Source organism: Meles meles, chromosome 1 (genome assembly GCF_922984935.1).
Source record: "Meles meles chromosome 1, mMelMel3.1 paternal haplotype, whole genome shotgun sequence".
In the NCBI taxonomy this organism is placed as follows: Eukaryota; Metazoa; Chordata; class Mammalia; order Carnivora; family Mustelidae; genus Meles; species Meles meles.
In genome coordinates, this window is record NC_060066.1 from 186,874,662 (window position 1) to 186,935,609 (window position 60,948).

At 41.0% G+C, this 60,948-nt stretch overlaps 2 protein-coding genes and 1 pseudogene across 2 annotated transcripts; all 3 read right to left on the reverse strand.

Annotated features, from left to right (window-relative positions):
- Positions 1-4,554: 4,554 nt before the first annotated feature.
- On the reverse strand, positions 4,555-4,731 carry LOC123927907 (annotated as a pseudogene).
- A 9,958-nt stretch (positions 4,732-14,689) lies between these two features.
- NDUFS5 (NADH:ubiquinone oxidoreductase subunit S5) lies at positions 14,690-19,996 on the reverse strand. Its single transcript, XM_045981474.1, has 3 exons — positions 19,884-19,996; positions 18,174-18,391; positions 14,690-14,917 (listed from the first exon to the last, which is right to left on the reverse strand). The coding sequence occupies exons 2-3, from the start codon at positions 18,387-18,389 to the stop codon at positions 14,813-14,815; spliced, it is 321 nt and encodes a 106-aa protein (XP_045837430.1). The 5' UTR covers positions 18,390-18,391; positions 19,884-19,996; the 3' UTR covers positions 14,690-14,812.
- Positions 19,997-30,103: 10,107 nt separating this feature from the next.
- Positions 30,104-42,576, reverse strand: AKIRIN1 (akirin 1). The gene is made up of 5 exons (XM_046021671.1): positions 42,222-42,576; positions 37,049-37,189; positions 33,937-34,071; positions 32,601-32,672; positions 30,104-31,784 (listed from the first exon to the last, which is right to left on the reverse strand). Exons 1-5 carry the CDS (start codon positions 42,439-42,441, stop codon positions 31,774-31,776), a joined length of 579 nt encoding a protein of 192 aa, XP_045877627.1. The 5' UTR covers positions 42,442-42,576; the 3' UTR covers positions 30,104-31,773.
- Between the last annotated feature and the right edge of the window lie 18,372 nt (positions 42,577-60,948).

The window sequence follows — 60,948 nt, forward strand, 5'->3', positions numbered from 1 at the left end:
AGGAGGAACTGAAGGACCCACTAATAATCCCTTCTCCCCTTCTGCTTGAAAACCATTGCTTGGGGACGCCTGGGTGGCTCAGTCGGTTAAGCACCTGCCTTTGGCTCAGGTCATGATCCCAGGTCCCTGGGATCGAGCCCCACACTGGGCTCCCTGCTCAGCAGGGTGCCTGCTTCTCCCTCTCCCTCTGCTCCTCCCCCAGCTCCTGTACTCGCTCTTTCTCTCTGTTTCTGTCTCAAACAAATAAATAAAATCTTAAAAAAAGAAAAAAAGAAACAAAGAAAGAAAACCAGTGCTTGAACCAAGTGATTCTGAACACAGTTGCTCTCTAATACCTCTAGGCTTTTGCTCACGTACCCTCTGTCTGGAATGTGCGGCGCATCTCCACGTCCAAATCCTGTCTGCCCTTTGAGGCTCAACAGGAGTGCCACAGAGCCTCCAGCCCCTCCCTGTCCCCTAGTCCGCAACATCCACTCTCATACCAGCAAGGGTTTCTCCCTTCCCCAGGTTCACATGGATTCACGGAGGTTTGCCTCATGGAATAGGGTGGGTACTTTCTTTTTTTTAAAGATTTTATTTATTTATTTGACAGAGAAAGAACTCACAAGTGGGCAGAGAGGCAGGCAGAGAGAGAGGGGAAGCAGACTCCCCACTGATATTGGCCTCGATCCCAGGACCCCGAGATCATGACCCGAGCCGAAGGCAGAGGCTTAACCCACTGAGCCACCCAGGCACCCCAGGGCGGTACTTTCTACCATGAACTGATCATTTGTGTCCATATTTCATCTCTCACTGTACTGTGACCTCCATGAGGGTAGGGACCATGTTCTATAACCCTTGACTCTTCCACAAGGCCCAACAGAATATCTGGTACTTGATTTCTTTTTTTTTTTCATTTTTTTAAAGATTTTATTCATTTATTTAACAGAGAGAGAACATAAGCAGGGGGCTGTGGAGGCAGAGGAAGAGGGAGAAGCAGACTCCACACTGAGCAGGGAGCCCGAAGTGGGGCTACCTGAGCTGAAGGCAGATGCTGAACCAACTGAGCCACGCAAGTGTCCCTCTTGTACTTGGTTTCACGTCGAATGCCATGCCTTGAATAAAAACGATGTTAGGTAAATGAAAGTAGGTTGGCCAGTTTCTTCTTTATTCTTGTAGATAAGAAACTTCTAATCCAGGGCGCCTGGGTGGCTCAGTGGGTTAAGCCTCTGCCTTCGGCTCAGGTCACGATCTCGGGGTCCTGGGATTGAGCCCCACTTTGGGCTCTGCTCAGCAGGGAGCCTGCTTCCCACCGCCTGCCTCTCTGCCTACTTGTAATCTCTTTCTCTGTCAAATAAATAAATAAAATATAAAAGAAAGAAAGAAAGAAACTTCTAATCCTTCATTTTCCAAACTGGGTACTGGGTCCCTGTGTGTCCAGCACGAGGACACCAGACCCATGACATGCTTCATCAAAACTGGGTTCTTGCACCAAATACAGTTGGGTAACATCGTATAGTCTATCCTCTTCTTGGACATTCACAAACTCTATTAGCATAGTAGAAGTTCTAAGTTCTGCAGTTAAAAATAACAACTTGGTTTACTCAGCTTTACCGAATTATATTTAACATTTTCCAACGGCCCCAAAGAATACACACTACCATCTCATAAAAGTACAGCACAGCACACACTAGGAATGCTGTCCTAAATTCCTTTCGAAAGCTTGAATCTCGTGTCCTCCCTCACATGAACTAGCGTAACATTTAGGAGGACCTGCTTTAGGTCAAATATGGCACCGACATTGAGTAAGACTGCATCATCTTTCAGATCTGGGACCTTTTTTTACTGCCTGTCGGCACCAAGAAGAGAGACATACATGTGGGGAAGGACTAGATTTAGAACCTGCTCGCTTTCCTTCTGCTGCCCCCTTTCTCCCAGACGCTTCTGGAATCCTGTGCTCTTAGATGAGATTCCTAGTCTGGCAGTCAGCCTAGCCTCTCCTACCTTTTTAGGTTTTCTCCCCACGACTCCCCAATACATCCTTAACCTTCACTGTGAAGACGGGGCTCTTGCCCCTCGCTGAGCAGAGCGGTGCTTTCCGACGACCACACCTCTGCCCGTGGAGCAGTCTACCTGAACCGCCCTGCTCACAGGTTTGCCAGTGGGAACCCTGCCCGACCTTTCAGGGTCTCAACACAACCTGCACTGGATTAGCTGGAAGTTCACAGCTGAGTGAACTTGAGTGTTGGAAGAAAACTTAGAATTTCTCTAATCCAAACCCTCCACTTCAGGAAACAGTGATTTAGACAGGCTTAAGTGACTTAGGTGATAGAGCTCAGCAGAGGATAATCTAGAAACAAGATCCTCTTTGGTCTTTTAAATTTTCCCCCCAGCTGTATTTATCGTATTGGGCACTGAATTATGGTTAAATTGTTGAGTCCCTCAGAGGAATTTACTTTTTCTTGCCATTGATAAATCATAATGCTCTGACCAGAGGATACAGAGAAATGGATGTAGATTCAATATCTTTCAAGAGTGTTAGCTTCGGAGTTCAATAAACCAGATTTTTTTTTTTTAAATGGAGGTACATTTTATACTAAAATGCACACATTTTAAAGTGTATAATTCTAGAAGTTTTGAAACATTCATGTGACCACCACCGTAATAAAAATATGGAACTTTCCATTACCCCAAAAGGTTTTCTTGTGCTGCTTCCCAGTCAGCCCACTTCCCTAACCACTGAGCTGTCCTCTGTATATGGGTTCCATCTGTCTTTATCAGAATGCTGTGTAAATGGAATCATACAATGTACACTGTGTCTGGCTTCTTTCACTCAACATAAAGACTTTAAGATTTATCCAAGTGCTTGTATGTTCCTGCAGTTTATTCATTGTTTTGCTGGGAAGAATTTCATTATATGGATATACCACAATTGATCATACCAATGATCATCTGGGTTTTTTGCTGTTATGAATAAAGCTGTTATGAACATTCAAAACAACTTTGATTAAATGTGCGTTTTCACTTATCTTGAGAAAACATCTCAGAGTGAAACTTCTAGGTCATGGGGTCAATGTATATTTAACTTTAAGAAACTGCAAAATAGGAGGGCACCTGGGTGGCTCAGTCAGTGAGCATGTGACTCTTGGTTTCAGCTCAGGTGATGATCTCACGGGCTGTAGGACTGAGCCCTGCCCCATGTTGGACCTCATGCTCACTGGGAAGTCTGTTTGAAGAGTCTCTCCCTCTGCCCCTCCCCCCATGCCTGCACATGCTCTCTAAAATAAAAAGAAACTGTAAAATAATTTTCCAAAGTGGTAATACCATTTTATGGTATAAGTGGAAGAGAGTGTAAGAGGATGTTCCACATCCTCACAAACATTTGGTATTGTTAGTTTTTAAAAATTTTTGGCCATTCTTGGGGCACCTGGGTGGCTCAGTCAGTTTAGTGTCTGCCTCTGGCTTAGGTCATGATCTCAGGGTCCTGAGATAGAGCCCCACATCAGGCTCCCTGCTCAGTAGGAAGCCTGCTTCTCCCTCTCCCACTGCCCCTGCGTATGCTCTCTCTCTCAAATAAATAAATAAAATCTTTTAAAAAATAAATTTTGGCCATTCTTGTTGGCCATAATGAGGTATCTCACTATGTTTTAAATTTCCATTTTCCTCATTACTAATTATCAAGCACTTTTTTTGAGCATCTTTTTATGTGCTCATTGACCATTTGTGTATCTTCTTTTGTGAAAATATGTATTCAGGTCTTTTGCCATTAAAAAAAAAAATTGGGGGGGTGCCTGGGTGACTCAGTGGGTTAAGTCTCTGTCTTCGGTTCAGGTCATGATCCCAGTCGAGTCCCACATCGGGCTCTCTGCTTGGCAGGGTGTCTGCTTCCCTCACCCCTTCCCTCTGCCTGCCTCTCTGCCTACTTGTGATCTCGGTCTGTCAAATTAAAAAAAAAATTTTTTTTAAATTGGTTGTTAGCCTTTTTACTACAGATTTGAAGAAATGCAACTTATAGATGCATATATGTGTTCACACACACACACACACACACACACACACACACACAAACGCATACATATTCTAGATATAAGACCTTTATCATATTTATGTATTTTAGAGATTTCTCCCAATCTTGGCTTGCCGCTTCATTTTTTTTTTTAAGATTTTATTTATTTGACACAGAGAGAGAGCACAAGCAGAGGGAGCAGCAGAGGGAGAGGGAGAAGCAGGCTCCTGGTTGAGCAGGGAGCCAGAGGCAGGACTCAAGCCCAGGACCCCAGAATCATGACCCAAGCTGACGGAAGACACTTAACTGACTGAGCCACCCAGGTGCCCCGGCTTGCCTATTCATTTTTATTATTTTTTAAAGATTTTATTTATTTATTTGACAGAGATCACACGTAGGCAGAGAGGCAGGCAGAGAGAGGGGGGAAGCAGGCTCCCCGCTGAGCAGAGAGCCTGATGCAAGGCTCGATCCCAGGACCCCAGGACCACGACCTGAGCAGAAGACAGAGGCTTAACTCACTGAGCCACCCAGGCACCCCGCCTATTCATTTTTAATACTGTCTTCTCATGAACAGAAGTTGTAATTTAATAAAATCCAATTTATCAATTTCTCTTAATGGTCAGTGGCTTCTGAGTTCTTTGTAAGATACCTTTGTCAACCTAAGATCATATACATATACTCTCAATTAGCAATAATCGCGCCTCGGATAAACCTCATTGGCTACGATACTGCCACTGCGCAAAGCTAACATATACTCTCTTACATTTTCTAGAACTGTACTACTAGTAAATTCACTGAGTCTTCTGTCCTTTGGATTCTGAGCCCATCCAGTGAGTTCTACTTTTCAGCTCAGTAATTTCTGATTGGTTCCCATGTTTTTCTACTTGCTGAGATTTTTATTTTATTTCAAGAGTTTGTAATTGCTCACTGAAGTATTTTTATGATGACTGCTTTAAAATCTTTGTCAGATAATTCCAACATCTAAATTATCTTTGTGTTGGCATCACAGATCATTCAAGTTCCTAGTTCTTGGCATGATGAGTGATTATCTATTGAAACCTGGACATTTTGTGTATTAGGTTATGAGACTCTGGATCCTACCTCAATCTATTTTGGCTGGAAGTCACACTATTTAGTTTAGTGCCCAGGTCTTGGTTTAATTTTGAGAGCTGTCATTCCCAAGACAATTTCGTTTCCAGAGTGCCTGCAGTGCTATTCTGGTCTGCTTCTTGTGCGTGCCACCAGAGACCAATCTGAAAACCTGCACTGTAGTCAGTTCCCAAATATCTGTCATACGAATTATATTCATTTTGACCTGTCGTTCTGGGGTCTGCCTAGAACTTCATATATAGGGTTTTTAAATTTTTATTTATTTGAGAGAGAGAGCATGTGCACAAGCAGGAGGAGTGGCAAAGGAAGAGGGAGAAGCAGACTCCCCACCGAGCAGGGAGCCTGATGTGGGACTTGATCCCTGGACTCCAGGATCCCTGGACTTCAGCTCTTGACCTGAGCTGAAGGCAGTTGCTTAACCAACTGAGCTACCCAGGTGGCCCACACACATAGGTTTTAAAGAAATTCTTTCAGGCCCCTTGGGTGCCTCAGTCGGTTGGGCGTCTGCCTTCAGCTCAGATCATGATCCCAGGGTCCTGGGATCATCAGGCTCTCTGCTCGGTGGGAAGACTGCTTCGCCTCTCCCACCCCCCTGCTTGTGTTCCCTCTCTCATTGTGTCTCTGTCAAATAAATAAATAAAATCTTAAAAAAAAAAAGAACCTCTTTCATTAGTTTCCTCATCTCCAAAACCCTCCTCTGCATGGATGAGGGTTACTTCACTGCTGCTGGATGGGTGGTGGGGGTAGCTGTCAAAGTCCAAGGCATCTTGCTTCTTCAAAGTGAGCAAGTGAGCAGAGTGAGTGAGGGAGAGAACCAGCCAGCAAAGTGGAAATAACAGTCCTATGCACCCTGTCCCCTTTGACATACTCTGTTAGAAACAAGTCACAAAGTCAGGTGTAACACCATAAAAGGGGATTACAGAGAACATGAGTTTCAGGGGATGGAGATCACTGGGAGTCATTTTAGAAGCAGCCTACCACAGTTGTCTTTTTTTTTTTTTTTTAAGATTTTATTTATTTATTTGACAGACTGAGATCACAAGTAGGCAGAGAGGCAGGCAGAAAGAGAGGGGGAAGCAGGCTCCCCGCCGAGCAGAGAGCCTGATGTGGGGCTCGATCCCAGGACCTTGGGATCATGACCTGAGCTGAAGGCAGGGGCTTTAACCCACTGAGCCACCCAGGTGCCCCCCAACAGTTGTCTTTAATTTTTATCATCATTTTGCAGTTTTCACAGACATTCAGAGAAGCAAAAAAGCTACCTTTTACATTTACTTATGTATTTACCATTTCGTAAGTATCAATCTGGCTGGGATTAAGTATACCACTTTGCCACTTATCTATTTCACCTGTTTTTGTTCCTGTTCCTTTTTTCTTGCCTTCTGGTAGGTTAATATTACACATACAATTAAATGCACAGCTCTTAAGTGCAGTTTCCTGAGTTCTGATGACTGTATGCATCCACGTAATCACCACTACAATCAAGAAAAAGAACCTTTCCGCCACCCTCAAAAGTCCTCATGTTCTCTCCTGTTCAATTCCCGTCCAATTGTCCCTCATAGACACTTACTGCTTTGTTTTCTATTACCGGAGATTACTTTGTCTGGTCTTAAAATTCCTGTGAATGGAATCATACAATATATGCAGTCTCTTGTGTCTGACTTCTTTCAGAAACTTACTTTTGAGATTCCTTCTATTGGCTTTTATGCTCTCTTTCTTTGTAATTAAACCTCTTTGATTAATCTTCAGTGTCACTGAACCTTATTCTGTCTGATTTGTTGTTAAGCCCATCTAGTGAATTTTTCATTTTAATATTTTTAAAATCCATCCATTGAGAGTGAGGAGGGGGAGGAAGGGGAGGGGCAGAGGAAGAAGGAGACAATCTCAAGAAGACTCCACCCTAAGCAAAGAGCTTGATGTGGGGCTTGAACTCATGATCCTAAGATCATGACCTGAGCCAAAATCTAGTCAGTGGCTCAACCGACTAAGCCACTCAGGCACCCCTAATGAATTTTTCATTTTAGATATGGTAGTTTTCAGTTCTAAAATTTCATTTGCTTTCCCATGTTTTCATTTCTCTTCTAAGAGAAATTTTTTTCATATATTACAGTACATAAACATATATTTTTTTAAAGATTTATTTGAGAGAGACAGAGAGCAAGAAGGGAAGGGGCTAAAGGAGATGGAGAGAAAATCTCAAGCAGACCCTGCTGAGTGTGGAGCCCAACACAGGGCTTGATCTCACGACCCTGAGATCATGATCTGAACTGAAATCAAGAGTCAATCACTTAACTGACTGAGCCACCCAGGCACCCCATAAACATATTTTTAACAGATGCTTTTCAGTCCTTGTCTGCTAACTGAATTCCTGAATCATCTTGGGGTCTGTTTCTGTTGACTCTTTTTTCCCCTTACTATGGGTCACATTTCCTGTTTACAGTATACACGTCTACTATATACTGAATATTGTGAGTGATAAAAAGTAGTAGAGACTCTGGCTTCTATTATTATCTTTTCAAGAGTGTTGATTTTATTCTGTCAGGTAGCCATATTACTGGCTGATCTCTTTGGACCTGTGGAAATTTAATTTTATCCAATGTCAAAATCAATTGACCAATAAATATATGGGCTTACTTCTGGACTCTCAATTCTGTTCCACTGATCCACGTATGTCTACACTTATGCCAGTATCACACCATCTTCATTACTAATGCTTTGTAGTATTTTTGAAATTAGGAAGTGAGAGCCCTCCTCTTTCTTCTTCATTTTCAAGATTGCTCTGGCTATTCTGGGTCCCTTATAATTCCATAAGAATTTTAAGATCCAGTTTGTCAATTTCTACAAAGAAGCTAGCTGGGATTCTGATAGGGATTATGTTAAATCTGCAGATCAATTTGGGAAGTAATGCCATCTTCACAATAGTATCTTCTGATCCATGAACACGCCTCTCCATTTTACAGATTTTAATTTCTTTCATCCATGTTTTAAGAGTTAAGTTTTACACTTTTGCTAAATTTTTATTCCTAAGTGTTTTATTTATTTATCATTTTTTAGGGAGTATGGAGCCTGGTGTGGGGCTAGATCCCGGGACCTTGGGATCATGAGCTGAGTTGAAAGCAGATACTTAACTAAGTGAGCTACCCAGGCGCTCTGGAAGTAGAATTTGAATCTAAGTCTAGGTTTCCACTTCTAGTTGACCTCTTGCTAATGTGATAAGAAAAACCCAGTCAAAAATTCAAGGTTTTCCATGGTGCTAATTAAAAAATGGTATATACAAGGAAGCCTTGAACTGAACTCCAAAAAAATATGTAGTTAACAGCACTGGTCAGCTTCTAGTCTAGGGAGCAGGTGCATGGCTCCTAGTGTGGGTATGGGTAGGCCTGCCATTGGTAAGGAGATATTGCAGGGTTAAGGCAAAGTCAGCTGCTGCCTTCCCCTACATATAAATAATGTAGCTGTGCACATTCTTGGGGGTGATTACATTCTGGGACCCTGTCAGAGTTGATGCCAAAGGTGAACTAAGAATATCTAGAAATGCAACCAACCCAAATTCTTCCCAGATCAAATTCTGACAAGATCAAAAAGACAGCGTCTAGGAAGATTGGGAGTTGGGTTAATCACAGGTGAAATCAATTTAAAGCCACAATTCAGCTCTAACCCTACTCTAAGACCAATCTGAATGATGTATCCCTCTGATGGTTAGAGAAAAGGGTTTCTATAAAACAAGTATTATATTTTATTTGTTCGATGTTTATTTCCTTTTTATCTCTTTAATAAGAAACTATTCTTGGGGTGCCTGGGTGGCTCAGTGGGTTAAAGCCTCTGCCTTCGGCTCAGGTCATGATCCCAGGGTCCTGGGATCAAGTCCCGCATCGGGTTCTCTGCTCAGCAGGGAGCCTGCTTCCTCCTCTCTCTCTCTCTGCCTGCCTCTGTGCCTACTTGAAATCTCTGTCTGTCAAATAAATAAATAAAATCTTTAAAAAAAGAAAAGAAACTATTCTTTTATATAAACAGTATCTGAAATACACTATCAAATTGTATGACATGCAAAGAACAGAAAATGTGACCCAGAGGTGCCTGGGTGACTCAGTTGGTTAAGCTTCTTCTACTCCCTCTGCACCTCCCCTTGCCTGTGGCCTCTTTCTCACTCACTCACTCTTTAAAAAAAATTCTGTTTCTAATACTTAGATGTTTGATCCTAGGTAGGTTACTTCACACTTCGAAGCCTGTTTCCTAAGACGTAAAATGACACAACTTTGATGTACTTGCTATTCAGTGGGGCCTCTTTTTATTGGAAGTGACAAAAATCCAACTGGCACTGGTTTAGGGAAAAGGGAATTTATTGGCTTATACAACTTCAAAGTCAAAGAACAGGACTAGTTTTATAAAAGTTGATGTGGAAGCTCAGGTTACCAGAGAGCAGTTTTTCTAAATGACTGTTCCTTTTCATCTACTGAATATATACCTTTATATTATGTTAGTAACATGGTTCCTTAATCAAATGAATAAAACAAGTCTTTAGTACCTACAGAACTTAAACCTCCTTTGCCTTAAATCCAGAGGAAACATCATTCCCCTCTTCTAGGATTCTAAGTCTCACTCATTGGCTCCAACTGGGTCATGTGCCTGATTTGGAACATTCCTGAAAAAACAGGTGAAGAAAGCAAAATGCAGAAATTATGTGCATAACTTACTACCATTTGTTTTAAAAAGGACAAGGGGCACCTGGATGGCTCAGGTGGTTAAGCATCTGCTTTCAGCTCAGATCATGATCCCAGGATCCTGGGATGGAGCTCCAAATCCAGCTCCTTGTTTAGCAGGGAGCCTGCTTCTCCCTCTCCCTCTGCCTGCTACTCCCCCTACTTGTGCTCTCTCTATCAAATAAATAAATAAAAATTAAAAAAAATTTTTTTAAAGCACAAAGAAAATGTGTGTATGGGCACAGAGTTATCTCTAGGATATTCAAAAATACTGGTTGCCTTTGGGTAGGGGTACTATATGACTGGGGAAGATTTTTCATTATGTATCTTTCATACCTTTTGAATTCCGAACAACAGCAATTACCTATTCAAAAACATTAAATGAAAAACGCAGCTGCCAAAGCACTCAGTGGTTTCCCTTTTGTGCTGAGTTAAGCACTCAGGGTCAAGAAGCACAGGCCAAAGGGGTTAGTAGTCCCACTTACTAGAGTGTAGGAAAGGACAGGGCAAGGGGAACCAAAAATGCTGTTTTGAGGAAGCAAGTAACGTGCCCTCTGTTTAATCATCAGCTGCAAAGAACCTCACCGCTTTGTCCCTCCTGCCTCCCAAACTCAGTTCTGCACCAACCTAGTTGGCCCAAAAGATGCAGTCCTTGGGCGCCTGAGTGGTTCAACTGGTTAAGCGTCTGATTTGACTCAGATCATGATCTCAGAGTCCTGGGATCAAGCCCCGTGCTCACCTGGCTCCCCACTCAGCAGGGAGTCTGCTTGTCCCTCTTCCTCTATCCCCTCCTCATGCTCGGTCTGTCTCTCAAATAAATAAAATCTTAAAAATAATAATAATAAAAAAGATACAGTCCCATTTGTGCTTATTCGAACTGCTTAAAGAACAGGGGTCTTGGAGCTGGCTCCTTGCTTTCAACAGTTCATTAAAAAAAAAGTTCTCAAAAAAGCAATACAGGGAGAACACTGACCAAGCAGACAAAGGCATAATTGCCTTTGCAAAAGGCAAAATTGCAAAAGGCAAGGTTGCTTGCCCAAAAGCTATTTACGGGTATTTGATAGAAATGAAGGCTTTTGATATTCTGTAAGGACATGAAGGCAATGTTTTCCAACAAATACAATTAAGTATTCCCTGCCACTCATTTTTTACCTTCAGGTAAATACAATCTAATGGAATTTGGTTTCCTATCATTCCACAACCAAGAGCTCAGAAATAAAACATCTTTGAATGTTTTCATTCAAATAAAAGATCTTTGAATTAAAGGGCATGTACCTACTTTAAGCCTTGATTAATAATCTGTTTTCTTCTCTGGCATTTCCAATTGCCCTCTCTGATTCTCAAAAAAATATATATGCAAGGAATTCCGTTTTGGACTTAAAAAACTCAGAAAAGCTTGTGTGCACAATGAAACAACCTGACACAGGACACGCACAGCATGGGATCTTGCTGGAAGGACTCCAGGTTGTTTTTCCATTGTGACTGGTGAGTAAGTAGTTTAAGAAAATGCTGCTTGGATAAAGATTTGCCCTTTAACACAAAGAATAAGAAGGATCTTGCTCAAATGCCAAATCCCTTCCTTCCAATTTTGAGAGTGCAAGGCAATGTACTTTCTCTTTTGAGGAGAATCTTATATTAGAGCCCTACAGCTGGTATTTTTAACTCAAAATGCTGCAAGACGAATAATGCACAATACAAAAAGGAGATTACAATACCAATTCTACTTAAAGTAGCATTAAAAAAAAAAACAAAAAAACAAAACCCAGGGCACTGACTGGTTCAAATGGTAGAGCATGTGACTCTTCATCTGGGGGTTGTTAGTTCAAAACCCACACTGAGTGTAGAGATTACTAAAAAATAAATAAACTCTTTAAAAAATTTAAAAACAGACAGCTGCATGTATTAAAAAACAAAAACCACCAACTTGGGAATTAACCAAGGAGGTGAAAGACTTGTCCAGTGAAAAGTACAAAATATTGCTAAAAGAAACTAAAGAAGACATAAACACAAAAAGATATCCTGTGTTCATGGATTAAAAGATTTAGTGTCATTGTCAATATTACCCAAAGCAAGCTACGGATTTAATATAATCCCTATCAAAACCCCAGTATTTTTTGCAAAAGAGAAAAACCCATCCTAAAATTCATACAGAATTTCAAGGGACCCTGAAGAGCCAAAATAATCCTGAAAAACAAGAACAAAGCTGGAAGACTCACTCCTCCTTACTTAAAACTTACTAAAAGACTACAGTAATCAAAACAGTGTGGTAGTGGGAGAAAGACAGACACACAGACAGAATTGAGCAGAATCCAGAAATAAACCCTTGCATGTATAACCAAATGAATTCTGAGAAGGGTATCAGGACCATTCACTAGGGAAAACAGTCTCCAACAAATGCTGGAAAAGCTGGGTATCTACATGCAAAAGAATGAAGTTGGACACTTACGTAACACTATATACAAAAATTAACTCGAAGTGGATCCAGGACCTAAATATAAGACCTAAAACTGTAATTGAAAAGAAACAGGAGAAAAGCTTCCCAACACTGTATCTGAAATGATTACTTGGATACAACATCAAAACCAACACAGAAAAACAAATTCGAGTTCATGAAAAATTTAAAACTTGGTGCATCAAAAAACATTAACAGCAGAGTAAACTTACAAAATGAAAATATTTGCAAATCACATATCTGATAAGGAATCAATATCCCAAATATACAGAGAACTCCTAAAACTCAACAACAAAAAATTCAATTAAAAAGTGGGCAAAGGACTTGAATAGACATTTATCCAAAGAAGATACACAAATGACTAATAAGCGCATGAAAAGATTCAACATCGCTAATCACTACAAAAATGCAAAATCAAAACTACAACGAGGGGCACCTGGGTGGCTTAGTTGGTGAAGTGTCTGCCTTTGGCTAAGGTCATGATCCCAGGGACTTGGGATCTAGACCCAAGTTGGGTAACTTGCTCAGTGGGGAGTCTGTTTCTCCCTCTCCCTCTCAACCCCTACTTGTGCTCTCTCTCAAATAAATATAATCTTAAAAAAAAACACAAAAAAATACAATGAGATACCACCTCATATCTATTAGATAGCTACTAACAACAATAAAAAAAACCCAGAAAATAACAAGTGTTGGCGAGGATATGAAGACTGGAACACTTGTGTGCTGTTGGTGGGAATGTAAAAAATGATGCAGCCACTGTGGAAAATAGCATGGCAGTTCCAATTTTATATTTATATTAAAATAAAAGCTTTCAGGGGTGCCTGTGTGGCTCAGTGGGTTAAAGCCTCTGCCTTCGGCTCAGGTCATGATCCCAGGGTCCTGGATCAAGCCCCGCATCAGGCTCTCTGCTCAGCAGGGAGTCTGCTTCCTCCTCTCTCTCTCTGCCCGCCTCTCTGCCTACTTGTGGTATCTGTCTCTGTCAAATAAATAAATAAATAAAATCTTTAAAAAAATAAATAAATAAAAATAAAAGCTTTCCATTTCTGGGTATATACTCAAAAAAACTGAAAACAGAGTCTTAAATAAATTATCTGTATACCCATATTCATAGCAGTATTATTCACAAAAGCTAAAACATGGAAGCAACCGGCATGTCCACCAATAGATAAATAAGCAAAATTGGTGTACACACAATGGAATATTATTCAGTCTTAAAAAGGAAAGAAATTCTGCAATATGCAATAAGAACCCTGAGAACAGTATGCTAAGTGAAATAAACCAGTCACAAAGAGACAAATACTGTATTATTCCACTTAAGTGAAGTGGAATAATTAAATCATAGAAAGTAGAATAGTGGTTTCCAGGGGCTGTGGGGAAGGAGGAGTAGGGAGTTACTGTAGGGGGAATTAAAGAGCTTGTTTTGCAAGATGAGAAGTGTTCTCAAGATGGATGATGGTGATGGTTGTACAACAATGTGAATATACTTAGTAACTGCATACTTAAAGGAGTTAATATAGGGAAAAAAGTGGTTAAGATGGTAAACCTTGTGTTATGTGTATTTTACCACACGTACAAAAAAGCACTGGCAAAAATTCTAAAAGATATCTGAGGTCTTAATTGTATTCTCAACACTTATGTTAATTTTTTAAGGTTCATACCTCCCTGCTACATCTGGATTTTTATTTTAAAAGGGGCACCTGGGATTGGGTTCCGCATTGAGCTCCCTGCTCAGCAGGGAGTCTGCTTATCTCTCCCCTCTGCCCCACTACTTCTGTTCTCTCTCTCTGTTTCAGAGAGATTTTATTTAAATAAATAAAATCATAAAAACAACAACAAAAAATTCCTAGGGACGCCTAGGTGGTTCAGTCGGTGAAGCATCTGCCTTCCGCTCAGGTCATAATCCCAGGGTACTGGGATCGAGTCCCACATAGGGCTCCTTGCTCAGTGGGGAGCCTACTTCTCCCTCTGCCTGCCACTTCCCCTGCTTGTGTTCTCTCTCTCTCTGACAATGAATAAAATCTTAAAAAACAATCAAACTTCCTGAATATGTCAATTAGAAGTACTAATATGCCACTGATATAAAATAGCAAACTGAAACTATGGGATTGCTTCTTCAAAATTATCTGGGGAGGAAATTTATTAATTAAATGAAATAAAAACAAAATTAAGTTATCTGAGCATGCACAACCATTCTCTCTACTGCCTCCCCTTCCCAGCCTGAGTCTATGTTTTACGGAAGATAAACCAGAGTGAAAGCAGTAAAGAATCCTGCAACTTCTTAAACAAGTTAACATACTTAAAGTACCTATATATACTAAGTGTCATTACATGCTGCTTACTATTGCCTACATGCTAATTCTTAAGGCACAGGTAAAGGCATTTTTCCAAATTTTAAAAAAAGGTTGCAATCTCATTATAGAAAATTATGATCCAGAGAAAACAGAATAAATAGGACAGAGCAATTCTTTATTTTTAGACACTTTCACAAAGAGGTTTTAGATAAATGAGCTTTCCAGTGGAGAAGAGAAAACATGAAAATCAGGCTCCAGCCATCAGCAGCAGCTCTGCTCAGGGCCTAGGGTCCTCCTTGCCCGAGTGGTGAGGTGGAGGTGTGTACTTCCCTTCCTTTATTAGTTTATTCCGCTGCCTTCTGATCTCACTCAGACGTTTCATCTGTCAAAGGAAAGAAGTATTTAAACTAGGGGGAAATACATATCATAAAGTTGAGGCCTAGAGAAACAGAATGAAAATTGGTTTCATGGGGCGCCTGGGTGGCTCAGTGGGTTAAAGCCTCTGCCTTCGGCTCAGGTCATGATCTCAGGGTCCTGGGATCGAGCCCTGCATCGGGCTCTCTGCTCAGCAGGGAGCCTGCTTCCTCCTCTTTCTCTGCCTACTTGTGATCTCTGTCTGTCAAAAAAATATATAAAATCTTTAAAAAAAAAAAACTTAAAAGAAAATTGGTTTCATTTTTAAACTATGGAAGCTTGTCATCCGAGAGGTCCTCTGAGATGAAATCTTTCTTTAAAGAAGTAACTTGAAATCACTTCCCACACTTTTTAACAAATTCCTGGTATGCATAATAATACCTCCTTTAAAAATAGAAACTAAAATGTTCCTGTTACATATAGGAATTCAGGTATTTACAAAAACAGTAACAAAACATAGATCAAAAACCTTTAAGAGGCATAGTTGTGCATACTTAAAATCTTCATACAATACTGAGAAGGTCTCACAGCTGATACAATCCTGACCTCTCTATGTGTAACTGGCACGGCTGCTGGTGACTGTTCACTGGGTGTGAAGAAAGCAGAAACAGCCAATATGAGGTTTCCCTTTATCACACCGAAATAAAGACCTGGTATGTGGTCAGCTACTAGCCACTACTGGGCCCTGAGTTCTGCCTCCTCCTCTCAGTAGGATACTGGTTGTCTCCCAACCAATGAAAGCCATGCTGTATGAGACTGTAGGAAAGCTGTAATTCGCATGGATTCTGCGACACAGATAATATACCCCTTAATCCTGACTGCATCATTCCTCTGCCCCAAACCCAATGGCTTCCCATCTTACTGAGAAAAAAGCTGAATCCCTCTTTGTAACGACTTACTAGGCTTACCTCTGACTTTACAGCTTGTTGCCCCCCCGCCCGCACTCTGACCTTGTATCTTAATACTTTCCCTCATTGTCTCTCTTCTAGCTTGGGGACCTTTGTACTTGCTCTTTCCTCTAACCAGAACATTCTTCCCTCACATCCACATGGCACACTTTAAGTCTCTGCTCAAACACCTTCTAGTGCTGAGCTCTTCTCTGACCACTCTATTTAAAAGAGAGAGAAAAAGAGCATCCACTCGGCTCCCACACGCCGTGCTTTCTATCTTTATCTTCTCTGCTGCACTTACCAACACCTAACACACTATTTTAACTTATTTGTTAATTCTGACACTTCCTTACCCAAATATAAGCTCCTTTAGGGTAGAGACATTTTGTTGTTTTCTTACTGTATATTCCTAGCACCTACAATAGCTCCTGACAGAACAGGTGCTTCAATAAATACATTTTTTTTTTTTTTTGATGAGTAAGTTACCACAAAGGCATGAAAAGTTAGTATATTCAGTAAAATATCCCATGTTGTAGTCTTGCTCCAAGTTTTTAATTGTTTAGTGGAAAAACTCTAGGAAAGCATCTCCCAGGATTATTGTGTGAAATAATTCCACAATCACAAGCTGAGAACTTAGAACAATGCTTGATTCTAATTCCCTGATTCACTAGCTAGCTAGTCATTCAGTGTGATGGCTAAAACAGAAACAGACCTATTTACAAAGTCACAGGATGAGAAAGTGATTTGAGAGCAACTCTTGGATATCTCCAGATAAGGAAACTGAGACCAAAAAAGGGAAGTGACTTCCCAAAGTCACAAAACCAGTGGTGGCAGAACCAACAACAAAACCCAGCTCTCTGAGAGCACCCGGCTGGCTCAGTAGATGGAGTGTGTGGCTCTTTATCTCCAGGTTGTTGGTTCGAGCCCCATACTGGGTCGAGATTACTTAAAAATAAAATCTTAAAAAAAAATTAAAACAAACAAACAGACAAACAAAAAAAAAAACACCCAACAACAAACCAGCCCTCCTAACTCCCAATTCAATGTTCTTTCCATCTCTCCACACTGCCTCCTTTTGGTGTAAATTTTCCAGGACGAGTAGTCTTAATCTGAGTAATAAGTAACCAGGGCCCACGAGAAGACAAATTAAGACATACTGTGAACTAAATAACTGGTAGGTGGCTAACTACTACCCACTTACTGTCCCTCAGTAATACTTCAATATTACTCATTTAAAGATCAATGTTCCTGCAGAAATCAATACAAAATTATTACCTGATACCCTCTAATTTCTTCCAAGTTTGGTTTCACTTTACCCAAATGCCAATAGCAAATGTTAAAAGACAGGAAATTTAAAAAAATTTTTTTTAGATTTTATTTATATTTGACAGAGAGAGATCACAAGTAGGCAGAGAGGCAGGCAGAGAAAGAGGGGGAAGCAGGCTCCCTGCTGAGCAGAGAGCCCAAAGTGGGGTTTGATCCCAGGACCCTGAGATCATGACCTGAGCCAAAGGCAGAGACTTAACCCACTGAGCCACCCAGGTACCCCAGGAAATTAAAAATTTTTGATACAAAGAACTGTGATAAATTTAATTAAAAATCTAAATTGCCTTCCTGAACTTCAAGGAGTTGGGAATAATAAAAACATTTCTACTTGTTATACCTGGAGCAGAGAAATAGGCAAAATAACAGCCCACACCAAAGATTTCTTCTCTAAGGGAGACTGCAGCCCACATGTTATACAACTCATTCAACTCTTGAGGAGAGACATCAACCCTTTAATATCCTTTTCCCCCCTGCCTCTTTGGTCAGGTCACCTAAAGCAATCTCATTAACACCTCCATCTTTCTCACAGTAGAAATTGTAGTGATCCAGAGATCGTTATACCAGGTTCAATGTAATAGATCTGTAGGGTTTTAACCTCTTCTCCACTGAGGGTTTAATGAATCTGGAACATTTTCATGCAGAGATGTTCAAGGACCAACATCCAAAGCTGGTTGGTAACTTCTGCTTTATAGCCTACTGCTAAAAAGGGAATACACACACATGCGATTTCTAATCTGGTGGCTACGGCAGGGTACAATGCTAAGGAAAATATGTCAGAAGGTGAGAAAGAACACTGAGGAACAATAGACCCTCCTCAGGGTCTATTGTTAAACTGAAGGCGTTTAACTTCCTCGACGTGCTTGCTACCTATGTAGAGAAAGTGTTTCACCACAAAAGTTTTGCCAATTTGCATTGGGCAAGCCACTGTCAGTAACCAATGAAAAATACTTAAAAGCAGCCCTAAAGAAACAAGAAAATTATTCAGCTCCCGTCTCCATCACTCCTCACCGTTTTCTGCCGAAGCAGACATTCTGTGAAATCATCTAATTCTATCTTGCACTCTTTCGCTGCACGGGTAGCACCGATTCCATGCGCACATTCTATCCACTCTTTTTCAAAAGCATGGCATCGAGCTGGAATCTTGTGAGGCTGCTCAGCACTCTGGATTGTCATCCACTGATCTAAGTCAACGCCCAGCCTTTTCTGCACATCAAAGAAAGGCATGGCTGAAATGAAAAATAAAAAAAGAAATAATGCCATAAAAGTGCAATCAAATAAGAAACTTCTAAGAAAGATGAGATAGTTAATTTTAAGTATCCCTCTAGAAAGATATTTTATGCTATTCTCCCAATATATTCTCATTTTTTCATTTTGACAGTTCCTCCAGTTTCTGGTAGATTAGCAATATCTGTGTTTTCACAAACCCGGGGGGGGGGGGGAACCCATGAGAACTAAAAAACAATGCATAAAAAATCATCTCTGTATTAATAAGGTCATTTTTTTAACAAGGTCATTTTAATCAAAAGTTAGTCTTTATGCTTTAACTCAATAATCCCAATTCTTTGAGATAGATCTGAAGAAATAATTGAAAAGAACAAAAAAGCACAAGCACAAAAACATTTCTTTACATTTTTCTATTTGTATCAATTCAAATGACACTTCTGCTGTGAAACTATCCTGAATCTGGTATCCCTCTTCTGTGTTCTCACAGCATCTGAACTTCTCACAGCAGTACTCTGCATGCCCCTGTAATGGATTATTAACCTGAATGTCTACCTACTGAACAATGACTGCTATGGGGGCATGGCAGGTAGGGGCTCAGTAATTGTTGGGAGAAAAAAAAATTTCAAATAACTTAAGTGTGCAACAATAAGGAAATGGATGATTTAGATAACCGCCTATTAGAATACGACAGACATTAGGGAAAGCAAATAATATATATGGTACGTGCATTTTAATGTTAAATGAAAAAAAAAGGGTCTACAGTGTCAAAGAGACTGGAAGGAAGCACAAAAAGTGTCAATAAAGTCATGTATGAGCGGTAGATTTACAGGTGAACTTAATTTTTATATTTTCTACCCATTCTTTCTTTTACTGAATAATAACGTTCCAGGCACTGGAATGAGAGGAAAGCAGCAGCTGCAACGTAAGCACTAGAATGGGGACACACACACGCAAGGAAACGGGAACCCAACGGACAAGAGGGTATGACTCGAAGAAGTAAGCACCAACTCTGCCCAGGAGACTTGAAAATGCCTTTAAGTTGGGTTGAGTTTGCCAAGTTAAGGTCAGTGGGCAGAGTACTCCACTAAAGCACAGCACAAATTACAACCGGCGGTACTGGGTATGTCTAAGGGACACCCAACACCCAGACGTGGCTGGAGCGTACAGCGCATGTCGTGAAGAAGAACGAAAGGAGCTGGAGGTTGGCGGCGCCGAAATCACTCAGCGCCTTGATGGATCAGGTGGGTAGACCTCACATTAAGAAACAGAAGGCCAAAGCATTATTCCGGCAGAAAGCTAAATTAATCTGGACAGAGAGCCGAGAGAAGCGCGGTCTATAGGCTTCAGTGGCACTGGCTGTAGCGCAGAAGGCCTGGGAATGCAGAAAACATGCCCAGAATTCGGACACCCAGGAAAGCAAGAGAAAATTCGTTAAAGGAATCTTGGAAGGAACCTCCTTAAGCTAAACTGCCCGCAGACAAACGCAGCCCCTACCGTTGCACCGGTGTGCCCTTGTCTCTTCGCTGGCTGCCGCTACCGAATGATCTGCGAGCGACGCAGAAACCTGCCGCAAAGGACGCCCGCAGCGCGACGCTTGCAGCGCGACGTCGAGTCCCGACCTTCCCTCCGCGCTCGCGCCCGGAAACCATAGAAACCAAGCCCTTTGGTCTGCGCCTGCGCAATCGTCAGTAGTAGCCCCTGAAGGTATGGACTTGTAAGTAAACTGATTTCTAGGTGACTCCGTTAGACGGGGCCCCGGGAGTAGTTCCTACTATCTGCTAGCTTGGTGCCTAGCACTCTCACCACAGTTCGGATTGGTGAGGGTCTTGAGCCAGGCCACAAGAGAGAAAAAGTAGTGCCTTCCCCACCTCCACCGCTGCCAGTAGTAGTTGAGCTAATGGGTTGTGGACATAACGCTGGGTGGGTTCAAATTCTGGCTCCGCCACTTCGGTGTGACCCTGAGAATATATTTTAACCTCACTATGCCTCAGTTTTCTCATCCTAAGTACCTGCAGTGTAGGGTTGCTTTGGGGATTAAATGAGATAAGTGTAAAACGCCGAGGCCGTTCCTGGCACGTGGAAAGCTCCCCAAGGCAACCACCCTTGGTTGATGCTTCAACTTCTAAACGTTTCAGATTCGAGAAAGTCAGCAGAGACCATGCCGCTCCTGTTTCAGAACATCCACGGGCTCTCTTTAAGAGACTGCAGCAGGGCCTCCCACGTACCATGTGTGATATACACGGGGATGAGGGAAGAAAATACTCAAATACTTATATTTTTTAATCTAATCTTCTTTAAATTTCTATATATATATTTTTTATTTATTTGACAGAGAGAAATCACAACTAGGCAGAGAAGCAGGCAGAGAGAGAGGAGGAAGCAGGCTCCCCGCGGAGCAGAGAGCCCCATGCGGGGCTCGATCCGAGGACCCCGGGATCACGACCCGAGCCGAAGGCAGAGGCCTTAACCCACTGAGCCACCCAGGCGCCCCTTTAAATTTCTATTTTTAAATTTTTTTTTTTTTTTTATTCAGTAAACTTTGCACCCAACATAGGATTCAGACTCACAACCGTGAGATCAAGAGTTGAAATGCTGGGCGCCTGGGTGGCTCAGTGGATTAAGCCGCTGCCTTCGGCTCAGGTCATGATCTCAGGGTCCTGGGATCGAGCCCCGCATCGGGCTCTCTGCTCTGCAGGGAGCCTGCTTCCTCCTCTCTCTCTGCCTGCCTCTCTATCTACTTGTGATCTCTCTTTCTGTCAAATAAATAAATAAAATCTTTAAAAAAAAAAAAAAAGTTGCAATGCTGCAGTTACTGAGGCACCCGGTGCCCCTTTAATTTCTATCCTTTGGTGTAAATGTTTATGAAATATGTAATGTTACTGCAATTGTATATATAAGTAATTTATGAAAAATATGAGTTTTGGGCTGAAAAATTATTCCTTTAAAGGATGTGCTCTCAGAAACGTTTATAGAAGTCAAGTCTTCTAGCCTTCCCAGCCTCATTGTCCAAAATTCTCTGCCTACATCTTCCCCATCCAAGAACTTGCTTTTCCATTGTATTCTTGGAAAAGTTCTGCCAGCCAGTCTCTGATTTTTTTTTCCCTTTCCCCTAGAAGGACACCATTTCTACCCTATCTCCATTTCTATGTGTCAAATTCTTGCTCTGCTGCAGGACTTTTGTGTAAGTTTTTACCCTGGATGCTTGGAGGTATCCAAGCCCTAGGATTACCAACTCTGGAGAGAATTCCTAAGGCCCCACAGCTTAACTGGTTTCTTTTAAGCATTCCAATTCTTCCTCTGCTCCCCCCAGCCCATCAGATCTATAACTTCAGCTAGAATTTCCTGAACACCTAATAAATTTTCAGCAGAGTACTGGAAGTTTATGGAATTGGTAATTCATGGCTCTTGCCCACAAAATAGTAGAGGTAGCAAGATATTGAATGCCAACTCCCTTCTGACTTCTTCCACTTTTTTGTTTAAATTGGTGATATCATCTATTCAGTCATTCAGGCAGGAAACTCTGAAGTTGTATTTTGCCTTTTCCTCATCTTTCATCTATTCTTTAATTACTGGCCACGTTCTCTCAAATATTCTTTAAACAGGTTTCTAATTCATTTCTTCCACTCTGCCTCACAGCTCCTCACTTTATTCTGTTTTTCACTGAATAATGTTTCTAAAATACTAATTTCATTGTATCACTCCTCAGATATCAAGCAGGATAGATTAGTACAAAGACTGGTGACTCAAAAGCCAATCAGAGTTCACTATAAGGAAATAAAAACGTGCACCATAATAAATGGCCGCTGGTATTTGGCCTCAGTTTGACTGATGGAAGGAGTCGTGTGGAATGTGACAAACAGGAGACGATATGTCCTGTCTGAAGGCAGCGGCAGCTACTCGGCTGCATCCTGTAGTTGTTGAGAAAATCAGGGCCCTCAAATTGTCAAATCACCTAAGTTTTTCAAGAGAAGCCAGAAATCTTTTGTTATTGTTTAAATGTGAAACCTGCCACTTTTAAAATGCAGGGCGACTAATTTTTTTTTTTTTTTTCCAAGTGCTGGCCAGACAATACCCACATTGGAAATGTATTTTGATGTGCCAAATTTCAACCTTTGGATAGAGGGAAATCTGAAGGTAGGGAAAGGAATGTACTCTGATGGCTTTTTACATCCAGCCTTGCTCCCTTCTTACCCACTCTTCTTACTGCTGCCAGTTGCTTTTCTAAAACTCAAAACTGATCATTCAAAAAATACTTACTAAAAAAAAAAAAATCCCAAAATATTTCCTGAGCTCTTATCATATGTCATGGCCCTTGTTGAACCCTTTGGGCTAGGACACAGAATGCTGTAGCAAGTGATAGCAGAAATATGAACAAAACAAGGGAGAACACAAAGACCAGGGTTATTCATACTGCTTCAGTTGTGTGTCAGGTGTCAGTGTATTCAGGAAAAGGTTAAATTTTGGGGTTTGGCATTCAAGACCCCTCATGATCTGATTTCTTCCTATTTCTAAATCCTCGGATATAATTGCTTACTGAGCCTCCTTGTGTTCTCGGCCATCTGGAATTGCTCTTCCAAACTTTGGAGGAATAGTTTCTTTTCCCTGTAATGTCCCAACCTGCTTGCCGCCACCTTCCTACTGTCTCCCAAGCAAATGCCTAATCCGTCCAGAACATTTATGGAGCGTTTTCTGGTGAAAGCTTCCTAAATTCCTTAGGCATTTACTACGCCTTTCTTTGAAATCCCGCCAGCCTTGTAGACTTCTATTGTAGATGCTGTTCACTGTTGACACACCGGCCCCCTCCACCGGACCGTGCAGACAACCCCGTGTCCTCTAGGTATGAAGGAATGTCGGTGACCGATCTTCCGGTACTGCAAATATTGGAAAACTACAACTCCCAGAATTCCCACTCCAGAACTGAGTCTGCGCCGTTGCCATAGTGAGCACGCGCGCCCTCTTGGATTCTTGCGGTTGACGTTACAAGTGACTGGTTCCAGATCTTAAGGGTGTGTTGCCCTGCTCCATGAAACGCCCTTAGTTTGCCTTCCTTTTACCTTGCATTGCAGATTCTCTGCTTCGGGGACGTATGATTTTACGACCTCGGAGGACTTTACGCGCAGAAGCAAGCCGGAGCTGTCGTGTTCTCCATTTTGTATGCGGGAAACCGAGGCGTGGAGACCGAGTGGAAGTCGACTATGCGTTCGCCTCGATTTGTTCTAAGCAAGCAGAGCCTTGCTCCCAGCTTCAGCGCGTGAGGATGATCTGATGACTTAATTCAAGCTCCCCCTTCCTACCCCCTGGAAACTAGCCTCAGCCTCTCTGTGTGAGCAAAGGCTGTGGACGGTGTCCAGCCTTCTAGAAACACCCTCGGTCTCCATGCACGGGACTTCTGTCCTTGACCTGAAGGTCCCTCATGTTTACAGACCTTACTCAGTTATAACCCGAGGTAAAGCTTTAACACTTCCTTTCAACAGATAGGCTGTCTATATAGTTTAACACATAGGGGACTTTGCAGCCCTGTATCCTACCAAGGCTACAGAGTTGAGCAAACAACTGGGTAGCCTGAGGGTCCTAGCACATTTGGGGAAGACAGTTTGGAAACTTACCCCCGCCCTCACACCCAAGACCCCAGATATAGGATACATAGAAAAAAAAAAAAAAAAGCCAATAAGCAAAGTAATCTTAAACAGATAGTAATGGAGCCCAAGGCCAAGGCACCTAGTGGGCTCAGTCGGTAGAGCATGTGACTGTTAATGGGGGTCCTGAGTTCAAGCCCCATGTTGAATGTAGAGATTACTATAAATTTTTTTGAAAAATGGGTGCAAACGCCTGGAATATATTGGAAGCCGGGATCACTTAAACTAGGAAAGAATGCCGACCGGGGTGAAGATACCAAGTTTAAGATGCAACAGAACCAGGAACTAAAGCAGTACAACTCAAGTGGGAACCTGTGCTAGGTTCATGGTGGTGGTAGGGGTAACTTGATGCTGGTAAACATTCCATCCCTAGAATTAACTCCCCCCATTCTGACTTTAATTAGGCTTCTGAAGTGGTATGTATGATTATAGGAAAACAGTTTAGGCCAGTGGGGTACGCTAAGGCACTTGACATATTTCTCATCCTAAATTTATGCACTGGAGGGGTGCCAGACTGGTTCAGGAGAGCATAGGACTCTTAATCTCAGGGTCATGAGTTCAAGCTTCTCCTTTGGCATAGAGCCTACTTAGAAATGAAAAAAAAAAAAAAAAAAAAACCACACTGGAGTCTGGTTTTATAGACCAATATAGCTGTATTAGTCAATCAGCCTTCCTGTGTACAGATCAGGGTGATTAAACTACCTGGGGGGAAACTGCTGGGGCAGCTGAGTAGCCTTCCCCAGGAAGCTCCTGTCCAGATGCACAGAACACTTACCAAAGCAAGTTTTATCCATTTCTGCCCATAGACTGTGAGCTTTTCTAGGGTAAGGACCACATCTCCCTTAACCCTAGCTATAGAGAGACAACCTGTGGAAGGCTTAAAATTATTTTATCTCGAAGTTAAGGGAGAGTTTCAGGTAGTGCACTGACTGGAAAAGGGAAGGAGTAGCCACATAATTCATTTAGTCATTCATCATTTAAGAGGCTAGAATAGAGAGGGACCTGACTGGCTCAGTGGACAGAGCATGATCTCGGATTGTGAGTTCAAGCCCCACGTTAGGTGAAATTACTTTAAAATTTTAAAAAACCTAAGAAAAGAAAAAAAAGCCAAGGTGCTACTAATTGCTCAGTATAATGGAAGAGTCATGTAACACATAAACGCATTAGATTAAATGAAGTACTGTGTAAGGTATGCCTCCTTAGGTCTTTCTCACAGTCCAATTAAGGCATCTAGTTACTCTTCCATTTTATTTTCTTTAAACATCTTTAAATCTTGGATTTAGCTTGTTTTACTAGTTTACCTGTCTTGCCTCCTAAGAAAGGAAGCGTAAGAGTAGGGTCCTTTTCTGTCCAACTCAGTGATACATTCTGGTGCCCAGAACAGTGCTTAGTAAATAGTAGGTGCTCAAATAATATGTATCAAACGAGGGGTGCCTGGGTGGCTCGGTCGCTTGGTTCAGGTCGTGATCCTGGGATACTGGGATCGAGTCCCGCATCGGGCTCCCTGCTCATCGGGGAGTCTGCTACTCCCTCTGCCTTTTCCCTCTTGCTCACTGTCTTTCTCAAATAAATAAGTCTTTAAAAAAATATATGTATCAAATGGACAGGTAACTCTGCCTGTTAGAGAGCAGGGAGGGGCCAAAGGAGCAGAAAGACCACTGCCACTTGAGCAGACAAAGAGCTTTAATTCCAGGCCAAAGAACAACAGGAGCACCATTAAAAATGACAGACTGAGTTGGTGGTGAGGACAGTTTGAGAACAATTTCTTAATAATTCATGCAAGAACTAACCAGTGCTTTTAAGATTAGGTAGACTTAGAGAATCTATGGAAACAAAATTCAGAGCAGCAGCAGCTGTGGAACTGGGCTGGGTTAGTTAAGTGAAGGGCCAAGACAAGCCAAACCAAAAGAAAAAGGGTCTTTCAAAGCGTGTCTATATAAAGAGGGAAGATGAACCCAGAGAGATACTTCAAGGATCTTCTTAGCCAGGCAAAGCCAGAGCCATGTTTAATCATCCTTCCCAATCAATGTGTAGGCCTTTGTTATCTCTGATGGGACCAAAAGGAGACTCCTTAACTGGTCAACCTGTTGTCTAGTTTGGTATTAGCCCTTCTGTCTGGTACTTACCCTGAATTAGTCCCCCCAACTCCCCAGATTTCTACAGATTAATAGCTACATGTCTAGTAGTCAAAACCTTCATTATCTAGCCCCTACCACCTAACTTCAAGTTCTTCCCAGGATCTACAAGATTTCATACTCTGGCTAAACAAGAATGTCCTCACTACATACCATCGTGATTTTCCACCACCCAGCCTTTGGTCATTTCAAGTTTTTTTTTTTTTTTTTTTAATTTTATTTGAAAGAGAGCTCGGGTCACGGAGCTCAATCCCAGGACCCTGGCTGGAATCAGGACCTGAGCCAAAGGCAGACACTTAAGCAACTGAGCCACCCAGGTGCCCCACCAATTCCTACTGTTGCCTGAGTCTTACTTATTCTTTGAAACCTTACTCCAACTCTGCTTCCCCAAACGAAAACTTCCTGGTCACTGCTACTAAGAACCATCTCTTCTTTTCCTTAGGCCATTATCTGTACCATTCACATAACACTCAGCAACTTTTACCTGACCTGCTTATGTTCCTTGCTAGACTGAGCCTCCTTTTCAGGGCTCAAGATCCAAATGCCTGAATATATTTATGTATGTTAATTCCAAGTCAGGTAGGTACTGGGGATGTAAGACGGACTAGGTCTACTTAACAAAACTTATCAGGCTAGGGGTGCCTGGGTTGGTTAAGTCTCTGACTTGATTTCAGCTCAGGTCATGATCCAGCCTTGTGTCAAGATCCAGCTCAGCAGGGAGTCTGCTAGAGCTTTTCGCCCCCTGCCACTCCCCACATTCACTCTAAAATAATGTTTAAAAAAACTTGTCAGGCTTTATAAACTCAAATATGTGCCCTCCACAAATAAAGAACTCAGAAGACACCAGTAAAAAGCTTGCCAAATAGGGGCGCCTGGGTGGCTCAGTGGGTTAAGCCGCTGCCTTCAGCTCAGGTCATGATCTCAGGGTCCTGGGATCGAGTCCCACATCAGGCTCTCTGCTCAGCAGGGAGCCTGCTTCCCTTCCTCTCTCTCTGCCTACTTGTGATTTCTCTGTCAAATAAAAAAAAAAAAAGTTTGCCAAATAATTGGAAAAACATTCAAATCCAACATAAACAGGACTTTCTCTAATTATCTCCTACTAACATGAAGGCATGTTGGGTACCACACCAGGTGAAGCACCTTCACTGAAGCTGATGAGACCGAAACCACACTGGAATGTGCACCTCTTAAAAGCTAGGCATGAGGAGGTTTGGATCACCCTGTTGCTAAAGTCAACTAAAAAGCAGTTGAAATATAAAATTATTTTCTTAATAAAAAGTCTAACTGGGTGATAAGGAATTACTGAGATAAAATCTGAGAATCCAGACAGCCTAGAACTCAAAGCTGTGCTGTTAAGGCATTTGCCAATCTGGAGGCCCCTGGATGCCTGCAGCGCAGGTTTCAGAAGCCTCATGGACTGAAGAGGACAAAAATCAAAACCTAAAGCCAGCTAAAGGTGGAAACCCCCATCTTAGGCTCCTTAAACTGGGATTCCTAAGTATTACACTTTTAAGATACGGGTGAAACACAATTAAGCCAGTCTTCACACAGACTTGAGACCTGGTTGTGTGCCATCTGGAAGATCTAGGAAAACTCTAGCCTTCAATATGAATTAAGGGTTAGTAATATCCCCAGCACAGGCAACCAGAAATCCTTCTAGAGGTAGATGCCTCATCCCTGTCTTGTTTATTCCTACAATTAATTGTTCAAATGTAGTATCCAGCTCACAGATACCCTGTCACATAAAGAGACAAGAGACTGTAAGCAACAATCAGTAAAAACGAGACCCATGAAGACTTCAGGTGCTTAAATTTCAAACAAATTTAGGTAATCTTCACAATGAAGTGTTAATTATCTTACAGTATCATTTGGGGTTGAGTAGTTAGATTTTTCCCTAGATAAACTTGCTTCTTTCTTCCTGAAAGTATCAACATTATTCAAATTAAACTGTAGCTGTGGACTATAGCACTCTCTAAAGCCATTTTTAAGGAAAACAATCACCCAGGAAGCAGTCAAATCACTGTTCCTTAAGAATACTTAACGTCCTCCTGATAAACATAAAATCCTTACACCCACTTTTGTATATTTAAAATTTCAAAATTAAATGTACCAAAAATAAGTCATTCTAACCACCCACCTCCCAATAGCATGTTCCCTGTCCCTATCCTTGAGAATCATTGCTCTGAAAACTTCATTGGCTTTTTCTATAGAATATTCACTTTGACAATCAATTGGTTTTCATTTGTAAGCATTTTTTTTTTAAATCATGCCATCACCCAAGGTGTAACTCCCCTAGAAATGACAAATTAACATTCTTGTCCACCAATCCACGATGTACTGAATTTGCCTGTTTGTGAGTTTTTGTTATGTTTATCAGTGCTACAGGGCCAGGGTGCACAAACTTTTGTGGGAAGGGCCAGAGTATTTTCAACTCAGTGTCCCATACTACCTGTTTCTGGAGTTGCAAACTGTGAAGTAGCCACAGACGCAAACAAATAGCTGTGGCAGTGTTTCAGAATAACTTTATTTACAAAACCAGGCCTTAGTTTGCTGACCCCCGCTACAGCTGAGTAAAAAAATACAGGTTCACTGAAAGGCATTACTGAATTCATTGGTTATTCATCTTTTATTATTTTCTTAGTCGAACACTTAAAAGTACAAATTCTAATTAGAGAACGTGAGATTTTGATGTTAACAAAGGGGTATTCATACTGGAAAGTTGAGAAATGCTGCTGCAGAAAGGAACGCTTTGGTCTTCAGATCTAATGAAGACCACTGTGAAAAAACCTGCTATAGAACAGCGTCAAATGCGTACTTTAGGTCTCAGGCTGTGCTACTTTCTTTATGTGGGCTATTTAACTTAATCTTGCATTTGAAAACAAAACCCAGTGATGTACATACAATTAATCCTCATTTTACAGACAAGAAAATTGTGGCTCACAAATTTCAGTAGCTTGGCAAGGCTCATGTAGCAAACTAAACTCTAGGGCTACACACACCCAAAGGCCATTCCTTTAACTACTACACAGCCAACCCATCCTCCCTGGTGGGCAGAGAAGATTGACCATGTGTGAGAGGCTGGCCCAAATTCTTATATTCCTTGATATTCTTCTTGTGGAGCTCTTAATAATTATCTGCCTCAGGAACTTTGATCTCCCCTATACTCCTCTGACCTAAGCATGAATACCTACTCCTTTAACTTCCCTTAAGATTTTACCAAAAGAGGATAGTAACAAATATTACTAAAACAAAAAATTAAAACTAAGATGGTAGATATAGCTGTTCTAAGACCACAGGTCCTGGCCCATCCTTATGGGTTTCAGTAGGTTGACTTCTTTGGATTTTGACCTACCTCCATGGAACAAAGACAATTCCCAACCTGGGAATGCCCCTAAGTTCAAGCTCTAGAAATCAAGGGAAAACTCCTTTTGTTAGTCTAAGGCCTACATTACAGGTCCCCATTTTCTGTCCTACGAACTCTCTTCTCCAGATAAAACACTAAACAAACATGTCTAGTCCCTTTTGAGGAAGATTCCAAAACCCAGCCGTGGTGGTGTGTGTGTGTGTGTGGTCTTATTTACCCTATGGCCCCAAAGGGCAACTATATCGTAACAGCCTAACAACACCAGGTACAGTAACAGAGTATCTATCATTTCCCTTACAGAAACCTACTCTACCTCCCAGCCAGAAGCCATTTAGTAGGAATGGGGCTGACATCTGCCCCACGTCACACTGATTCTGTAACAAGTCATCAGCGCAGCAGCAGTCCCCATTCCTGATCCATCCTTCAGGACTTCTGATAGCCCCCACAGCAGTCCTTCCTTGTTTTGGTGTGACTATCCCATTATAAGGCCACTCCCATGACATCCATGGCTAGATCCTCTTACAGGAACAAGTGACTACCCTGGAGAAGGAAGAGATGAAACAAACTACCCTTCAAATATGAAGTGAAATAATTCTTTAATATTTAAAGATCATTGATGGGCTTTTTAAAAAGTCTATAAATCTTAAATGTAATGTTTTACCGGGGAAATGGTTATAGCAGCCTCACATATATTATTTGAATTAATAAACATTATCACAGTATTAAGAAGGCAAGGTAAACAAATAGCTTAAGTATTTTATTTGTTTGCAACTAAGCTTGTTAACACTATATAATGAAAATGTACAAAGAATAATGTTGCAGTTTTTGGTTAGATTTAAGTCAAAGACATTCATTAATAAGGAATCTTCGAATATGAATATTCCAGAATTTCTCTAAGCCATCTGATCAGAACAACTGTCTCTGAATATTACCTTACTTTGGAAGGTACCGGCATACACTTGAATTAAACTCAGAATTTTTCAAAATAAGCCCTAATTAATAAAACTATTCTATATTCAAACTAAAACAATTTTAATAGAACTTTCCTTTCCAGAAACAATAATAAAGGAAACAAGGCATTTTGTAAAATGTGGTCCTGAACAAGTCACAGTAAAAAATAAATGTATACTTAACTTCCACCTCCTCAAAACAGAGGCTACTTTCTGTTCTACAGCCTTGGAAACAAGGTGAAGAACAGTCTGTAAGCAACTTTGGGCAGGGGGTTGCCAAAACAAAGCTCAAGCAGTTGAACATGGTCACTTCTTAAAAAAGAATTTGGGGGAGCCTGACCAAAGGATCCAAATTCTGTTTTTAATAACCGATAAAAGGCGAAGTGGCTCCTCCCAAGTAGCAGTGCCACCAGGGGCTGGCCCAGCCCCATGCTCACCTGTGTTGTGCTCCCCAGCAAACCCTGATGCTCCTGCTCCAGGGAAACCTTTTCTTTCTAGAGGTTCAGTGTCCTGGGAGCTCTCTGTGTGAATGAGGTGAGCACAGACTCCACATGGGTATTTTAAGGCTTGGAGTCAAAGTATTTTTCAACACGGCTAGGCAGAGTCCATGTGTCAAACGGCCCGTCTCCAGTTTGTCCTAATTCCTCACCACGCATTTGTAGACCTAGGACCACAGACCTTTGCTATATCATCATAATCACATCTAATGTCCATCCTAACTTATGATTCATATTCTGTGCCTGGAAACAGTCCCTGTATTTAACAATAATACCTACAACATAAAACAATCCACCGTTACAACTTATATGGTCACAAAACATTAATGATCTTCTGTAGACCAAGCAAATGTTTTTAACCATAATTGTCGTGCATCAAATTCACAGCCAGAATCCCCAAGATCAAAAAAATTTGCACAATACAAATAATAACTTAAAATACACACACACACATATACACACACTCTCACACACACTTCTTACAGAACTGTGCTTGGGGAAACTCCATTTGTTGAGTGCCACTGAGGGCATATTTTGCTAAACTGCTGCTCCAGGTACTTTTGTTTGGAAAATCTATCACAGTAGGGCACAGCTGTTTATTGGATGAGCAGAAAAGAAAGATATGCTTGTGGCAACCAGAAAGTTTTAAGGTCTTTCAAGTTGTATAAAATGGACCTGCAGAAACATTTAAGTGTTCTCAGGATGCAAAGTTGGAGCTGAAATGTGATATCAAACCAGTTGCAAAAAGTGTACAGCAGCCATCTCTTGAGGTCAAACCTGGTACCAGATATGCAAGAGAGCTTCAGGACACATCTATAAATTAAGGGGGAAAAAAGAGTTTAAGAATACTAACAATATTAACCAATAGGATATGTGAAAAATAACATAGAGAATGTAAGTCAACACTTAAGATGTCCAAAGTTTTCAGTTTCAGTTTATACAGCTAGTTATTACTTTATGTTTTGAGTAGTAGTTCTAAGATGTCCAGAATTAAGAAATTCTGACCACACACTTGATAAGCTAGCTTAAGAAAGCAGCTTTCATAAACTAATAATTGAAACTACCTTTCTGGAGGAAAAGCCAGGTAATAAACAAATTGGTATTGCAATCAGACTACCTAGGTTTCAGTCCTGACTGAACTCCTAGCTTTATGAGCTTGGACAAATTATATAACTTTTTTTTTTTTTTTAAAGATTTTATTTATTCATTTAACAGAGAGAGGGAACACAAGCAGAGGGAACAGGAGAGGGAGAAGCAGGCTCCCCGCCGAGCAGAGAGCCCGATGTGGGGCTCGATCCCAGGACCCCAGGATCATGACCTGAGCTGAAGGCAGACGTTTAACGACTGAGCCACCCAGGTGCCCCAAATTATATAACTTCTTTAAGTACCATCCTTACCTATAAAATGAGGCTAACAACAGTTCCTCCCTCATAGGGTTACTGTAGATTAAATAAACTTCATGAGGATTTAATGGGCTTAGCACAATGCTGGGCATGCTTTTTTTTTTTTTAATGTTAGCTATTATTTTACTTCACAGGGGTTTTTTGCTCTCAGGAGACAAGGTGTTCAGTGTCAACACCTTGCTCTTGGAAGTTGGAAAATTCAAAAAAAAAACTTGGCAATACTTACAGCTTGTTGGCCTTGTCCCATATCGTCGCATAATCTGATCATGTGTGAATTTCACAAAAGATTCATATTGTTCTGTAAGGGGTAAAGACAGTATATACCATCCCTAGAACTCTCCCTCAGTTTTTTAAGAATCAAGTGTCAGGATCACATTCAGCTCCCCAGTTTAAATTATCCGCTCTCAGACCCTCCTTGTAACAGCTGCTCTGAGATCTGTTACTTCCTTTTAGATCCTAGAGCCAAATCCCTAGCTCCTAGATTTGGTCACTGATCATCTATAATATCACATTTTCCTAATCCTGCCCCTACTATAACTCCATCCCCTAAAGGATTCTCAAGACAGACAGACTGGCTCAGTACTACAAAGTCAACAAACTTTAGGAACTCTGTAAGACATGAAGCTTGAAGCTCTTTTCTGCATTCTATCCTTGCTATAAATCTCAACACGTTGAATGCAAGAAGTGGGATAGCTAGAAAGAGAAAATTGCATACTACCTAATTGTAAACAATCCCAGAGAATTACCTTCCACAGGGAAACTCAGTAAAAAAGAAGGTAGTCTGACATCCATGAACAGAGATGTGACTTAGAACTGACTGAACAATTCTGGGAATGGAGTTAGGAGAGGGGAAATGATATACTGGAGCTTCTTGTTTTAATACACATTATTAGTATATTAAAGGACCAAAGAAGTTCAACTATAAAGAAATGCATGTAACTACTGTTACAAAAAGAGTTCTCAATTTAAAGCAGACTTTCCAACATTCTGCGGAGCCATGTGGTATGGGTCACCAGATTAGGAAATAATACTGTTACAGGAAGAAGTTGTTATCTAAAACCTTTCTGATCCCAACATGGTCCCCTTTCACTAAATGGGTACTACTTTCTATTCCTGATTCAGATCTCCTCCTTTAATAAAAGGCTCTACTTGTTGACATCACTGTCAATTCCCTTTGTTCAAACCTGAACTGTGCTTTCCAAACTAATGTACCTCCAAATCACAGAATGCCAGATTTCCCGCATCTACAAAGTGACTGCCACCAGGAAGTCTGATCATGCTGACCATACTCCACTCCCAACCAGGGGTTGGGAGGTTAGCCCAAATAAACTACTCACTGCCTTTATTCATATGGAAAAATGTCAAAAGAAAAGCTTGGTTTATCTTTTTTCAGAAATGTATGTGAAATGTCCTTCCATATATAAATCACAGAGTAACTTGACTATTCACAATTCATTAAACTTTTCCTGCATGAAGTCTTGCTCTAAGTTACCATCTGACTGAACCTTATTATTTACCAAACCTTATGAATAAACAATGGTACAGCCACTGCCTTAGCCTACCTGCTAGTTTGGTATTGAGGATTTGCTCATACTCCTCCCGAATTTTATCTTCATAGTCTTTTAAGAGACGCTCACATATTATTCCAACTTGTCGGAGGGTAAAGGTGGGCTGGTCCTTCTTCATCCAGGAGGAACCTAGTCAAAAGACAAATCCAGTTTTGTTTTTGTTAAAAGATTTTAAGTTATCTCTACATCCAAATGTGAGGCTCAAACTCATAGCCCCAAGATTAAAAAAGTCACGTTTCTACCTAATGAGCCAGCCAGGAACCCCAAAACAAACCCAGTTTAAATAATACATTATAGTTCTAAGGTTCAGAATTAATAACTTTATGTTAACAGTCCTAGGATACAAAAACTGTTCAGAAAAATGGTATTCTTCACAACTCTACATGGAGTTTTTCACAAAATTGCTGAGCTTCTGCCACTAGTTTTACAAAGTCAGGCCAAAGGTAAATTGAGAAGTAGGAGGAACAATGGGTATCCAGGTGTGCTAGCTGATTCGCATACACAAAAACAGTTCTGATGCCATAACAATGTGAGCCCATACTCAATGCTCATTTGGTAAAGAACAAGAACAAAAAGTAAATTGATATAAAGCCTCAAGTCTGGATTAGAGAAAGTAATTCAGAGCTACCCAAATCCTTGGTGATTATCTAGACCTATGTTTAACTGAGGTGCATCATAATTATCCGTAGAAGTCACAAAACATTATGATTTAATTCTAGGTTAGGGCCTGGCCATCTTTTAACTTCCACAGATGATTCTGATAAGAAATGGTTAGAAGTCTGATGCTTAGGAGACCAAGTAACTCGTCTTATATAACAAACTATTAGCAATGTCACTGAAGTATGAATGAAGGAGACAATTAGGCCCTACATATCTCATCCTTTTTTTGAGGTTTTATTTATTTGACATAGAGGAGCTATAAACAGGGGGAGTGGGAGAGAGAGAAGCAGGCCTCCCACAGAGCAGGGAGCCCAATGCGGGGCTTGATCCCAGGACCCTGGGACCATGACCTGAGCCAAAGGCAGATGCTTAATGACTAAGCCACCCAGGTGCCCCTACATATCTTATCCTTGATCCCTTTCAAATCTAGGAAGAGAAGAGTAAAATGTTTGTAAGATAATAGAAACCAAAATATTCACTGGAATGCCAGAAAACATGGAAATCTGCTTCCTGATCATGAGAAAAATAGCAGCAGCTCCTTTGGTAGCCCAGTCCTTCCTCAAAGCTGAGCCTGTTCCTCAAAGCTCAGCCTAGACTCCGTTTCTTCAGCCCAATTAATCTGTAAACCACTTAGCACTCCGAAAGTCATTCTTAACTTAAGCCTAGATTTCTTCTTTACAATGAAACCTAACCAAAAGTTCTACCCAGTAATCACTGTATTGTTTCTCTGCATCCGTAACATATTCTTCAAAATTCTAATACTAAAATCTCAAAAGAATATTAAGACCAGCTTATGCTTTTTCTCACTCACTTTCTCAAGTAAATAAATAAAATCTTTAAAAAATACATCATTTGGGGGCGCCTGGGTGGCTCAATGGGTTAAAGCCTCTGCCTTCAGCTCAGGTCATGATCCCAGGGTCCTGGGATCAAGCCCCACATCGGGCTCTCTGCTCAGTGGGGAGCCTGCTTCCCCCTCTCTCTCTGCCTGCCTCTCTGCCTACTTGTGATCTCTGTCAAATAAGTAAATAAAATCTTTAAAAAAAAAAATCATGAGGTGAAATTCACATAAAATGCATCATTTTAAAGTGAAAAACTCAGTGTTATTTAGGATATCTGCAATGTTGTACAACCACATTTATCTAATTTCAAAATATTTCGACCACTTCAAATTAACACCCTTACTATTAAGCAGTTTTCCCCATTCCCTTCTCCTTAGCTCCTTGCCAATACAATCTGTGTTCTGTAAGGAGACAATTTTTAATCAAGGTAATTTTTAACTCTCAAAACTATTAAAAAGTAGAATAGTTTGTAAGGAAATAAACTACTTTACTGTTAAAGGACAGAGTTCACCACCAATGGAGATGTTTGCACACTGGCCTCTTGACTATTTGCAGGGATATCGCAGGCAAGACTGGTGGCTAAACTATGTGACCATGAAGATTCCCTCCAACCCTGAGGTTCTATTTTTGAGCACATCCTCTCTGACCACCTGTCAATGTTATAGAGCTGCTGTCACACAAATGTGTGCAATGATGGAAATGTCCTATAGTTATGCTAATACAAGAACTACATGCGACTACTGAGCACTTGAAATGTGGCTACTGCATCCAAGAAGCAAAATGTTAAAATTTCATTAAATTTTAATTAACTTTAATAGCTACATGTAGCTAATCTAATGGCTAAGATATTAGACACTGCAGTTATAGAGGGTACTTCTGCACTGGGTGGATGGAAGCCAAATCAAATCAATCTAAGGTTTTTCTTCTGAAGTGCCTAGATGGCTCAGTGGGTTAAGCCTCTGCCTTCCGCTCAGGTCATGATCTCAGGATCCTGGGATCAAGCCCTGCATCGGGTTCTCTGCTAGCCTGCTTCCCCCCTTCTCTCTGCCTACTTGTGCTCTCTCTGTCAAATAAATAAAATCTTAAAAAAACAACAACAAAAAAAAAACTAAGCCCCCCCCCCCCCCATTTCATGACACTATGGTTTCAAAAGTATTTATAAGGGGTGTCTAGGTGGCTCAATGGGTTAGGCCTCTGCCTTTGGCTCAGGTCACAGTCTCAGGGTCCTGGGATCAAGCCCTGCATTGGGCTCTCTGCTCAGCAGGGAGCCTGCTTCCCCCTCCCCTCTGCCTACTTGTGACCTGTCAAACAAAAAATCTTAAAAAAAAAAAAAAAAGTATAAGTAGTAATACAATGCATACATTTTACCAATTTTATCATTTTAGATGAAATCAATTCTGGATTAGGAAACTATCATTTTAAGAGCCACTTACAAACTTTTTTCCTTTTTCAATTTTTTATCTAAATTCCAGTTAGTTAACATACACTTTTAGTTTCAGGTGTAGAATTTAGTGATTAATCACTTAAATATAACAGACAAGGTTCATCACAAGTGTACCATTTACAAACTTTAAATGGGCAATCTGTCCACACTAATGTTTGCTTACCTGGAGAACTAGGTGCCGAGAGTGCTGAGGAATGAGGCTGACTTTCCGAAGTACAAGCTTCACTCTGGTTAAGAACTACTTCTAAATGTCTCCACCTCTGATAACGACTATATTCTTGTTTTATGTTCTGAAAAATTTGTTCTAATAAAAAAAGAAACACATTTGAGCATTCATTTTATTGTGCCATTTCTTCAAACTTCCTTTCCCCTCCCCCATATTATTAGTATTAGCAAGAAAAATGTTTATACTGAATAAAGCACTTGTCCTGTAACTCCAAAGTATTCTCTTATTGCTATTTCAACAATACATGGAAGAACAGCTGTTCTAGCATAAGCCCTTCAGACAGTTCCCTTTGCTTGTTTTCCTGTGACAATGAAGACCAGATCTGCAGTCTGTTTTAGGATTGAGTACAATTTACAGCAAAACAAAAAACCCATCCTTCACCTAGTCAAGAACTATTTTTGATTTGTGTTAAGCTGCACAATTTTGCAAACTGTGTATTGGGGTGATTCTCTTACCACCCAAGGCCTTCTAAAAATGAAGCTCGTGTCCCATCTGGGACTCAAGATCTTTGGGGGAGAAGACAGTAGAAAACCACAATATGGTCATCTCCTAGACATGGACCATGGGAAAACCTGAGATTTATTACTTAGACCCGATGATCAGGGCTTAGAAAAGAACTTTCTGATCCTACCGAGAGGCAATGCTTGATAGGACTTGGATTACTATTCTGAGTCAAAGTAATCATAAACCAAATTTGCTAATGCTATTGAAGGGAGTCCAGGAAACACAAATTCACTTTGAAGTACATTCGTAGAGCCAACACTGTCTGAAAGGATGTGGTTTTCAAGTTTTTCATTTTTGTGGGAGAATATGCATCCACTTTCCAGATGATAAAGCCTCCTTATCAAATATAAAACCCAGAAAACCATATCACCACCCCACTCACATTATTCTAATGTATACTGTGCTATAATTGTAATTTTTTATGGGGTTGAGTGTTAATACTGCCATTCTGCTTCTTCCTAGCTGTGTGATAATGACCTTGGAAGTCATTCAGGATCTTCAGCCTACTTCTTCAATATAAATGTTAACTGCTTACCCAATGAAGCTTTGAAAACAAGTGACAGGAGAGCCTAGGAAATGACACAAACTCACAGTATCTCCACACATAATTAAATTTTCTAACACTCAGCCTAAATACACAAACAGGATTAGCAAAGCTTTCCCTTAAAAATGCTATAAAGTTCATATTTTAAGATCCCTGAACTTATGAAGTCTTCACTTGATCTTTAAAATGTATTATTCTCCAAGCACATACTTGCCAGATTCAATACAAGGATGTACGGAACTGCAAAGATTTTAAACAAGAAAGGACAAGCATGAGGACAACGCTCATGAGAACAGAAGGTCTTTGATAAACCTCTGCCTCCTGTATGGCGAAGTGAACAAATGGAAAGATACAACTTTTAGGCTGGTTAAAGGACAAGCAAGTCCAAGAATCTAAATATGGCGTGCACAGTAGAAAAATAAGGAAGTAGATGTGATTTTCTCTCCAAGAAGGCCACTTAAAAAACAAAACAACCCATAAAACCAAAAATGTACATTTCTTTTTAACAGTGGATAATAACTTTAGTCTCTCTCTTTTTTTAAAAGATTTATTTATTTATTTATTTGATAGAGATCACAAGTAGGCAGAAAGACAGGCAGAGAGAGAGGGAGCACCCCGGGATCATGACCTGAGCCGAAGGAAGAGGCTTTAACCCACTGAGCCACCCAGGTGCCCCAATAACTGTCTTTGCATCTCATTGTTATGTGACACTGTGCTTCTGGGTTATATCAAACCCTTTCCTCAAAATTCTACGATGGTTCCCAGCAGTTACAGACCAAAATTCACACTTTTTCTTTTCTTCCAAAATTCAAACTCTTTGGGGGGCCTGGGTGACTCAGTGGCTCAGTCAGTTAAGCATCTGCCTTCTGCTCAGGTCATTCCAGGGTCCTGGGACTGAGCCCCCACATTGGGCTGCATGCTCAGTAGGGAGTCTGCTTCTCCCTCTCCTCTCTCCTGGGCTTGTGCTCTCTCAAATAAAGAAATAAAATCTTAAAAAAAATTTAAACTCTTCAACATGGTATCCCATGCCTTCCAAGGCTTGGCCCAAATTGTTTCCAGTTCCATCTCCCATTATAGCCCAGTTACATTACATTATCCTTTCCTTAATTTGTGCATTTTCAGGGCTTTGCTCATACAGTTTTCCTTCGCTTGAAATGTGGCTGTCTTTATTCCTTCACCATCATTCAAGACCTAGCTAAAATGCTACCTCAATATGGATGTTAATCCTCAAGCCTCAAGTCATGATCAATTAATTGCTTTGCACCTGGACTCACTCACACATGTTTACAAACATCTCCCTCAGTCAGCAACACCCTCCTATGCCTGGTATCAACTTAGCTCATTTAAGCAATAAAACGCTTAATTTGGGGGCACCTGGGTGGCTCAGTGGGTTAAGCCTCTGCCTTCAGCTCAGGTCATGATCTCAGGGTCCTGGGATTGAGCCCCACGTCTGGCTCTCTGCTCCGTGGGTAGCCTGCTCCCCCCCCACCCCGCCTGCCTCTGCATACTTGTGATCTCTCTCTGTCAATAAAAAAAAAAACAAAACTTTAAAAAAAATAAATAAAAGGCTTAATTTTATATGCCTTTCCCCAAAAAAGTGCTATGACACATATCTTTTTTTTAAAGTAAAGCAAAAACATAGCTTCTTGACCATTTCTGAGAAATCTTTATAACCTATGAGATAACAATTGTTATAAAATGAAGTCACCGATTTTTAAATTCACTTTTCTGAGTTAGCTTTATTCTTTCTATTTGTAAAGCAACTAACGTTTCCTCTCCCATTCTTCCTTTTTAATCCAGAAGACACCTTTCACTTAAGCCAAAGCATCTTATAATCAATCATTCATACTTTGTTTCTTTCTTGACAGGACCATATTCCAACAAGCATTAAGGAGGTTAACTGATCAGTCTTTACAAATGAGTATTTTAAGTAAAATATTTTAATACAGGGCGCCTGGGTGGCTCAGTGGGTTAAGCCTCTGCCTTCAGCTCAGGTCATGATCTCAGGGTCCTGGGATCGAGCCCCGCGCATCAGGCTCTCGGCTGGGCATGGAGCCTGCTTCTCCCCGCTCCTCTCTGTCTGCCTCTATGCCTACTTGTGATTTCTGTCTGTCAAATAAATAAATAAAACCTTTAAAAAAATATTTTAATATGAACGACCAAGAAGGTGGTTTGCATGATCTATGCGAAAATTAAAATTTAAAATAAAAAAATAGTGACTCCCATTATTGCACTCCGCAATATTGAGGCTTCCAAATACATTCAACACTCATTTATTAAACATGTGCTGTAATGTGAACTACAACAGAATTAGTCTACAGGGTATACTGGAAGAAATAAAATGTGCATAAAATCCATCAAGATGGATAAGTCAAGTATTAATTCTATTTTGCGTAACAGAGATCCAGAAAGATTATATGACTACCCTTGCTATCTGTAGGAACAGCAAAAGAAAAAAAATATCACTTCAAGTGGGCATTCTGTCCCCTGCTTTTCTTTTCTAAGTAGGCTCCATGCCCAGTATGGAGCTCAATGTGCGACTTGAACTCAGGACCCTGGGATCAAGACCCTGAAGCTTAACTGACTGGGCCATCCAGGCGCTGTCCCCTGCTTTTGAAGGGCTCTTTACAAAAAATTTTTGCAAACATTATCTCATTCAGTACATAAGGTTTTGCAACATTAAGTGATCAGGGAATTTAAAGTAGAACAGAATTCCTTATGGGGTAGGGTTAGTCACATAATGGATGGGAGATTTGCAAAAATGATTGTTTTTAGATTAGCAAATACAAGAGAAAAACATCATGATGGAAAGCAAGGATAACAGGCACACCCGGGGGGGGGGGCTCTGGAGAAAGAGCAGCAAAAGCATTGTTTGGGGGGGAAATGTGTAAAAGGCTAAGTAAGACATATGGTTACAGCTGATAAATCCTTTTAATAAAAGAATGAAGAGAGGTGAACATGAGAAAGACTGTCTGTGAGGGCTTGGCTGGCAACTGCAGGAATTTCGGTGTGAAAGTATGAGGGCCTGAAATCTGCATTATGGATATGCGGAGGAAAGAGGAAATAAAGCCCAAAGACACTGGTAACTGAAAAGGGATGAGGAAAAGAATCATTTTAAGGCAGTCCTAAGGTTTCACTTACACTTGAGGAAGAGGAAAACGCACACAAAGAAATAACTTGACTTAGTCCAGTTTTCAGGACCCTCCCCCATCTCCAGGAGCCCTTTAAAACTGCTACATACTAATTCTGATGCACTTTCCCCTCAATTCCCGCACAATGGTTGGGGGGGGGGTGCCCTAACTTTACGGTCACACTAGCTCTCCCCTTTCCTTGACCAACATGTAATCCTTACTGAAAGAGTCTTACGGATAGTTGAAGTCCTGCTTCTGGAACCTCTGTATGTTTGAGGATTCTCAAACAAATTCTAGCTAACGAGCTACCGATATCGAGCCATATATGGTACAAGACAATAGCCACATTAAGATTCAGTATCAATAAAAAAAAAAACATGGCCAGCCCTTTAGAAATAGGTTGAAATCGGATTCTACGACTTCTGCGACGGCCTCTGGTCCCTAAAGACTTCTGAAAAGCAGGTCCCCCTCCAAGCTACAGTACAGTGAACAGCACGCACTCAGGGCCCTTCCCAAGAATCCGCCCCCAACCCCCACCCTCAAGGCCGGGTTCGTGAGTAGAATCCCATTTTCCACGGCCCACTGGATCTGCTGGGCGGCTCTGTGCAGGCCCGGGCAGCGGAGGCAGGAGGGGCTTCACGCACGGGAAGGGCCCCGAGCAGCCAGGGATATTCCCATCTTCCTCTTGCTGCCCACCCCTCCGGTCTCTCCAGCTCCAGGAAAATCGAAAACGGACACTGGAGCCCCACCATCCCTCCCGGATATCTCCCATCCCCGGAAGCGACACGGCCCAGCGGCACCCCAGTTCCCCTTTCTCAGGGCAAGGAAGGGGTCTGTGGGTGAATCAGCCTAGCGCCCATAGCTGCCCCACCCCCACCCCCCCCCAAAATGCCTGGGCCTGGCTTCCTGCCAAGCCCGCAGCATAGGTTACCCGGTGTTGGAAGGCGCCGCTCGCTGCCGGGCGGGGCGGGCTGCTGCAGAGTCGACGGTGGGGTCTGCGTCTGGAGAAGCGGCGGCGGCTCAGCGTCCGGGGGCCTGAGGCCCGGAGTGGGGCCAGGCAGAGGGGCGCAGCGCCGCCGCTTCGGGGAACCAGGGCTCAGCAGCGCCGCCTCGAACTCCATGGGCCGCTTCAACGTCGCCCCGCACGCCATGCCGCTGACGGGCCAGGAACCAGGAGCGGACGCGAAGGTAACTGCGGCCCAACCTCCGGCTCCTCAGCGGAGCTCGCAAGCCAAGCCGGCTCCAATGGCGCCTCCAGCACCCGGCAGCGGCGCTGGCCCCGCCTCCTGTGACGTCACGGGCCCTGGCCACCTCCCGGCAGAGGGGGAGAAGCCGGAAGAAGGCCACTCTGGGAGGCCCGTCAGCTACGCTCTGGCCCGTCGCGCCCCCCGCTGAGGAAATGGCACGGTCTGGGCGGAGAGCTCGGTCGCCAGGCAACGTCGGGAAGGCCCCCACCCCCGCTCCTCCCCTCCCGGGGTCCCATTATCCCCCTCCCCCCACCTCACCCCAGTCCCCCAGTTTCTCGAGCAGTCTGGCCGGGCTGGCCCCTTAGGTTTTCGCACCTGCGCGGCAGGGGCGTGGGGGAGGGGTGAGCTCAGAGACGCCGGTCGAGAGGGCGTGGGGGTCGGGTGTCTCCGGTCCGGTAAACCTTCCATCTAGGCCGCTGTAGTTCCCTGGATGGAAGAGAGGGGCATTCTAAAAGGTCTTGAAGGGCACTCCCGAGTCCAGGGAAGTCTTCACCTAAGCATAACCTTAGATCTGATTATGGGCTTTAGGAAGTTCCCCAACCCCTGAAATTGTGTGTATGTATCTTAGGATAGATGACCCATATCTTCAGAAGCTCATCAAAGGGGTCTGCTACTCACGGTAGTTAAAAACAAAACCCACTGGCTTAAATCATCCTGGAATGGTGTCAGAGTGTTAAGAACTTAAGCTGGTTTGCCACTCTCCACATCTGACCTAGCAGCTCAGTGCTTCCTTGGGTCTGTGAGAATTCTTTGCAGCAGTGACAGCGGCAAAATACTTTTGATAAATTATGGAAAGATACATAGATAACAGGAGGGTTCCACTTTCAGAAACTATGTGCTTACGAATTATTGGGAAGCAGATCAAATGCTTTCAACTGATCACCCAAGCATCTGATCCGGAAAAGTTAAAACCTTTCTATAACTATGCATATATGTTGAATAATGGCTATTCCTCCTGGGATCTGACTGCTTCGGCAAAGCTCTGGAGGTTTCCAGTACAGTGCAAGTTTCAGATACTCTTTTCTAATAGGCCGTATGCCAGGTCAATGTGCCCCAACAGCTGAGTTGGAAAATACGGTCATACTACCTCAATCCTATTCTTTTCGTCCCTTTTCTATTGCTTTTTTCTGTATCTTCCCCAGTTTCTCCGGATTTTACAATGATCCAAGCACAGGTCAAGTTTTTTGTTGTTGTTGTTGTTTGTTTTTTGTTTTTTTTTTTATTTCTTTATTGGAGAGAGAGAGAATGCAGGAAAGCTAGAGGGAGAGACAAGCAGTCTCCACATCGAGCAGGGAGCCTAACATGGGCTGGATCCCGGGACTCCCAGGACCACGAGTCCAGCTGAAGGCAGCTGCTTAGCTGACTGAGCCCCCCCAGGCAGGCACCCCTGTATTTATCTTTGACAATTAGCAGAAATAATTCTAAGGTAACTGAATATACCAGATATCAAATTTATTTTATCCTATCTCTTCTTCATAAGGACCTAGGGAAGGTTTACAATAGACTAGAAAGCTAGAAACAGAATATTAGGGCCAAACTAAAAAAGAGATCACAATTATCCTAAAGTTAAATATACCTGTGACTGAATTTGAGACAGTTCTGAGCTTCCTGGCTGCCAGGGTAAAAATGAAAACATAGTATATGACATCTTTTTTTTTTTTTAATAGCAGATGGTATCTAAAAGGAATTAGTGCCTCAGAGGAGTCAGACCTTACATTTCTTCCATAGCTAAAAATGCGAATTGTAAAGGTAGTTGCTCGTGTGACTTTATTAAGAAACAGTGAATGATATAACAATGCAATCAAGAAGATTTGAACAAATGTAAAAGCAAAATTCATATAGATATTTCTTGTTATGCTCAATAAAAGCCAAGGACATAAAAGCAACTTAGTGACGACTATTTTTTAAGGGGCTTGTCTAATGTGTAAATTGTTTTCTGTGGCCTAAAGTGGCCCAAAGTTAGAGCTTAGAATGTTTGAAAAGTGTGTCCCCTGGGTCATCATTATCAGCACTTTTTCCGGCTAAGGTTTTGCTAAGTACTTTGATAATCAGTCTCTTCCCTATGATCCTTTAAAACTTTGAGTGTGCCTTGTAATATTAGTGTTTTAAAACAGGAAGTTATAATTTGTTTACATATTTGACTGTACATCAAAACTATAAATTCCTTGAGAATAATAGTCAAGCCTCATTTATCTGTGTTTCCCCATCCCAGCACAGTGCTTGAATACGGTGGTGATTGGCATAGAATAAATATTGGTCTCATGCATAAATGGTAATTATTTTGAGGTTGTTCTCTCTGTCCCTGAAAGTTGATAGTCCACATTGCTGAATAAGGGTGGATTCAGATGATTCAGAAACCAAACAAGTAGGTGGTATAGCCTATTATAAGTTGCAGTTGACAGTGGCCCAACCAGAGAGATATCCTTGAGGGAAGCAGATGGGCTGCTCTGACAGCCACTCAATGTGGGGTCTCCTTCTGGGGTCACTGCAGTACAGGTCTGCATTGCTCTGCATATCCAGACACTTGACGAGTCATTCACATGCACACACATACACGCACATTACTAATTACCAGGCACCATGCGATCATGCTTGAGACTACTGTAGCATGAAAAGAGACATGGTTTCTGTCCTTCTAGAGCTTCCAGCCTGTTGGAGATGGCAGACAATCAAAACACCACAATGACAAATACATAATAACAAACTGTGACAGGGACTATGAAGGAAAAGGACAGAATATTATGAGACAATACAACAGACATCTTAACCAGTCTTGGAGAGTAATGGAGACTTCCCTGAAGTAGTGGCATTTGGCTAGGAATTAATTAACTAAGCAAAGACAGGTTGGGAACATCTCAGTCCCAGGGGACAGCATATCCAGTATCTTGTTATAAAGAAGACCATACCGTGTTTGAAGAATCAAAGGAAGTCTCAAGTGGCTGTGGTGCAAAGCAGGAATGCAGGGAGAAAAAACTGATGAGGAAGGCAGGAGCCTGATCATGTAATGCCTCATGGGCAGCCGAGATTTTTTACCTTTATTTTCTTCTTCTTCCTTCCCTCCCCCTCCCACTCCCCCCTTCTCCTCCACCTCCTCCTCCTCCTTCTTCTTCTTCAATAGAATGTTTGTTTTTTAATTTTAATTTTTTTAGAGAGAGAGAAGGTGCAGAAGCAGGGCAGTGGGAGAATCCTAAGCAGGCTCCACCCCCAGCACAGAGCCCGACCCAGGGCTTGATGTCAAGACCCCAAGACCATGACCTGAGCTGAAATCAATAGTCTGATACTGGGGCACCTGGGTGGCTCAGTCGGTTAAGCATCTATCTGCTTTGGCTCAGGTAATGATCCCAGGGTCCTGGGATTGACCCTGCTTCTCCCTCTCCCTCTGCTGCTCCCTGTGCTTGTGCTCTTTTACTCTCTCCCTGTCAAATAAATAAATAAAATCTTAGAAAAAAAAAAAAAAGTCGGATGCTCAGCAACTGATCCACCCAGTCACCCCTACCTTTATCTTCAGAGCAGTTGGGAAGCCACTTTAGGGGGTAAGGTGGGAACAAAAGAGCTTAAGGATGATCAGATTTACATTTGAAAAGATTCCTATCTGCTGTATTGAGGACTGGTTGGAGGAGAGCAGGGGTGGAAGGAAATCAGTAGAGGTTATTATATGTGTTCAGATGCATGCCTTGTAGTATTAGTTTTATAATATTACAAGGAACCTCCCACCTCCCCCGCACACATGAATTCTTTCATATCCCCACTTGCGGGTGTTCCTATGCCAGTTGTTCCTGGGAAAGCTCCATAGCAGTTCTCTCAGGCTCTGTTTACTGGTGTCAGTGGTTCTCTGACCCAGGGGCATTGTTGGGCTAAAACAGGAGATGGGAGCATAAGGAAATGATACCATCTTCCAAAATTTTCCAGGATTCTTTGCCCAAAGTTTTCAAAGAAATTGTCTGTATTTGCTGTCTCCTTTTACATGCTTCCTATCCACCAAGCGTCAACTCACATTAGTCTAATTTCTGCCCCTGTGTTCCACTAAAACAGGTAAAGTCACCAATGATCTCCAAGCTATGGAGAGAAGTAGATTGACGCAAGCAAAGTTTAGAGGATAAAGTGAACACTGGTGCCTAGCTGGCTCCTTTGGAAGAGCATGTGACTCTTGATCTTAGGGATGTGAGTTCAAGTCCCATGCTGAGTGTAGAGATTACCGAGAAAGATATTAACTTTAGAAAATAACAGGGGCGCCTGGGTGACTCAGTGGGTTAAAGCCTCTGCCTTCGGCTTGGGTCATGATTCCAGGGTCCTGGAATCCAGCTCTGCTCGGCAGGGAGCTTGCTTCCCCCGCCCCTCTCTGCCTGCTTGTGATCTCTCTGTCAAATAAATAAATAAATAAATAAGAAAACAACAAAATTTGGGTCCCTGGGTGGCTCAGTCGTTAAGCGTCTGCCTTTGGCTCAGGTCCTGATCCCAGGGTCCTGGAACTGAGCCCCGCATCGGGCTCTCTGCTCTTCGGGAAGGCTGCTTCTCCCTCTCCCACTCCCCCTGCTCCTGTTCCCTCTCTCTGTCAAATAAATAAAATCTTAAAAAAAACAAAAACAAACCCAAATTAAAAAAAACAAACAAGATAAAATGAACAGAACTTGGTAAGGATTAGGTATGGAGGGTAAGAGAGATGAAGGATTCAGATACCACTCTTTCTCTGTGCCATTTTCCAAGAAAGTTTTTATCAAGTAAGGACCAGGCTCGAGAGGATGATATACATAGTTTTGTACATGTTGCATTAGAGGTCCCTTTGTGGGATTCTCAATTGGGGAGCGTGTGTGTAAATCTATGGGTCTGGAATTCAGAAGTCTGGGTTGGAGAAAAAACTAGAGTTACTAGTGTAGAAATGGTAATTGAAGTTATGGGGGAGCTGGGATTGTCTAGGGTAGAATTCTTAACCATTTTTTAAAATGTTTTAATTTTCAGATAGTCTATCAATATCTGATATATATACATATATAATATTTATCCATTGGATATTAATTAATTAAAAGAAACTATGTGATATAAAGGCTCAAAAAACTCTTGAAATTAAAGAAACATACTGTAAAGGGAATTCTCCTTTTTAAAATTTTGCTTATTTATTTTTATTTATTTATTTGAGAGAGAGGGAACATGAGAGAGGGGAGGCTCAGAGGGAGAAGCAACTTCCTGCTGAGCAAGGAGCCCAGTGGCGGATTTGATCCTGGACTCCAGGATTATGACCTGAGCCTAAGGTAGTTGCTTAACCTACTGAGCCGCCCAGGCGCCTATAATTTTCTTTATTTTTAAGTAATCTCTAGACCCAACATGGGGCTCAAGCTCACAACCCTAAGATCAAGAGTCACTTGCTCTACTAACTGAGCCAGGCTGGTGCCCCAGGAAATTATAATAGCAGTCTGAAACAAAGAGTATGAAATTACCTGAGCAAGACCTAGGAATTGGGGTGGGAGTCAGGAGAGAATAGTAAAATCCATCCAAAGCTTTCATGTGAGTGGAGAATGGAGAAATAAAAACATTCTAAAAGATCATATCTTGGGACACCTGAGTGGCTCAGTCGGTTAAGCATCTGCCTTTTGCTCAGGTCGTGATCCCAGGGTGCTGGGATCAAGTCCTGTATTGGGCTCCCTGCTCAGCGGGGAGCTTGCTTCTCCCTCTGCCTGCTCTGCCTCCTGTTCTCCCTGCTTGTGCTCTCTCTCTGAAAAATAAATAAATAAAATCTTTTTAAAGAAGTAAATAAATTAAAATAAAAAATAAATTAAAATTAAAAATAAATAAAAAAGTAAATAAAAAGGAAGACTATATCTTCTTGGGGAAGGAAAGGAAGAAGTGGGGGAAGAAAGCATCTCTATAAGGCAAATAGTTGGCATTTTTTTTAAAAGATTTTATTTATTTATTTGACAGAGAGAGAGAGATCACAAGCAGGCAGAGAGAGAGGAGGAAGCAGGCTCCCTGCGGAGCAGAGAGCCCGATGCGGGGCTCGATCCCAGGACCCTGAGATCATGACCTAAGCCGAAGGCAGCGGCCTAATCCACTGAGCCACCCAGGCGCCCCAAATAGCTGACATTTTTTAATGACAGTAGAAAAATATGTGTGTAATAATAAGCATAGGGAAAGGAGAAGAAATCAAATAATATGGAAAAGTATGGTAGAACTCAAAAATTAAAACCAACAAGAAAAAGAAAAAGGGGGAACAAATGGTAATTTGATATAATCAGAGAAATCAGCAAAGTAAAATAAATAATAAACATAGTATCAATTGATAGAACTGAATGCTATCAATTGCCATTAAATGTAAATAAACAGAACTATCCCATTGAAAGACAGATTGTCAGATTGAGTTAAAAATGAACCTAACTAGGGGTGCCTGGGTAGCTCAGTCAGTTAAGTGTCTGCCTTCAGCTCAGGTCTTGTTCCCAGGGTCCTGGGACCAAACTCTGAGTCGGATGCCCTAGTCAGCGGGGAGTCTGCTTCTCCCTCTCCCTCTGCCTCCCCTCCTGCTTGTGCTCTCTTTCTCTCAAATGGATGAATAAAATCTTAAAAAAAAAAAAAAAAGAACCCAACTATGTATTATATATAAGAAACAGATTTAAAATGCAGTGATAAAGGGATGCCTAGGTGGCCTAGTCGATTAAGCGACTGACTCTTGGTTTCAGTTCAGGTCGTGATCTCAGGGTTCTGAGATTGAACCCCACATGGGGCTCAGCGGTTAGTGGGGAGTCTGCTTGAGATTCTTTCTCCTTCTTCCTCTGCTCCTTGATTCCCCCGACCTCCTACTTCCCCCACAATCTATCTTTCTTTCTTTCTCAAATAAATCTTATAATCTATTTATTTATTTGAGAGAGTGTGAGAGTGAGAGAGATCGCAGAGGGAGAGGGAGAAGCAGACTTGCCACTGAGCAGAGAGCCTGACGTGGGGCTTGATTCCATGACCCTGAGATCATGACCTGAGATGAAGACAGATGCTTAACAAATTGAGCTACCCAGGCACCCCCCCTTTTAAAAAAGATTTTATTCATCCATTAGAGAGAGAATGAGAGCAAGAGAGATAAAATAAATAAATCTTAAAAGATAAATGCAGTGATAAAGAAAAGTTGAAAATAAGGAGTGGGCAAGGCAAATCAGCAAATCCTAAGTAAAAGGAAGGTGGAAGTGGCAATGTTAACACCAGCAGGAATCTAAAGAAAAAGAACTCGGTGGGATAATATGATACAATAATAGCATAATCTGAGAGCTAATAATTATAAACTAAACAACATAACAGCTAAATATACAAAGCAAAAACTACTAACAGGCTCCTGGCTGGCTCAGTCTTGATCTCTTGAGTCATGAGTTCAAAGCCCACACTGGGTGTAGAGCCAACTTAAAAAACAAATAATAAAAATTTTTTAAAAATTAGGAAGACAAAGAGAATTTGATAGAAATACCATCATATGGTCACCTGGGTGGCTCAGTGGGTTAAGCCTCTGCCTTCAGCTCAGGTCATGATCTCAGGATCCTAGGATCCTGATAAATAAATAAACAAAATCTTCTAAAAAAAAAATAAAGAGATTTTGTTTATTTATTTGTCAGAGAGAGAGAGAGAGAGAGAGCACAAGCAGGGGAAGCAGCAGGCAGAGGGAGAACCTGCCGAGCAAGGAGCCAGACTGTGGACTGAATCCCAGGAGGGTGGGATCATGACCCTAAGAAAAGGCAGATGCTTAACCAACTGAGCCATCCAGGCATCCCTTGATTTATTTATTTATTTTTTTAAAGACTATTTATTTGAGAGAGAGACAGCGAGAGTATGAACCAGGGGAGGGTCAGAGGGACAGGCAGACTCCCCACTAAGCAGGGAGCCCAACATGGAACTTGATCCCAGGAGCCTGAGATAAAGACCTGAGCTGAAATCTCATGCTTACCTGACTGAGCCACCTAGGCGCCCCTAAACAAATTTGGCTTAATAGTCATTTATGGATCCTAACATCCATTGAATGGAGAATATCCCTTTTAAAAATATATATTATTTATTTATTTGACAGAGAGAGACACAGTGAGAAAGGGAACAGAAGCTGGGGGAGAGGGAGAGGGAGAAGCAGACGTCCCACTGAGCAGAGAGCCTGATGCAGGGCTCAGTTCAGCCTGAGCTGAAGGCAGAGGCTTAACGACTGAGCCTCCCAGGCACCCCTCTTTTTTTTTTTATATGCACATGAATCATGTATAAAATTAGACCATATACTTGTGTCACAAAGAAAACATAAATGTATTTTTTTCAAAAGCAAGTTTATAAAGTACACTTTAATATAATCCAATAAAATTAGAAATACATAATAAAAAGGTAAAGGAGCACCTGGCTAGCTCAGTCAATAGAACATGCAATTCTCAATCTTGGAGTCATGAGTTCAAGCCCCACACTGGGTGTAGAGATTACTAAAAAAAATTAATTTTTAAAAAAGGTGATAGGAAAATCTTTAAATGTCTGGAAATTAATAAGCATATTCCTAGATACCATTGAAATCAAACTAGAAAGCAATAAAAAAAGAGGACATTTCAGACTAAAACCTATACACAGCAAACAGCTCTTTCTGCAGTTGGGAAATACTAAAAAATACATGAACTTACAATTCATCTTAAGAAATTGGAAAAACATGGGACGCCTGGGTAGCTCAGGGTTGAGCATGTACCTTCTGCTTGGGTCATGACCTCCAGGTTCTGGGATAGAGCCCCATGTCAGGCTCTTTGCTTAGCAGGGAGTCTGCTTCTCCCTCTGCCTCTGCCTCTCCCGCTGCTTATACTCTCTCTGTCTCTCTCTCAAATGAATAAATAAAATCTTAAAAAAAAAAGAAATAAGAAAAACAAATAAATTAAAAGAAAGTAGGAAGAAATCATGGATAAGAAAGCTAAAGTGATAATATAAAATGAAAAATAGTAAGAAGGATGAATATAGTGAAAGCTTTTTTGTTTAAAGGATAATAAAATTGGTAAACTTAAAAATTTTACTAAGGAAAAGAAAGACAAAATATTAGGAATGAGAAAGGGGATAATCATACATGCAGAAGAGATGAAAAAACCTGATGGCAAAACATTTGAAAAGTTAACAGAGATAGTTAATTTCCAGTTAGATTATAAATTATACAAATTAACTTAAAAATAGGAAAACTATAATATAGCATTCATCACGAAAGAGATGTGAAAGGTAATTAAAGATCTACCATTTAATAAAAGGATCTGGGGACCCCTGGCTAGCTCAGTCAGTAGAGCATGCAACTCTTGATCTCGAGGCAGTGAGTTTAAGCCCCACACTAGGTGGAAAGATTATTTAAAAAAATAAAAAATACAAAAAAATAAAAGGCTCAGAACCTGATGGTTTTCCAACTCAGTTTCATCTAACCTTTAAGTAACACATAATTCCACAGGTATTTCATCTACTAGTCCAACCAAAATTTAGGAAACTCCTCAATTCATTTTATGAAGCTGACATAAATTTTAAAACTAAAGTCTGATAAAGATAATTCCAAAAGAGAACTATTGCTCATCTTTATTAATGAATAGAAGCAAAAATTCCAAATAAAATATTTTCAAATGAAATTCAATACACAAAAGTAACACACTGTGACCTAACTGGGTTATTTCAAACATGTGAGGGTGATTAGACTATCAGGAAATATAATTCACAAACTTCATGAATCAAAGAAAAGCATTAAGATCATATCAGTAGGAGAACCTGGTTGGCTCAGTGGGTTAAGCCTCTGCCTTCAGGTCAGGTCATGATCTCAGGGTCCTGGAATCAAGCCCCGCATTGGGCCCTCTGTTCAGCTGGGAGCCTGCTTCCCCTTCTCTCTCTGCCTGCTTCTCTGACTACTTGTGATCTCTCTCTCTCTCTAGCTCTCTCTGTGTCAAATAGACAAAATCTTAAAAAAAAAACAAGATCATATCCGTAAATGCTGAAAAGATCTTAATAAAATTCAATAGCTATTCTTAATAAGAATGTATAGTTTGCTCTAATCACATGCCAAAAGCAAGCTTGCCCTATCATTTAAGGGCACAGGAAAATTCGAGTTCTCTAAAATATATGAGAACCTCATTAGGAGAATAAATAATGAAAAGAAAAGATGTTTAACATTAAGAAATGGGGAGAAATTGCTAGAACATGAAAAAGACTTTACCTTGGGATGCCTGGGTGGCTCAGTTGGTTGAGAGTATGCTTTCAGCTCGGGCCATGATCCCAGAGTCCTGGGATTGAGTCCCGCATCAGGCTCCCTGCTCAGCAGGGAGGCTGCTTCTTGCTCTGCCTGCTGCTCTCTCTCTCTCTCTCTCTCTCTCTCTCTGACAAATAAGTAAAGAACATTTAAAAAAAAAAACAAACAAAAAACTTTACCTCTAACCAACGGACAGTAACATTCTAAATGGTGAAATTCTCAAACTATTTTGATTAAAACTAGACAGGGATGACTACAATCACCATTGCTATTAAGTATTGCCTTGGAGTTACTATCATAGGGATTAAAACAAGGTAAGGCATTGTATAAACATTGGAAAAGAAGAGGTACTAATTGTGCTGGTATCAACAATGACAAAAAAAAAACCTACTAGAATTAATAAGAGAATTTGATAAGGCAGATGGCTACAAGGTAAACATATATATATATATATATATATATATATATTAAAGATTTTATTTATTTATTTGAGAGAGAACATGAGTGAGATGGTCAGAGGGAGAAGCAGACTCCCCGTGGAGTGGGGAGCCCAATGTGGGACTCGATCCCAGGACTCTGGGACCATGACCTGAACTAAAGGCAGTTGTCTAACCAACTGAGCCACCCAGGCGTCCCCAAGGTAAATATATTTTTAAATTTTAATTTTTTAAAGATTTTATTTATTTATTTGACAGAGAGAGAGAGAGAGATCACAAGTAGGCAGAGAGAGGGGGGAAGCAGGCTCCCTGCTGAGAAGAGAGCCTGATTCGGGGGTTGATCCCAGGACCCTGGGATCATGACTTGAGCTGAAGGCAGAGGCTTAACCCATTGAGCCACCCAGGCGCCCCCCCAAAATTTTATTCTTAAATATATTTTTTTGAAGATTTTATTTATTTGACAGAGAGAAATTACAAGAGAGGCAGGCAGAGAGAGAGGAAGGGAAGCAGGCTCTCCGCTGAGCAGAGAGCCCGACGCGGGACTCAATCCCAGGACCCTGAGATCATGACCTGAGCCGAAGGCAGCGGCTTAACCCACTGAGCCACCCAGGCGCCCCCCCAAATTTTATTCTTAACAACATTATAAAATATCTAGGAACAGACCAAATCTCTTATAAACATCAATGCAAAAATTCTGAGCCAAATACTAGCAAACAGAATTCAGCAGCATATTTAAAGGACCCATGAGCAAGTGGGCTTTATTCCTGGAATGCAAGGATGGTTCAACATAAGAAAATTGATCAGTGTAATACACCACAGCAACAAAATGAAAAAAAAACAAACCCAAATGACCATCTTAATTGATGCAGGAAAAACATTGACGAAATTCAGCATCCTTTCCTGATAACAACTCTCAACAAAATTAGAAGGAAATTACCTCAATATAATAAAGAGTACATATGACAAACCCACACCAAACATCATACCCAAGGGTAGAAGAATAAAACTTTTCCTCTAACATCAAGCACCAGGCAAGGATGCTCACTTTTACTACTTCTGTTCAACATAGTGCTGCAGGTTCTAGCCAGCACAATTAGGTAAGAAAAATCAAAAGTATTCAAAATCAAAAGGAAGAGATAAATTATTTCTGTTTGGTGATGATATGATCTTATATGTAGAAAACTCTAAAGATCCCACAAAAAGCTATTAGAACTAAGAAATGAATTTAGCTAAGTAGTAGGATATGAAGTCAACAACACAAAAATCATTTACTATATGTGAACAGTGAGGATTCTGAAGAGAAAATTATGAAAACAATTCCATTTACGTAGCACCAAAAAACAAAATAATTTGATATTGGGGTGCCTGGGTGGCTGTCAGCTAAGCATTCAACTCTTGATTTTGGCTCAGGTCATGATCTCAGGGTCGCAAGATCAAGCCTCACATTGAGCTGGGCATTCAGTGTGGAGTCTGCTTGAGATTCTTTCTCTTTCTCTCCTATCTTCCCCTCCCCCCAGGCATTCACTCTCTCTCTCTATCTCTCTCTCAAACAAACAAATAAATCTCTAAAAAAAAGTCTTTAAAAAATAGGGATTAACTTATCCAAAGAGGTGAAAGACTTGTACAATGCAAATGACACAAAACATTGCTGAAAGAAATTAAGGAAGACATAAATAAATGGAAACAGTCCCATGTTCATAGACTGGAAGGTTTAATATTGTTAAAATGTCAATACTACTGAAAGCAATCTACATTTTAAAAATAATTCTATCAAAATCCCAAAGACATTTTTTTGCTGAGAATGAAAAACCCATCCTAAAATTCAGATGGAATCTAAAGGGGTCAGAATAGACAAAACAATCTTAAAAAGAAGAACAGGGGTTCTTGGGGGTGCGGTTGGTTGAACATCCAACTCTTGGTTTGGGCTTGGATTGTTATCTTGGTGTCATGGGATTGAGCCCTTTGTTGGGTTCCATGCATGCTGCAGAGTCTGCTTGGGTTTCTCTCTCTCCTGAAAATAAATAAATAAATCTTAAAAAAAAAAAAAAAAAAGAACATGGGCTCTTGGGGGCTCAGTCAGTCAAGTGTCTGCCTTTGGCTCAGGTCATGATCCCAGGGTCCTGGGATTGAGTACCGCATCAGACTCCCTGCTCAGTGAGGAGCCTGCTTCTCCCTTTCCCTCTGCCTGCCACTCCCCCACTGGGGCTCCCTCTCTCCTTCTCTCTGTCAAATAAATAAATAAATCCTTTAAAAAATTAATTAAAATAAAAAATAAACTGGAAGACTAATACTTCTACTTATATTACTATATTACTTACCTTCCTACCAAGTTACAATAATCAGATCAGTATGGTATTGGCATAAAGACAGACATATAGACCAATGGAATAGAATGGAGAGCCCAGAAATAAACCATTACATACATGGTCAAACGATTTTTTGAAAAGGGTGCCAAGGCCATTCAGCAAGGAAAGAACAATCTTTTCAACACACGATGCTGGGAAAACTGGGTATCCGCATGTCAAAGAGTAGACCTTTACTGAATACCATATATAAAAATAAACTCAACATGGATCCATGACTTAAATGCAAGACACAAAATAATAAAATTCTGAGAAGAAAACATAGGACAAAAACTTCACAATCTTGGATTTGGAAACGACTTCTTGAATATAACACCAAAGGCACTGATAACAAAATAAAGGGATTAGATGAAAATTTTTAAAGTTTGTGCATTAAAAACACTATCCACAGAGTAAAAAAGCAATTCACAAAACAGGAGAAAAATATTGGGACATCCTATATCTGATAAGTGATTAATATCCAGAAAATATAGAGAATTTCTAACACTCAATGAGAACAAAAAAACTAATTCAAAAATGGGCAAAGGACTAGAATAGACATTTCTCCAAAGAAGATATACAAATGGCCAGTAATCATACGGAAAGATGCTCAACATCATTAATCATTAGGAAAATGCAAATAGAAACTAGTGATACCACCAACAAAATTAGTAGGAAAAAACAAAAACAAAAACAAAAACTAGTGATACCACCTCATACCTGGTAGGGCAGCTAATAAAAAAAGAGAAAATATCAAATTTTGGCAAGGATGTAGAGAAATTGAAACCTTGTGCACAGTTGATGGGAATATAAAATAACAGCCACTGAAGAAAATAGTATGGTGGTTGCACACAAAGCTAAAAATGGAATTACAAATGATCCAGCATTCCGCTTACGGGTATATTCAAGAGTTGAAAACAGGGTCTTGGGCACCTGGGTGGCTCAGTCGGTTAAACATCTGCCTTCATCTCAGGTCATGATCTCAGGGTCATGGGATTGAGTCACACATCGGGTTCCCTGCTCTGCGGGGAACCTGCTTCTCCCTCTCCCTCTGGCCCTCCCTCTTGTTCTTTCTCTCTCTCTTACAAGTAAATAAAATCTTTTTTAAAAAAAGAAAAGAAAAGAAAAACAGGGTCTTTTAAAAAATATTTTATTTATTAATTCGACAGAGAGAGAGATCACAAGTAGGCAGAGAGGCAGGCAGAGAGAGAGGGGGAAGCAGGCTCCCCGCTGAGCAGAGGGCCCAATATGAGGCTCGATCCCAGGACCCTGAGATCATAACCCCAGCTGAAGGCAGAAGCTTAACCTACTGAGCCACCCAGGTGCCCCAAAAACAGGGTCTTGAGGAGATATTTACACACCCATGTTTGTAGCAGCATTATTCACAATAGCCAAAACATGGAAGCAACCCAAGTATTTACTGACCAATGAATGCAAAAGCAGTATATGGTATAAAAAAAGGATGAATTTTTTCAGACTTAAAAAGGAAGGAAATTCTGGGGCACCTGAGTGGCTCAGTGGGTTAAGCCTCTGCCTCCAGCTCAGGTCAATATCTCAGGATCCTGGGATCAAGCCCCACATCGGAATCTCTGCTTAGCAGGGAGCCTGCTTCCCCCTCTCTCTGCCTGCTTCTCTGCCTACTTGTTAACTCTCTCTCTGTCAAATAAATAAATAAAATATTTTTTAAAAAAGGAAGGAAATTCTGAAAAAGTAAAAATACAAAAAAGTACAAAAAATTTTTAAAAAAATATTTTATTTATTTATTTGACAGAGAGAGACACAGCAAGAGTGGGAACATAAGCAGGGGGAGTGGAAGAGGGAGAAGCAGGCTTCATGCTGAGCAAGGAGCCTGCTGTGGGGCTCAATCCCAGGACCCTGGGATCAGGACCTGAGCCAAAGGCAGACACTTAACAACTGTGCCACCCAGGTGACCACCCCCAATTTTTTTTAAAATGAAGTAAATTCTGCAATATGCTACAACATGGATGAACTTTGACAATATTATGCTAAGTGAAATAAACCAGTTACATAAACACAAATACTGTATGATTCCACTTTTACGAAGTACTTAGTCAAGGTCATAAAGACAGTACGCATAAAAGTGGTTGCCAGGAGTGGAGGGGAGGAGAGATTGGGAGTTATTGTTTAATAAGTACAGCGTTTCCGTTTTAGAAGATTAAAATAGTTATGGAGCTGGATGGTGGTGATGGTTGTATAGCCATGTAAATTTTTATACGTAATGACATTCAACCATGTACTGAAAAATGGTTAAGATGAGGCTGGTTCAGTCCAAAGCAGAGGGTGCGACTCTTGATCTAGGGATCATGAGTTTGAGCCCTATGTGGGGTGTAGAGATTACTAAAGTAAATAAATAATCTAAAAAATGGTTAAGATGACAATTTTTGGTTTTTAATTTTTAATTTTTTAAAGTTCCAGTATCATTAACATATGGTGTTACATTAGTTAAGATGGTATATTTTATGTTACATGTATTCTGTCACCAAGAAAAAAGGAAAAAATACCTAAGAATAAGTTGAACAAAGTCACAGATCATATAGAGGAAGAATATGATGAAATCTTATTGAACAACATAAAATTGAAGCTAGATAAAAAGAAAGTTATTTGCTCTTGGGTAACAATGTTATAAAAACACAAAAAAATTTTTGATTATATTTAATGCAATTCTAGTTAGAATTCTGACAGGCAGTTTTTTATATACATTGAATTGAATTGCTAAAATAATCTTAAATCCATATGGAAGAATATAAGCCAAGGAAAACATAAAAATAAACTATAGTGAAGGGGGATTATTTGCTTAAACAGATGTCAGAATATTCATAAAACTGATGTAATCAAAGTAATATAACGTTGGCATAGGATTAGTTCAGTGGAAAAGAATAGAAAATCTAAAACTAGATCTTATTGTATTAGATTGTTCAGCATGTAACCATGGTGTAATTTGTCATAGAGGGAAAACATGGTTCCTTTAGTAAATGTTGCTGTTGAACTGGTTGTGTATGTGGAAGAAAATAATTTTTTTTAAGAGAGAGCATGAGTGGGGGTGAGGAGTGGGGAGGGGCAAAGGGAGAGAGCCCCAAGAAGGCTCCATGCCCAGCACAGGGACCAACTTGGGGGCTCAATCTCATAACCCTGAGATCATGACCTGAGTTGAAATCAAGAGTTGGAGGCTTAACCAACTGAGCCACCCTGGAAAAAAATAATTTGACCCCTATCTTATGCAATTTTAATAGGTGGCTTAAATATTTACAGTTAAATGTAAATATTAAATTAAAATAAAAATCTTAGAAGAAAATGTAGGAGGGGATCTAATGTACAACATGGTGATTATAGTTAATATACTTGAAGTTTTCTAGATTTTAAATGTTCTTACCACACACAATGGTGACTCTGTGAGGAGATGGATGTGTTATTTACCTTGGCGGTGATCATTTCAAAGTGAATACATACATTATCACATTATACAGTTTCATTTTTTTAAAGATTTTATTTATTTATTTGACAGAGAGAAATCACAAGAAGGCAGGCAGAGAGAGAGGAAGGGAAGCAGGCTCTCCGCTGAGCAGAGAGCCCGACGCGGGACTCAATCCCAGGACCCTGAGATCATGACCTGAGCTGAAGGTAGCGGCTTTAACCCACTGAGCCACCCAGGCGCCCTACAGTTTCATTTTTTTAAAAGATTTTTTAAATTTATTTTGAGAGAGAGCACTAGTGTGGGGAGGGTGAGAGGCAGAGGGAAAGACAGAATCTCAACCAGCCTCCATCCTGAGTGCAGAGCCTGATTCGGGGCTCAATCCTACGATCCTATGACCTGAGCCGAAATCAAGAGTCAGATGCTTAACCTGCTAAGCCACCGAGGCTTCCCTCACCTTATATACATCTAAAAATTCTGTTGTGCAACGTAAGTACCTGTATAAAGTGCAGATTCTCAAAACATTTTGGTAAAATTTAGATGTTACATAATTTAAAGAGGAAAACATTTTTTAAAAAAGCAACTATTTTAATTTTGTATATAATAAGTTAATTTATTTTTTAAGAGAGGGAGAAAGAGAGAATCTTAAGCAGGCTCCATGCACAGTGTGGAGCCAGACATAGGCTCAATCTCACAACCCAGAGATCATGACTCGAGTCCAAATCAAGAGTCAGATGCTTAACTGAGACTGGCTTAGTCAGCAGAGGTTGCGACTCTGGATCTAGGGGTCATGAGTTTGAGCCCTATGTGGGGTGTAGAGATTACTAAAGTAAATAAATAAACTTAAAAAATAGTTAAGATGACAATTTTTGGTTTTTAATTTTTTAAAGTTCCAGTATCATTACTGGACTGAGCCACCCAAGAACCCCTTTTCTGTATATATTTTTATAAAAAAGAAAGAAGATGCAGGAGACTATATGTATAACCTAGGCATGAGGTAGACCAAGGCAGCAAACTCAGCTGTTAGAAAAGAAAAGTAGGAGAAGCCTGGTTGTCTCAGTCTGCAGAGCATGCAACTCTTGATCTCTGGTCAAGAGTTCAAGTCCCCCGTTGGGTGTAGGGACTACTTAAAAAACAAAAAAACAAATAAAAAGGAACTACTTGACTAAATGAAGCCACTTTTTTTTTTAAGGATTTTATTTATTTTTTCATGAGAAACAAAGAGAGAAAGAGAGAAGCGGAGGGAGAAGCAGGTTCTCCGCAGAGTGGGGAGCCTGATGTGGGACTTGATCCCAGGACTGTAGGATCATGATCCAAGCCAAAGGCAGATGTCCAACTGACTGAGCTGCCCAGGCCCCCAAATGTAGCCTTTTAAATGAGTTGTAAAACAAGCAAAAATTTTGGGGGGGAATGCAACAGAGTGAACAGAGAGTTGACATTTATATATCTTTTAAAAGATTTATTTGAGAGAGAGAGAGAGCATTCAAGCATGGGGGGAGGGGAAGAGGGAGAGAGAGTGAATCTCCAGCAGACACCACTCTGCTCCCCCGCTGAGCGCCATGTGGGACTTGACCCCGCAACCCTGTGATCATGACCTGAGACAAAAATCAAGAGTTTGATGCTTAAGTGATTGAGCCACCCAAGACTTACCATTTATAACATTAGAGGAATTCTTGCAAATGGACAAGAAAGGGACTAAGACTTGAACAGAAAAATAGACAAAGTCCATGAAGAAGTAATTCACCGAACAAATCTGAGTGCACAAGAAGCATATTAGAGTGTTCAGACTCACCAAAGCCAGGGAAATGTAAATTAAAGCAACAGTAAGGTTTCACTTTATACTTACCAGATTGTGAAAATTAAAACATTTAGATAATATTTATTACTGGTGGGATGGCTGAACAAGAGGCATTATTAGATATTGCTATAAAGTAGAATAGCATTTTTTTTTTAATTAAGTTATTTCTACGCCCACCATGGGGCTCAAACTCATGGCCCTGAAATCAAGAGTCCCAT

What these genes read in the sequence shown, in the direction of transcription:
- NDUFS5 (XM_045981474.1), bottom strand. Translation starts at nt 18,389, where the DNA reads ATGCCTTTCTTTGATGTGCAGAAAAGGCTGGGCGTTGACTTAGATCAG. An exon ending in GTCTGCTTCGGCAGAAAACG is followed by an intron (nt 14,918 to 18,173) that starts GTGAGGAGTGAT and finishes TTCCTTTGACAG; the next exon opens with ATGAAACGTCTGAGTGAGAT.
- AKIRIN1 (XM_046021671.1), bottom strand. Translation starts at nt 42,441, where the DNA reads ATGGCGTGCGGGGCGACGTTGAAGCGGCCCATGGAGTTCGAGGCGGCG. An exon ending in CTCGGCACCTAGTTCTCCAG is followed by an intron (nt 34,072 to 37,048) that starts GTAAGCAAACAT and finishes TCTTTTGACTAG; the next exon opens with GTTCCTCCTGGATGAAGAAG. An exon ending in CCTCAATACCAAACTAGCAG is followed by an intron (nt 32,673 to 33,936) that starts GTAGGCTAAGGC and finishes TACCCCTTACAG; the next exon opens with AACAATATGAATCTTTTGTG.